We start from the raw sequence: 72,089 nt of genomic DNA on the forward strand, positions 1-72,089 counted from the left end.
GGGAACCGGTGTAACCACTGCGGCAAGACCGTTGCCATAAAGAAGAAGAGCCATGGAAAATTGGACAAAGTCATCGTTTCATCGTTCTCTTGGATGTAGTGCAGTACCCTACCCTACACGGCGCGCGCGACACAAGCTTTGTTGCGTTTTCGAAAGGACGTTTGGAAGCATTTGTGCCACAGATCAGATCTCGTACCAAGCAATTTCCATCTTTTCGGGAAATTGAAAGAACATTTAAAGGGGGGGGGGGGAGATTTTTCAAATGAGAACCGCGTGCGCACACCGGTTCTGCAATGGCCCCGTGACAGAGGAGCGGATTCCTGTCGTCGAGGAAATGAACAAATACAGCGTGTTCTTCCATTAACCAGCACAATGATAAATGATTCCGATGGAGCCGATGGGGTGTGAGGAGGACTGATGTTAAAGTAAGACAGACATCTTTAAATCCAATATTTTAGTGTCTACCGTTTATTAACTTTTAATGTGTCTAGATTCTTGTATCAATAACCCAAGGATGTGAACCTACTTCCCGAAGAGGGTCGTTAGTCATGTGTCTTGTCACTAAAATTATATGTGGTTGAACGAAAGTTTAATATGTCACTAATTACATATACAATCTCCTTAACGCCTTCAAGTAGACTGGAAAAATCTGAACCACTTTTATTACATATTTTACTGTGGTAGTCTTTTTGAAGCAGTAGCGACTCACGTTCAGGTTGCCATGTGATCGATGGGCGTGTGTGCTTTAAAAGGCTGGAATCGTCAAGCGCCAAGTGAAGCAACTGACACATGAATGGCGCACACTGGGCTTACTGTTCTCAAATAATTGGACTTTTCTCCTTGCATGTAACAGTTGTGTTCATTTCCCTGCGTGCCTGAGGACTTTTTGGCGTTCATCTGCAGTACGGTGACGGCTCCATTATTTCCAGAATGCTTATTGATCGGCACTATAGAAGCTCATAGCACACTGTATAACATGTTCTGCATTGTATGTGATTGCTGTTACACCGCGTGTGAATGAATTTTAGTCTCTGTGCCCATCTCTAGCTTAGGCATGTTTATAGCACCTCGCACTTATGTTTCTGGGGCTAAAGACGCCTTACGCAGTTAACTGCAGTTACTCCTCCGGTGAAATCAAAGAAATACGTTAAAATTAATGGAACCTCTAAACCATTCTTTAATCAACGACCTTCTTTTGTACTAGGTGACAGTGTATATCCCCTCGTCTACGCACATTTTACGTTATCCTTTACTGTGATTGTTACGAGAGTCAATTGAAACTACAAGTTTACTGTTACCAGTCACATTCTGAAAAATGAAGATGGTAAAAGAGTTTCTTTTTCATCAGCACCTAATGGTGTGGTGTTGTGGATAAGTTATTTGAACGTGGAAGGGAACCATTTTAAAATCTTTGTGATCTTTCATTAGTGTACCAAGTTTATTCTTCTGTATTACATTTTACCTTTCTTGTTCATCTGAGATTTTGCTAAATCTCTAGGGACACCGTTGACTACAGGCATTAAAGTAGGTGGGGTACAAAATCACTGCTGTCCTCCTTGTTTGTTTCTGTTTTTAACAATACCAGGACGCCAGTTCTAATGAAAGCTTTAGGAAATTTGTATTCTGAAGTTCAATGAAGTAGTGCTTGATGCTTCAACACCAGTCGTAAGACATTTCAGCTGTCTATATTGAACTTAATCGTCAAGAGCCGCGACTAGCAGAAAGTACAGTGAAAATATCTTGTATTTGAACACCAACACATTTATTTTCGTCTTTGCTAAACTAAATCATGTTCTTTGTTGATTATTTGCTGATTACACGAATATTTCAAGAAGCTTTTTCATTTATTCCAAAATATTTACTACCGCCAGATAAAAGCTTAGTATATAGGTTGTTTCAAACCTCGATGGTAAAACTTAAGGAACGGATTCCTAATATAACAAGAAGAAAAAAAGTGCAGTACTCAGGTGCTCTAAAATGTATGTCGTAAGAGCTAAGAGCACTTGTTTATCTTCGCTACTGTCAAGTACATATCTTCTAATGAACAAGTGTAATAATCAAGGAGTCTTACAACATTGAAAAATTGTATGATACATGTTGTAGGCACTGTCCAGCACAAGTAGAACAAATCAAAAAATTTAGCAGTGGATGAGGCCCTGCACAAGCCGTCGCTGTCTGTCACATCCGTATTGACGCACTACATGTCTGTTCCCCGAATCAGCCAAGTACATTTCCATGTCGCGATGAATACGAGGCGCCTTTCTCGCAAAGTAGAGGATGATGTTGGCAGTACTGTCAGTACATTAGTCAGTCAAGATAGTCATTCTCCGCGAGGCTGCCAAGATCATCATGCAACTGGGACAGGTATTTTTTCACAGGTTTATGTCGCCCATCCCTCGGGAAAAGTGTTGAAGCCGTAGCTGTTTGGATAATCTCATATGGTGAAAATTACTGTCTCTAACCTTGTAATTTTTGGGTATCATTGTCTCCATCCAGTATAATTTGTCTGACAGTTTCTTGCTAAAATATACATCCCAGTTCTAGCACGTATGTAATACCTGTAGTATACTACGTAATAAATTACCAAAACGATTAGACGGATTGACATTCTGTGGAATCGTCGTGACGTTAAGACTAGGTGGACCGAGATTTACCACCATTACGTGAGATGTGTTCCTGTTATATTACAAAAAGCGTTTTACCCTTCTTATTGAATGTAGCTAAAGCCATTTTCATTAGTTTCACATGACATAGCTGATATTTTAGAAAAAACTTTGGAACAACTGACAATATCAACTAGCCTTCAGTACACTGTGTGACGCTGAAAGTAGAACAGGGATCTAATACTGAAATTTATAATATCTTTTAAAATATCAGAAATCTGCTCTGTAATCCACATCTCAATCCAAGTGGTCTTCAGCATTGGAACAAAAAGAAAAATACAATAATAATGAGGCGAGTTATGTTCAACCGACGAGGGATATGCTGCATGACTTTCAGTATCGACTTGGTATAGTTACTGTATCGATAAGAAACCTGTTAAGACTTCGACATAAAAATTTTCTGGGTATGGTACCGCGTCATATTGTGAAAAACTACTGCTGGAGAAAAACCAACGTTTCGGCCACGGTTGCAGTGTCCTCCTTCTGCGTCTACTGGTGTAGACCCAGAAGAAGGCTGCTGCAACCGTGGCCGAAACGTTGGTTTTCCTCCAGCAGTAGGTACCATACCCAGAATGCTTTTATGTCGAGAAACTCTGGCAGCCGAAACCTACGCAATTATATTGTTAAAAATGTTCAAATGGCTCTGAGCACTATGGGACTTAACATCTATGGTCATCAGTCCCCTAGAACTTAGAACTACTTAAACCTAACTAACCTAAGGACAGCACACAACACCCAGTCATCACGAGGCAGAGAAAATCCCTGACCCCACCGGGAATCGAACCCGAGAACCCGGGCGTGGGAATATATTGTTAAGATTTATTTTACGAATCTTAAAGTCTCCCAAGCCAACTGGGGCTCATGGGAACTTTTAACTGAGATGTGACAGCAGTGCTACAAGAACATTTTGTTATGGAGGTGTTTCCTAGCGGAAAGAGACCGCCGTGGATTGAAACATTACTTCTGAAAATTAGCAAAGTCCAGAGGAATTTGGGCAATAATTCCGCATAGTATGAGTTCAGCTACCGCCAGATCTGTGCTCAGAGTTTTAACACTAACAGGACGCTGTCGTCACTTGCCATCAATATATTTTCGCTGGTGACAGTAATCATACCACACTTTCGAATAAGCAAACACGAAGATTGGGTTTTGCCATTTCAGCAGCGACTACGTGTTTTGTAAATGCGATGTGCTTACAGGAATTACGGAAGGAGTGTGTTATAGAGGGGAGTACTTTTTTTTATGTTAAGATTCTGGCACGAAAACCTATAAGCGAAAAACTGCAAAGAGAATTGAACTACTGCATATTCCATCAATTACGGGCCGTCTCACGCGATGACTTGTGCTTGTCAACACGACAGTACCAGTTACTATAGGACACTGTCTGGGAGAAACATTTCTGCACAGCAGCGTTCTGGAAATGTCGTCGTCGTTGTTGTTGTTGTCGTCGTGGTCTTCAGTCCGAAGACTGGTTTGATGCAGCTGTACTGCCCTATGCAAGCCTCTTCATCTCAGAATAACTACAGCAGCTTACATTCTTGTGAATCTGCTTACTATTTTTATCTCTTGATCTCCCTCTGCGTTTACCTCCCAGACTTCCCTCAAATACTAAACTGGTGATTCCTTAATGTCTAAGAATGTGTCCTTCTTCTACTCAGGTTGTGTCACAAATTTTTCTTCTCCCCAATTCTGTTTAGTGCCTTCTCATTAATTGCACGATCTGCCCATCTGATCTTCAGCGTTATTCTGTAGCACCACCTTTCAAAAACTTCTATTGTCTTGTCTTCCATTCATGGCTGCTCATCATACAAATACTTCCAGAAAATCGTTCCTAACCTTTATATTATATGTTAACAAATTTCTCTTCTTCAGAAACGCTTTTCTTGCCGTTGCCAGTCTACATTTTATATAGTCTCTACTACGGCCATCATCAATTATTTTGCTGCCCAGATGCAAAACATGTCTACTACTTTCAGAGTGTCGTTTCCCAATCTAATTTCCTCAGCACCACTTACTTAATTCGACTACATTCTACTACCCTTCCTTTCAAAACACTGTTCATTCCGCTCAACTGCACTTCCAAGTTCTTTGCCGTATCTGACTGAATTGCAATGTCATTGGCAGACCTGAATGTTTTTGTTTTATTTATTTTCCCTGAGCATGGATTCCTACTCCATTTTGCCCCTTTACTGCTTGGTCACAGGTTGAATAAGATCGGGGATAGGCTAAACCCTGCCTCGCTCCCTTCTCAACTACTGCTTGCCTTTCATGCTCCTCCACTCTCACAACTGCCGTCTGGCTTCTGAACGAACTGCAAAGATCATTTCGCTCCCTGTATTTTACCCCTGCCACCTTCAGAATTTCAAAGACAGTCTTCCAGTCAGCATTGTCAAAAACTATCTCTAACTCTACAAACGCTATAAACGTAGGTATGCCTTTCCTTAACCTATCTTCTGAGGTAAATCGTAGGGTCAGTTTTACCTCGCGTGTTTCTACATCACAACGTAATCCAAACCGATCTTCCCCATTCCATTTTTCCATTCTTCTGTAAAGAATTCGAGTTTAATATTTTGTAACCATGACTTACTAAACGTATAGTTAGGTAATATTCACACCTGTCAGCACCTGCTTTCTTTGAAACTGGAATTATTATACTCTTCTTGAAGTCTGACAGTATTTCGCCTGTCTCATACAACTTGCTCTTCAGTGGAAGAGTTTTTTCATAGTTGACTATCCCAAGACTATCCAATAGGAAAATATTTGGTAAAGTACTGCGATGTCCAAATCAACCTTCGGGTTGATGAGACCTCCTTCCGGTTGATGAGAGCTTTACTGTCATTCTTAACAAATCGACCTCCGGTTTGATATGAATTTCTCTGTAACTTATCGCAGCTGATCAGGAAACCGTGTTCACGTGTGAAACGCGGCAAGAGCTGCGTTGTTGACTCCACGGGTTCCGACAGTGAGCTGGCGAGAAAATGAAGGCCGGGGCTACGTGCGTGCTTCAACAGCCAGACTGCCCAAGGCCACGCGCTGCTTTCTTCCGGAGGTACACCCAGTGGGAAGCGCTCCGCTCCAGCTCCGTGCTGCCACCTGCAGGCACTCCACTCACTTGTCGAACTGCTCGCCTTGTGCGTGACCTCCTGACCTCTCGCCGCCCTCATCGTCTCACCGCTCCCCGTCTCACCACACACTTCCTGCGTGTGCCTACTCCGTCTCTAACGATCTCGATGCCAACGGGACGCAGAATTCTTATATTTCTTCCTCCAAGTCTGTGTTATGGTAGCGGAAAATGTCAGTGTTTTTACTTGAGACAGAGAAGTTGCTGTCCATGCATCAGCACGGCTTTAGAAAGCATCGCTCCTGCGAGACGCAACTCGCACTTTTTCCACATGATATCTTGCGGATCATGGATGAAGGGCATCAGACGGATGCCATATTCCTTGACTTACGGAAAGCGTTTGACTTAGTGCCCCACTGCAGACTTCTAACTAAGGTACGAGCATATGGGGTTGGTTCCCAAGTATGTGAGTGGCTCGAAGACTTCTTAAGTAATAGAACCCAGTACGTTGTCCTCGACGGTGAGTGTTCATCGGAGGTGAGAGTATCATCTGGAGTGCCCGAGGGAAGTGTGGTAGGTCCGCTGTTGTTTTCTATCTACATAATGATCTTTTGGATAGGGTGGATAGCAATGTGCGGCTGTTTGCTGATGATGCTGTGGTGTACGGAAAGGTATCGTCGTAGAATGACTGTAGGAGGATACAAGATGACTTGGACGTGATTTGTGATTGGTGTAAAGAATGGCAGCTAACTCTAAATATAGATAAAAGTAAATTAATGCAGATGAATAGGAAAAAGAATCCCGTAATGTTTGAATACTCCATTAGTAGTGTAGCGCTTGACACAGTCACGTCGATTAAATATTTGGGCATAACATTGCAAAGCGATATGAAGTGGGACAAGCATGTAATGGCAGTTGTGGGGAAGGCGGATAGTCGTCTTCGGTTCATTGGTAGCCTTTTGGGAAAATGTGGTTCATCTGTAAAGGAGACCGCTTATAAAACACTAATACGACCTATTCTTGAGTACTGCTCGAACGTTTGGGATCCCTATCAGGTCGGATTGAGGGAGGACATAGAAGCAATTCAGAGGCGGGCTGCTAGATTTGTTACTGGTAGGTTTGATCATCACGCGAGTGTTACGGAAATGCTTCAGGAACTCGGGTGGGAGTCTCTGGAGGAAAGGAGGCGTTCTTTTCGTGAATCGCTACTGAGGAAATTTAGAGAACTAGCATTTGAGGCTGATTGCAGTACAATTTTACTGCTGCCAACTTATATTTCGCGGGAAGGCCACAAATATAAAATAAGAGAGATTAGGGCTCGTACAGAGGCATATAGGTAGTCATTTTTCCCTCGTTCTGTTTGGGAATGGAACAGGGAGAGAAGATGCTAGTTGTGGTATGAGGTATCCCCGCCTTGCACCGTATGGTGGATTGCGGAGTATGTATGTAGATGTAAATGTAGATCGGAGCTGTTGCAACCTATGTGATTGGAATGCGTGTGTGAAAGGGTATCTCAGGCAGTGGTTTACCTCAGATATTCATACTTCCCCTAAGAGCCTAAGTTCTGTATTCAAACTGGACCGACCACATGAAACTAATCGTAAAACAGGTAGATGCCACACGGAGATCCATTGAACCCTCAATAAGTGTACTCCATCGACGGAGATGGATTACAAATCCCTCTTTTGACCAATAGTTGAATATTGCATATCAGTCTGGTACTCTTACCACAAAATATTGACAGATAAGATGCTAAGAAAAGCAGTGCGGTTAGTCACACGTTAATTTAGTAAGAGCAAAAGAGTTAGATGCTCGCGTAATTCCAATGGCAGACGTTATAGGAGAGATGTCGCGTCTTACTGTTAAAATTCCGAGAGCATACGTTCCTGCAATAGTCAACCACTATATTGATTTATCTGGCATGTAATTAGCAACAAGGCAATTACGATAAGAGAGATTCAACCTCACACTGAGGTTTACCAGTAGTCGTTCTTCCCGCGCACCATTCACGACTGGAAGGGAGGGTGGGGGCGAGTGACAGCGCTACACAAACTGAAAAGTTATGCCTCCGAATTTTTTATGTGAAAATTCTTAGCGTTTTTCAAATAAAACAAACTACAATTAACTTTTTACATCTTTATTCATCATGTGTACGCATTTATTTCTCAGTACAGTCGCCCTGGCGATGAACACGTTTCTCTCAATGAGAGACCAGTTTGTTGATACTGTCACTGTAGAATGTTTGACTTCGTTGACGGAGCCACAACCTCACCTCTGCTTGCACTGCTTTATCACTATCAACGTGAATTTATGGAGCCACTCCGTGCCCTGTCACACACGTCGAGGGTAGCACCATCGCTTTCTTCATTGCGAGCTCGCACAACTCAGCGTCGCAACATTACTGATGTGGACACAACCATCACCGTACACGTATTTCATTCTTCTATGGATTTCAATTGCAGGCACTTTTGCTGCGGTTAGGAACGCGGAACAGTATGCCGTTCCTCTCGCTTGCTTTGGGTTGCCATTTTTACCTCGGACCTCGTGGGGGTGTAGAATTGAAGTAAAAATTGACCTAATATAATTTTTTTTATTCAGAAGTCTATTACATGGAACTTGTTGCGGTAGAAGTAGCTTGTACACCAATTTTTTCGGAACATTTCATCTTTTTCAACAAGCCTTTTTTCCCTTTTACGTATTTATAAAACTCTATGCAAGTCAGCTTGTAGTTAAATTGACACTGTAAGATTGATTCCACTATCCCTGGCAGCAATCGATTTCTTTTATCAGTCCGCTGGGTCGACATCAGCGAAAATACTCTTTCTACATTGACGTTGCGTGCGGGAATACGAAACAAATACTCACATAATTTTAGCAGTTGGCATTTGCGTTCTGAATGTTCTGTTTCCTTGAGAGTAAATTCACCTTTCTTCCACGGAGTATTTAGACTTCCATTTTCCGAGTCACGCTTAGTTTCTAAAAAGCTCTTCAGGTACATAAATTCTTGAAAACAATGGTTGTCTGAAATCTTCACACCATTTTTAGTCAGGTATATGCGTATAATAGTGTTTCCAATCATCACCCAATATGGGGTATCAAATAGCGTCATCCAGTCAAATATTTGATATTTATTAAAAGAAGCAGTCCATTTCTGTAAGTAATCAAATGCTGTGGTATAGAAAGTCATTATCTCTTCCTCAAATATCGAAATGAAATTAATTATTTCTGGGTTAGGATTCTCATTCTTTAATTTGTTCAAATTCATCTTGGTTCCCATGCCAATAATATTGATAGTTCTGCTTTCATTCAGACAACTTTGAGTGCGGTAATATATTCCTTATTTCAATTAGTGAGCCTTTTTTTTCTCCACGCTTTTTATATATTTTTTCGAATAGAGCGGCTTCTGTAGGATTCCGTTAGTTTCCGTAGAATATTGAGACTTTTGGTTTGACGCGTCGGTGCCTATTCCGTAAAATGAAACTTCTTGCAAATCTTATATGCATTCGGGCACGAAGTGGTGCGAAAATATTTTTAACAATCGCTGTAGCTTTAGTTCTGGCTGTAGACTGCTTTGCGCCGACTTTGGAGTCAGGATACATTGCGGCACACAGATTTAAGGTACAGTCATGAAAACTGGAGGACTGATGATCCTTGACAACTTTATAAGCTCTTGTTAGTTCTGCAGAAGCAGCGAGCAATTCTTATGGGATATCCTCTTTAATCATGAATGTAACAGTAGGCTTTGATGTCGATACTACCCCGAATCTATTTGTATCCGTAAAAATGTGATGCCTCGCATCTGACTTATCTTCATGAGTTTCTGATGTGTAACAGCTACAAATCTGACATTACGCTTCCTGGACCGTACGTCTTTTCTTGACAAAAGATCACTCTCTTGTGTAATCATCCGAAAAGTGACACTTCTCTTTCTATGCTAAGGCATTTTAGTAAGTTGTGGTAAAATAAGTTTATTACACGGTAACCGTTCGACAATAACACTTTTATTCATCAAAGTAGACGTCACTATGCACTTCACGCCTTATATACGTTTCAAACAACTGGAACAAGCTTGCACACGTTCGTATTACGTTTAGAAAGAAATTGTTCGTATTTCGTTTAGAAGGAATCGTCTTATCAGGTCGCTATTCAAATGGGAATTGCCAAATTCTTCCGCGGCGCTGCCTAAATAGTTCCAGCCCCATTCTACTGGAGAAGTTTGGTATTTTCTCGAATGATGACGCTAGATCTAGAAGGTGCTTGGTCGCCGAATAATATGCATGACATGTAATACCTCAACCAATGCAGAGAACAATAAAAAATTCGGAGGCGTTACTTTTGAGCACGCCCTCGTACCCCCGCGATACAACGTAAGGTGTTTTGCGAGTGAGGGTGTAGATGTAGGGATAAGTTCTGTTCTTGTTAACGATTTGTCTTTCGTATTGTATTTTCTTACATAATATTCCTCAAACATGGAGTTAAGAGGAGTAGTATTAAAAAAATATATAGCTACATCTTATGTGGTATCAGATTAGAGGCGCTAAAGGGAAACAACTCACTCATATCTACATCTACATCCATACTCCGCAAGCCACCTGACGGTGTGTGGCGGAGGGTACCTTGAGTACCTCTATCGGTTCTCCCTTCTATTCCAGTCTCGTATTGTTCGTGGAAAGAAGGATTGTCGGTATGCCTCTGTGTGGGCTCTAATCTCTCTGATTTTATCCTCATGGTCTCTTCGCGAGATATACGTAGGAGGGAGCAATATACTGCTTGACTCTTCGTCTTCGGTGAAGGTATGTTCTCGAAACTTTGACAAAAGCCCGTACCGAGCTACTGAGCGTCTCTCCTGCAGTCTTCCACTGGAGTTTATCTATCATCTCCGTAACGCTTTCGCGATTACTAAATGATCCTGTAACGAAGCGCGCTGCTCTCCGTTGGATCTTCTCTATCTCTTTTACCAACCCTATCTGGTACGGATCCCACACCGCTGAGCAGTATTCAAGCAGTGGGGGAACAAGCGTGCTGTAACCTACTTCCTTTGTTTTCGGATTGCATTTCCTTAGGATTCTTCGAATGGATCTCAGTCTGGCATCTGCTTTACCGACGATCAACATTATATGATCATTCCATTTTAAATCACTCCTAATGCGTACTCCCAGATAATTTACGGTATTAACTGCTTCCAGTTGCTGGCCTGCTATTTTGTAGCTAAATGATAAAGGATCTATCTTTCTGTGTATTCGCAGCACATTACACTTGTCTACATTGAGATTCAATTGCCATTCCCTGCACCATGCGTCAATTCGCTGCAGATCCTCCTGCATTTCAGTACAATTTTCCATTGTTACAACCTCTCGATACACCACAGCATCATCTGCAAAAAGCCTCAGTGAACTTCCGATGTCATCCACCAGGTCATTTATGTATATTGTGAATAGCAACGGTCCTATGACACTCCCCTGCGGCGCACCTGAAATCACTCTTACTTCGGAAGACTTCTCTCCTTTGAGAATAACATGCTGCGTCCTGTTATCTAGGAACTCCTCAATCCAATCACACAATTGGTCTGATAGTCCATATGCTCTTACTTTGTTCATTAAACGACTGTGGGGAACTGTATCGAACGCCTTGCGGAAGTCAAGAAACACGGCATCTACCTGGGAACCCGTGTCTGTGGCCCTCTGAGTCTAGTGGACGAATAGCGCGAGCTGGGTTTCACATGACCGTCTTTTTCGAAACCCATGCTGATTCCTACAGAGTAGATTTCTAGTCTCCAGAAAAGTCATTATACTCGAACATAAGAGGAAACATAAAGAGGAAAGATACTACAGATGATCTCAAATAGATTTGTTTAAAGGGAGCGCGCATAAGCAAAATCTAGAAGAAGAGAAAAAAATGTAAACTTAACCAATATTCATTTCGACGAGAAAATTTAGAAGTACCAGACACTTTTAGAGCGATGGTGCCGGATCCACATGAGAGTTCTGAAAGTCCCTTTACACGGCCGTATCCGTGTTGAGTCTGTGTCATGGCGAAAATGGAATGAATCTAATTGGACCAAGGGTGAGAAGACTTTTTTTCGCTACCCGCTTCGGGGGCCCTCCTACGCTCAGTGGCTGCGCACCCTTCTCCCACCACCGCTGCGGCCCGCACGAGCGCCGCCATCGACAGCAGGGCGGCCATCCTGTTCCTTTCCCATGTCCGCACGTCCTTCGCCTTTTGCTCGTGCTTCTCTTCTATGACGTCATAGGAGTGATCGATTGTAGCACTCCGGCTTTCCCCCTCCTGTTGCTCTCAACGAGTCACGGTCGCTGCAGGGGGTCGATAAGAATTTCTATTCGCTTCTCACGCACTAAATTCTGCATCATGTTTATTTTGATGACTACATGAATTACGGTTTTCGCACGCATATAATTCGGTGATTTACTCTTTACTTGTGGCAGAAACTGTAAGTGAAATGATCTGTTTTTTGCCTCAGTCTTCTTTCCATCTGCATCTGTAAAACTTCAGTTTTATAATGCAAAAATTTCGTTCCCTGGTGACGCGCAAGATATCCTGGACGTGCGGTATGCTGTCGCTCTCTTCCGCGTTGTAAGTTGGCTGCCCTGGCAAGCCGCAAGCGCGTCATTATGCGTGCGCTGTTGCCAGATGGGTTCGCCAGTAATTTGCGGGGAAAGTGGCTGGCCGTGGTGGTGGGGATACGGAAAGAGACCCATCAGCGCCGCGGGGAGGGGAGCGCAGTACCCGGTGGTGGGGGGTAAGGACAGGTTGCTCTCAGGGGGTGGGGGCGGATGGTAGGAGCGGTGGGGCGCGAGAGGAGCGGAACAGCGGTTTATGAGGTTCGGCCGCAGCCCGGGCAAAGGAAGGAACAGGAACCGGAGCAGGAGCGCTAGCGCTCGCCGGCCGCCCGCAAGCCGACCCCCGGGGAACCGCAGGGGAGCGCTTAACACTGCACAGCTACGCCGCGGGACATTCGCACGTCTGCGCGCTTCTTATCGCACAATTACTCACCGCACTGCCTCCGTCTGGGCCAGCACAAGGAGCTGTTTCCTCTTTAACAATCTCCCGGTGCGCGTGGTAGCCATTTCTTAAAAAGTACTCTGCATTACCTCATAATTTTGCCGGATTTCTTTTGTCTTTGTTTTTTTTTCTCTATTCTGTTCACATCAGTGTTCCCAGAAATGAATGACAACATTTACTTTACGCCAGTCAGAGACCCAGAAACCGACGGGTGACGCAATTGTTTCTAGGGTTACCTATTATCAGAAAATTGATGCGAAATACAGGAAGGCCTACAAATTATCAGTGGATAATACTGCGAGTATCAGCTGCTTAACATTAGCAAAATATAATTTCATGTGCATAAGAAGGCGAAAAACAGTTCTTTGGTTTAAACATCTCCAATCAATCTCTTGTCATCACAGAAGTATATTTCTAGTATTGTTTAAGAGATAACAGTGATAGAAAATTCTTCGTTCTCGCGGATCCTCACAAATGCAGAATAACAGACGAACTTCGCCGCTTGTTTTCTTCGATTTCACGAGAGCTTTATAGAAATATTCAATAGGAGTCGCTACAGGACAGATATGGAAATTTTTACCAAGGCAAATCTCCAAACAGCCGTACGTTTGGAAAAATTATTTTATTAAACAAAGAATTTCGGCATTGCAAATAGACATTTCGGCAAACCGCTCTTCAATTCACGAGTGGCGGTAGAGGATGATACTGGTAGACTATGACCCGTGCTGTGAGTTGTGGACTATACAGCTGTCTTTCTTACTTACACATTTGTAGATAGAGATGGAGGGGGCACTATTTATAAGATTCAGTGTCTTAAGTCGTATTCTCTCTCTTTCCTTGTGCGCTGGTTCATACTGGACGTAACTATAGGAGATGCGTCCGATGCTCTTTACGCGAATATAAATCTCGAACTTTGCGGGGTAAACAAACAATGCACTCATCAAGCGTGTCTGAGCTAAGATTTCATAAATGATTCGAATGTCGAAACAAGGTTATAAAGAAAGGTAAAGCGTAAAAGAGATAATATATCGATGTGGGGTTGATAGTCGAGTTTAGTCTATAGGTTTGGCAGCAAATACGTTTTTGCAAAGAAATCCCTTTGAAACACAGCAAATATGGGACCTATTTTTCAGTCTGTGAATATATACGACTGTAGTATCAATGTATTCCTGTTTTACAGAGCTCTGCAATAATAAGACGAAAAGTACATTGTTTCTTTAAAAATATAATTACTTGAAAGTCTCGTTACTTAATAAAGTTTATGAAATGTCATTCATGCTCACAAGGAGAGAGAGAGAATTCCTGACAGCCATGCAACACGTCCTCGTGTACCAATCAAGCGTTGGGAAAACTGTTCTTATAAACACGTTTCGCACTTGCAAGCTGGAATGCAGTTTGTACCATCCTCCTGGAAATTAGTGTGCTCATATTCTTTCGACATGTGTGCGAAAGAAATGAGCTGCACTGTGTCTATATAGCACTGTTTAAGAGTCTTATCACTGAAGAAAGAAGAAAAAAAGGGTTCCAACAAAGTTTGTGTGACTTCGTTCACAGCACGCTTTGATTTGTTCCTAATTTTAGTTGGACCTATCTCCAAACGGGGTACTGTGCTCAGTCCCGCAACATTGACATGAAATTCTGCGTCATACATGTTTTCCCGACCATCATTTGCGTTTCATGACGTATTTTAATTCTGTTTCCCGTGTAATCACAACCTAATGAACAGTTAATTTCGAAATACGAAGCTACGAACTTCAAATAGACCTCCTAAGCATATGGCGGCGACCTGGGGAGAGGTCTCATCTTCCAATGTTTTGGAAAGCCACAGCGGTATTACTCCTGGTCTTGTGGTGTGAGGAGCCTTCGGGTATGAGTTCAGGTTCTGGCTGTTAGTAACTTACGGAACCCTGACGGTACGACTGTACGGTGCGTCATGGACCTCCTGCGTCCTCACGTGTTACCTCTCATGCGACAGTGTCGTAGTGCCATTTTTAAACGGGGGGGGGGGGGGGGGGTTCCGCTGGGGGCCGAACGGCACAATAGTCCTGGGTTCGGTGTGGGGCGGCGGTGGGGTGAGTGGACTGCTGTAGCCTGTTGTGAACCACTGAGGGTTACGGCGGGGACGAAGCCTCTCCGTCGTTTCTAGGTCCCCAGTTCCGTACAATACAATCCCAAGAGCAGTAACGCCCACTTTCCTCTTTGCCCACAAGCTCGCATTCAGTACTGCTCGGGTTTGTTTTTACGTCAGTGTCAGTTAACAGCTATACAGTGGGGATAGGTTTACTAATGGAGAGCTGGCCGATATGCACCTTGCATATTGGTTTACTGAATGCTTTGGAAGAGCGACATAACTACACTATGCTGAACTGTTCCCTCAGCGACGACAACTATGTCACAGTATTTTTACATCTAAGAGTTGTTGCATTACATTATGTTTCACAACTGGTGACTGCATATTAAATCTTTTTCACTGTAGGGATTTTCCAAAAAGCAAGGTAATTACGGTAACAAATCAAATGAATCATAAGTACATTATTATTGTGCAACGACCCACTAGATGCCACAGTTCCTTTAAACTCAGAAAATATCCCTGGAAAACGTCTGACGCTATGCATACGTTGACCTGGGCGCATACCAGTTACTATATGGTGAAAAATATTTCGTACTTTGTCTTCGTGTCTCCGGATGCTCTCTCTAAAATTCGACATTTCCATTGATGGGGTAGACTATTCGTTAACAGGGGTCAAAAGAAATTATGAAATCGACGTTCAAGTCTTGGTAACACAAATTTTCTAACCCCCAGATATCTACTGAAGGTCAGGCAGTTATCTTCTTCGAGATATAGTCATCTTTAGTGGAGAATATTAAGTTCTTGGTATTACTGTCGAATTCGCTCAATATTCCATTCAGTGTTGTATCAGCCTTCGGTAACAAAATGGTTCAAATGGCTCTGAGCACTATGGGACTTAACTTCTAAGGTCATCAGTCCCCTATAACTTAGAACTACTTAAACCTAACTAACTTAAGGACATCACACACATCTATGCCCGAGGCAGGATTCGTACCTGCGACGTAGCGGTCGCGCAGTTCCAGACTGTAGCGCCTAGAACCGCTCGGCCACCCCGGCCAGTCCTTCGGTAACAACGGGAACAGGCCGCTGTGTGTATCCACATAAGACATTCGCAACTTAGATACCGAGAACCACTGTTTCATCGTTTTAAACTGATGAATGTAAGCGCAAAAACACTGTAGACTGTGATTTAGTCAGCGACGTATGTTTATTACGTCACTTCTTTTGGTACAGCACTGTGCTCATGAATTCAACGGGAAAGTCGGGTCCAGTAACACTGCTACGAAGACTCCACGGTTACAGATTATGGGAAGAATCTTGAAGATCTGATCCGTGGAGAAGAATATGCGTTAAGGAATTTTGAGAATTAACTTACGCTTGAGGCCTTCCTGAAGAGAATAGTTGGTGCGTCTCCTACGTATTTCGATGCGAATAACAAAAGCGAAAGTAAGGCGCATACTTTTTCGTATAAGAGCTACAAAATATATTTTCGTTCTTCAACATTCATTAAATTCGACAAGAAAGAAACTTGGGCACTCGTTTGAGTCTGGAACGGTCGAGAACAATCATATTTGTGTACGCTTGCAGATGTTAAGTAATACATACTCGCGTCCTCCCTCGAAGATATACACTTCCCAACATTTCAGTTATTGCACTGCGTCGTGATTTCAAATCTGAATACCTCGACAACCATTAGAAGTCCATGTTGGTTTGCTTATAGTTGATATAAGTCAGTATCCTTTCTATTTGCTTGTGCTGGAGAGTGACGCTGGAAAAACCTTATCACTTGAAAAGTATATCGCAAAGAAGCAAACCAGCGATATCTTAGAAACCAGCTGCCGATAAAGATTTGAGCTTCAGCTTTATCACCCAAGGCTTCAAATACAGAACGCTGTACGGGCGTAAACACGCTTCGAAGTCCCATGAAAACATTACACGTTGATTCAGGAAGGTCAGATGTTTGTAGTTACTCATAGTTTGGTTCATCTCATGTATATTCGCTACCATTCGACTTGTGATGCTGGATACGGTTCTAGTTTCTATTATGAAGATTGTCTCCCAGGTAAATTTTCAATCTATTCCATGCAAGTGGAAATACAGAAAGGTGACATTTACGAAAAGACAATTTTTGTAACGCACGTTTTTCTTTTTTGTATTAATTCTTAAGTAACACTCTATTTCTGCACAGTACCTGGAATCTGTTTTCTGATTACGTAAATTTAAAACCAGTGCTCAATGTAGCTGAAGATCGTAACCGAAAACAAAACCGTATTAACCAGAATCGTCTGTCGCAACATTTGGACGAAATGATCGGGTAATACTGAGTTGAGCTATTCTGACGAACCCAGTCCATGGAGTAAACAGGACCAAAATTCATAAGTCGCGGAGTACTGCAACTACCGTAATTCAGTTAGCGCGAAAATGGGAGTGTACGAGAAGATTTTACGCCTCTTTGTCCGATACGAAATGCTTTATTTGTACAGTAAAGAGAGGAACTATGACCTCATACAGGTCAGCTTCCGAAAGTCAGCAATACGAAGAACTGAGGAGATATGGGCTGTTTTTTTCCTCACGCTGTAATTCACCTGCGGCTCTGAAATATGCACGGAAGTTGCAGCTCCTGCGAACAGTTCGCGAGAGTATCCGGCTGGTGCGGCAGTTAAAGACGGGAGCCATCGTATATCTTGGCTGGCTTGGCAAATGGCAGCTGAGCGATGGTTCGCCCTGCGTGCAGCTGTCGGCTCGCTAGATTGCTTTCAAATGAAAAATGAGCCGTCTCCAGGTGCCGGTGATGTCTTGGTCGATACGTCCGAATTTTAAAGTAGCGACAGAGATAATGGCTTTTTCCTGTTTGGTCGCAGTACTATTGTTACACTTTGAGAGGAAAGTGTTAGGGGATCGGGGTTGTGAACAATGATGAACCCAAGTATACGTGGTATACAGGCTGTTTCTTATTTTTGTGGCAAACTGGACGAGTAAGTTGTGTACAGCGTAAACACAAACTCCAGCGACGATAATTCGGAGGTCGTTCAGAAATATTTTCCGATTATTTTGGCATAAGGGGCCCGTGGTCTTCGATTGCTCGGTACAGAGTAATTGCATTTCGTCTTATTTCTTCCCCCTCTCCCCATTTATTTTGTATCTGCATTGCATTTGAAAATACCCGAGCGACAGTGCAAATGTCGACAGCGTGTGCCGTGCTGCGTCTTGTTTGGAAACAACCGTCTTTCATTCACTCACGGTACTCGCTGTTGACAACAAGAGTCTAATGAACACTGCGAGCCATCGGCAGATTCTGTGACGTGTAGCGTCATACGTCTATGTTCTGTAAGTGGCACCTGGAAAGATTTAGTTTGTCTATTTCAGTTATAGACCTTGGCCTTGTGTTCTATTTATAATTAGTCTTTAGTTCTCGTGGGTGGCGGATTAGATCATGTTGTTTATTAGACCTCCATAATTTGGTTGAGAGTTGGCGAAAACGACGACTGTGTCATATTCCTTATATATATATATATATATATATATATATATATATATATATATATATATATATATATATATATATATATATAATGCAGTAAACGCCGTCGGTGAGTCTGTGAATGATTAAGAGTTGATGTGGAATAGCCGCCAGAGTCCTTTAGTGTTGCTGTGTTCAGTACTAGTATCAGGCCTAATAGTGTATAAAAAGGGCATGAACAGTGGTAGATGGTGAGGGATCACTCTGAAGAACACGAAAATGGTTCAAATTGCTCTGATCACTATGGGACTTAACTTCTGAGGTCATCAGTCCCCTAGAACTTAGAGCTACTTAAACCTAACTAACCTAAGGACATCACACACATCCATGCCCGAGGCAGGATTCGAACCTGCGACCGTAGCGGTCGCGCGGTTCCAGACTGTAGCGCCTAGAACCGCTCGGCCACCCCGGCTGGCGAAGAACACAGAAATGCCGCGTACTCATATGAATCGCTATTATCAGCACCTGACACAGTTTGAATGGCGCCTCGTTGTGATTCTCCATTTGCTCAGCTGGTCGAATCGTTCAGTGTACTGGCTTGTGGGGCATTCAGATGCGACAGTTGCCCGATGTTGGACTGCATGCGAAAGTGAGAACAGGAATTACTCGTCGCCAAGGTTCCGGTCAATCGCGTCTCACAACCGCAATGGGCGAATCGCTGTATCGTGCGCCGACCATACTGTAACCCTTTCACATCTGCTCTTGTCACCCGAAAACATTCTGTCACCTTACACCATCGGTCGGAGGCTAGCAACGGCCAGTCTACGGAATAGTGTTCCGCGTGTAGGCTGCCGTTAACACCAGAACACGAATGGCTGCGGTGGAATGGTGCCGTGAGAGACGTGGACTGCTGATGAAAGTAGTTGAATTGTCATCGTCAATGAATTGCGGTTCCGCATTACCCGAAATGACCATTGCTGGCGAGTATGGCGGCGACATGGGGAAGGTCACTTTCCTTCAATGTTTTGGAGAGGCACAGCGACGCGTTATTGTTGATGTCTTACTGGAGAGGATCCATCGGGTTCCGGCTGGTAGTGTCAGCACAACGGCATGTCACGGACATCCTGTGTCCTCACGTGTTACCTCTCGTGCGACAGTATTGTGGTGCCATTTTTCAACTGGACACTGCTCAGCCACACGTAGTACATATTCCTGTGAGCTGTCTCCTCGGTTTTGAGGTACTCCTGCACCCAGCGAGATACCTTGATCGACAGAACGTACGGGTGACCACCTCAGATGTCAACTCTCTCACAGTGCCAGTATCAAACTATATCGAGGATCATATACCTTAAACTTTCATTTTGTGTCCTCCTCACCTTCTGGATACTTCAGTTCTTTTCTCAGGCAGCAAATTTTTCTAATGTTTTACTGTTTTTGGTAAAGTTATCGACTGACCATTTCTTGAGGATCATATCTCTGCCACATGTACGATTATATATAGTTTATCGCTTTATTAAGTAATCCCAAGAACAGTAATGCCCACTTACTCTTTGCCCACAAGCTCGCATACACTACTGCTTGGGTTTGTTTTTACATCAGCATTAGTTCCATGTTGTTATACACACAGTAAGGATACGTTTACTAATGACAAGGTGGCCGATATGAACTTTGTATACGGATTCACCGAATCCTTTGGAAGAATAGCACAACTACACAATGGTGATCTGTTCCCTCAACGACAGCAACCACATTACAGCATTTTTATAACTAAGGGTTGTTGCATTACATTGTGTTTTATGTTTCACTATTGGTGATTGTATATTACATCCTTTTTCACTGTTATGAAGGCATAAATCAAGGTAATTATGGCAACAAACCAAATGAGTCACAAGTACAATATTACTTTGTAATGAGCCCCCAGAGCCCACAGTTCCCTTAAACTCAGAAATCTCTGGAAAACCTCTGACATTATGCATATGTTGTCCTGGGCGCACACCAGTTACTATTTACAGTGAAAAATATTTTGAAACTTGTCTTCTCACCTCCAGTTACTTCTCTCCAAGATTCGAGATTTCCATTGATGGGGTGGCCTATACGTTAATGCAGCTCAAAAGAAATTAGGAAGGGTTGGTAGCACAAATTTTCCAACTCCCATATATCAATTGAAAGGTCAGCCTTGCTCACTGGTTTTCTTTGAGATCTTTTCATTATTGTGTTAGTGGAGAATATGCCAGTTCTCAATTTACATGTGTTCCCAATATTTGCACAATAAGCATTTCACGCCATTGCCCAGAGGCTGCTCTTGTTGAGCAAAATGAGGAGCACATTAGCTCTAGCCATGGTACTTTACAGTGATTGCATTCTGATACGCTCCGATAAGAATGCTTAGTGTGAGAGCTGCTGTGGATGATAATGGAAGAGAAAGTACTGTAGTGTAATGTTTGTTGTTTACAGGCATCAGACAAACAACAATATGCAGCTGTTGTAGTTAAGGCACTAGACTTACATCAGGAAGGTTGGAGTTCTAGTTCCTCTTTGGCTATCCATATTTAGCTTCTCCATTGTCACTCTAAAATACTTAAGGTAAATACTATGATGTTCTCTCATTATTGTTCAGTCTGAACCCCATCTCTAGTGGGCTCATTTTCAGTGGGATGTTAAACCCCAGTTTTTATTTCCATTCTTTCTTCAAAAGGTGGAATTTTCTACATGTAAAAGTTATGATAATCACAACTTGCAGATCATTTTCTTTGTCAGTATTATGGTGTGCTTGTATTGATAGACTGACCAGTAGTACAAGTAGACAAAATAATATTCTCCTCATTCTAGTGGTGCACACGAGTTAAGTTGAAATTTAACAGCTTCTCATTCTGTGGTTATGTATTGAAGAACGTAGAAGCTGATAGTCTAAAATTGTCACACATTTTTACAAGCAATTTTGTGTGTAAAAATATGGTTAAAAATTTGATTAATTGCTGGAGTTATCATTGCCTGGAAATTTTCTTGGGCTGTCATCTGCATATACAGGTTCTGTAAGGAGTTGTTAGCACTAGTCAGAGCCATGTAGTCACCAATTCTCTGTGTTCTCTTAAAAGGATGGGCACAAATCTTCTGCACTGTAATTACAGCTACTATTGCCAAAATACAAATAATTTGGTAAAGCTGTATACAAATGTTGCAAAGTGTATATACAATGTGTAAATACAGATTGTTTTGGATGCCTTCTGTGATGTGGTGTCTTCTGTTTTGACCAATACAATTTTTATATTAAGAGATCCATCGAAGAAAGAAAGATTGGCAAAAGCACCGTCTTCGCCTTCATTTTTTCTCTAAGAGAAAGTCTCCTTTTACGAAAATTCTTGCTCGTGCTACTGTTTTCCGTTTTTAGTTGTAGACTGATTTGTTGAAGGTTACAAACTATTTCATAAGCTTTGTTACAGTTAGTGTCATATAATTAATTAATATTTCCACAGTACTCACATTAAGCCTTTCACCCATTTTCCTCACAATGAATGCCTGTAATGATTGACTGCCTGGATAAAGTGTAATATTTGTTATGAGCAGGCACCCACCGTGATGCCATTCTATGGGAACTCGGCCACCCCAGTAGGTGTGCCTGGACAGCAGCAGCAACAGCAGCAGCAACAGCAGCCAGCCACTGGTATGATTGAGGCAGCATTTGCACCACCCCTGAGGGAACGTTACACTAACTCTGTCTGGCACCCAGCAGCTGCTGGCGATCCAAATGGTGTTGGTAAGTTGTTATTTATGAGGCAAAATTTGATTAAACTCTAATTGTATTTGTGAGGAAAGATTTTAAAACATCTTACACTTGCTCTAATGCAAAGTAATTAAACAAGTGCGGAGTAATACAGTTGCAAGATTTGAAGAACTTCCGGTTAACTTTAAGGTTTGGATAGTGATTCTCCTTTCAGCAATAGCAGAGCAAAGTGATTATAATACCCTGTATGTATGTCCAAAATGATATATTATTATGAAAATAATTATCCAAATGTTACAGCTAATAGTTGTGTTGAGAACAGAAAGTTAGCTGTACTATATTAAAAGTTCTATATAAATATATTATGAATCGATTAATTGCCTCAACCTTTGTTTAAAAACTGAACTTTCATGAAAAATGAAGAATTGGTACCATTCACCTGTCTATATTATGAATGCAGCAGATTAATACTAAGATTTCATACAAATACTTTGCTTAATAACTTTGGAAAAACTAGTAATGGGAAACTGGTAATGCTGAATGTCAGATGACCAAAATCCAAACAAATTACATTGCTCTGGATATATATTCTCATATAAAGGATTATTTTAAATGGAATAGAAGACACACCACTGTTGTGTTTGATTATGTTGTTCTCTTCATATGATGTTAAAATACTGGAAAGTAGATCAGCATAGTATAAATCAAAAGAGGCCAATACCACGTCTAAATCTGTGTAATGCTTATGCTTTGTTACAATGTTAATAACAAAAGGAGGGTTAGCATTGGTTGTTGAAGCAGAGATACTTATTTCTGTTGCAAATCAATTTCAATTGCTGCGTGACCATCATTGGTGTTGTAGATAAAACAAGAGGAAAATCATCAGACTGCACTATAACATACTACATCTGCCCAACTATATAAGTAAAAACATACAGAAGAGTTCATTTTCATCAACTTACCTAGTATTGAAGTCCTATGTACTCATAAATCCAGGCACTAAAACTGCAGTATCTGCACATATAAATGAAGAATACTTGTCAGACCAAAGGTACAGATGGAATTGGGCTAGCTGCTTAAATGGACCTACACAGCTATGCTCATTGCCTACACTGGACACAGCAGCATTCTCTTTAATGATCATTATTACAAAATCTTGTATTAATGGAAATAGAAGACGTAACAAATATAGTATCTAATCCGTGCACACATCAAAAGATTTAAATGTAAAAATCTTTAGGATTACATCATAAAATCATAAAACTGAAGTAGTCACACCTTCTGACATGTGTTCAGGAACACTGTCCTAAAAGTATGTGGTGTAGCACTTTGTTACAATTTTTGCAGATTATAGTAAAAATAAGCTTAGTAATAAGGGAGAAGAAAATTGTAAGAAGGATGTACAAGGTATGTTCAACAACTGTTGTTTGTTTCCAGCTGCATGGACACCGCAAGGGCAGTTCATTCAACAGTTACCTCCACAACTGGATGATCTGAGATATCACCACCATACACAATACACTGCCTACCATCAACCGACAGGTAAGGATGATCGTTACAGAAGTTACTTACTATTTATGAATATTTGTACGATTTTATATAAAATTTGTTATGTTGCACACATGCAAACTTGAAGAGTTTTATTAACATTTCAGTAAGTTACCAGCCCCAGCCACAGCAGTCACAGACGGCAGTGTTCGATCAGCAACCCCCGACCGCAGCTGTGTTCCAACCGCAACCACAACAACAGCAGGCGCCACAGCAGCAGCCCCAGCAGGCACCGCAGCAACAGTACGGCAGCAGGCCCCCCTCGTCACCGGCACAGGCTCAGGCGCCTCGTGGCTCCTACTCGCAGCCTCACACCCCACAGCCTTCACCGCAACAGGCAAACCATTCAGGTGAGGCATACGTGCTATTTCTGACACAGCAGCTGTGGAAAATATCAATGGAATACAGGTTTTCATTAGTTTTGATAGATCAGTGTCACTTCTTCTGCCACTGATACTCTGTTCATCTCTTTAATTGTAATTTATTAAGGGAGAGTTTCTCTGAGAAGTACTAAATCATTATCTACAACATTTTGTAGTAATCAGAAATAGACATTCTGAAGTAGATAGTACACTGAAGGCAATTACAGCTCATTAAAATACAGAAAAGCCACAACAATTGAAAACTGTTTAAGTAATTGATAAAATTGTTACTACAGTTCCAATGTCCATATAAACTCTGCAGTTATGTGGTCCAGATTGTCTACGATCTAGGTGCTTGCAAAGCTCCAGTAGTGTAGTATTCTAAATATTTATGGCTCCACCATGTACTTGTATGCTTCCATGGAATGTAGAACTATCAAATACTGTCAGTTATATCTGTCATGGAAAAATAGGTAACCAAGGCAAAATAAGTAATTTACAGGCCATAGTGCACAGTTTTGCTGCTGCTTTCCAATAGAAAAAATTTGAGTCCCTTTTCTGTATCACACTCTTCCAATTATTGATAAGTACAACTTAAAGACCTGATATAAACATTTTGTGATCCAAACTAAACCTTACCTTATGATAACTTACCACGTGTCTTTTTCCATTCCTTTCACTTCTTTGAATATTTGTAATCATCTTGTGGTGTTGCAGCTCTTCTTGTTATGTCCGTGCTTGCTACAAAATGGGAAGAGGAATTCCGCCTTATGCAAGACATCTTTTTTTCTGCTTTGTTTCATCCAGAAATGTTTCAGCACATTTTGTGCTATTTTCAGTGGGTTATTTTTTTATTTTCTAACTGTAAAATTGTTGTTACATATTAACATTTAGCATAAGGCAGAATTCCTCTTTCCATTGAATATTTTTTTTCATCTTTCTCGCACTTCAGTTTATTTTAGAGCTCCTGTTTACCCAATTCCATTTTACCATTAGTCAATGACATATGAGTGTTTTTTTTATGAAACATAACCTCTTCCAGTTGTTCCATTGCCCCCTCCCCCCTCTCACTCTGTAGCAATTTGTTCTTTCTCTCTCTCGGTCACCATTCTCAGGTTGTATTCCTATTGTCCTTATTTTTGTTTTCTGCAGTATAATATGCCCAGTTACTTTACATTTACAGAATTTACAAGAGATTTAACATAAATATGTAAAATTTCAAAGAGTTGCCTTGGTAACATTAATATGTATTTTCAATGTGACATATTTTTCATTGATACCACCTTTTAATCTCTGTCACTTAAATATGATGTAAAATGTTAGATCTGGTGTAGAGATCCAGCCTGAAACCAGTGTTTTCACTTGACAGGTGCTACAGGCATTCCAGCCAATGGTCCTGTAAATGGTCATGGGGGGGCAGTCAGCGGAGGGTCCAATGCCAATGTGCACAGAAATGGAACTGTCAATGGTGGAAACCAGTACATAGATGCCTCACCAGGTAGTCAGTTCTCAGAACAACGAGAATACGTTAATGGAAACTACAACCCATCACAGGTAATTCGTGCTGTAACAATGTGTAACACAGTATTAAAGGCTGAATAAAAATAATGGAATGATGAAGGATAACCAAACATTTTGTAGTGTCAGGGCACTGAAGCAACTGCTAGAGTATGGTAGTTTCTCTTCAGAGTTCACAGACACATTGCAGACTGAAGGAGCTTGGGTTGGACCACAGTACTGAGAAAATGTAAATGTGTGTGTGTGTGTGTGTGTGTGTGTGTGTGTGTGTGTGTGTGTGTGTGTGTGTGTAGGCACACATGGAATGGAAGTCTGTAAGTTGAATTACTATGTTCTAGTGCTTAATTAAAAGTGAAAGTGATACACAGTACCTCACTTTCAGAACTAATAGTTTCTTTCTAGAGGAGGTGAGGATATGTCGGGAAAGATTAAAAAGAAAGGGTGTGACACTCAGACCCTGTGATGATACAGCCCCACCAGTAGTGAGGATGATGATCAGGTCAGAGATCGTAAACTGGTGCACAGAATGCCAACTGTAGTCCACACATAATAAGTACAGAGTCACACACACACACACACACACACACACACACACACACACACAATAAAAAGGATAATGAACAAGGTGAGGGGGAGGGGGGCATGTTAACAGAGATTAAGACCAGGAGGATGATGATGGGTTTCTTCAGGGACATGGTAGGAGTCAAGGGATACATTATTAAACAATTATTGTTAAACTGTTATAAGTTTTTGTGCTTACTTAAGCAACATTTTGAATACTAAAATTAATATGAATAATGGTACTTTGTGAAACAAGATACTTTCTCTGTTATTTAATAAGTCCTGGAAATCTCCTGTATTATTCAACTTACTCTTAGATGATGAATGTTTCCCCAAAGGGCAGCATATAGATGGACAGTCATCTAATTGTTGGCAACTCTGATCAATGCATCCAGAGTGAAAATCAACTGGACATATTTTCTACATATCCTATTACACATTACAGAATGTGCATATAAGTACTTCTGTGATAGGGATGCAACCAGCCAGCTTCTGATTCCTGCTTAGTTTTCTGTACCAATTATCTGACTGCTGCTCTGCACAAAACTACTCTTCACTTCCCAGTTACACAGCCCTGAACTGGCAGAAAATGGCATACTTCAGACAAATAATGTGGTACCTCTGTTGATGATTTTTAGTCGACAAAATATTGTTTTGTGTGACTGGCTGAAAAGACCTAGATCATTAAAAAGCTTTCTGATTGCAATGATTAGTCTGAGACAGTATCAATGACATAACAATTAATTTTGTCCCAAAAAATCTGTTCTCAGGAATCCTTTGTAGAAATATGATTGCTGCTCTCACAGAACAGTGCCTTCTAAATAAAGTTCTTAATGGTGAGCTAAATCTAAAATGCAACTGCAGTCAAACTTCCACATTTTGTAAGAAATAATCTGCCCTGGCTGTAGAATACTTTTTATTAAAAGTCACAACTGGTTTCATGCCACTAGGAGATGCATCCTTGGGTGATAAAGATACAGCAATGACCTGTTAAAAAGAATCTTTATCACCTCAGGATGCATCTGCTAGTGGCATGAAACTGGTCATGACTTTTATTACAAAGTATTCTACAGCCAGTGCAGAGTGTTTCTTGCAAAAATAAATCTAAAATCTGATCTATGTGGAAGCCTTCATGAATAGATTGAAAAGGCTCACAAGTATTTAATTGTTTTTCACTAAATAAAGAGCTTCCTGCTTGATTTCAATGCCCATTTTTCTTAAGGTTGCATTGCAGAGTGATATTTTGAAGTGATTTTTGTACCTTTTCAGTTATTGTTCATGTCTTTCAGAAAGAGAGGTGCAGTGCCAACAGTCTTAAATGGTTTTATGATGCAGTGTAGTGCATTTCGAAAGCTTTATTTGAAAATAATAATTTTACAAAACATAGTGCTTAAGACATTATGAACAAAGTATGTTTCTTAGAAATTATAAACATGGTATTTTTGCAAAATAAACAACAAATTCATTGTTCTAGGATGTGACAATGGCACCCCCTCCGTCGACAACCCCCACTAGCAGGAGCAGTTCTGTGCACATGGATCCCAGTGGCACAGACAGTTTGGTCAACAGTGGCACAAATAAAGCAAATGCTTACAGTAATCAGGCACAGAATGCTACCGGTCACCCAAACGCCTTGCCTGGATACCTACTCCACCCCCAAATGCAACACCAACATCAACAGCAGAGTTCACAGAACTCTAGCTCCAGTAGGTATCCAGGCCAGGAAAACATCATGGGGGACTTATGGGAGGGCAGCCGCCAGCAGCAAGGGTGGCAGTCGCAGGAAGGAAATGAGCCAGAACCTGGAGGGGAACCTCCGTTTCGAGAAAGGTCGAATTTGAATAGCAGACTGAAGACCATGATACTTAACAAACAGCAGCAGCAGCAACAACAACAACAAGTTAACCAACAGCAGTACAACCAGCAAGCACAAACACAGCTTAATGGAGCCTTTTCCACAGATCGCCCACATGAAAGTTCTGACGGTAATTTTTTAGTGCGAGGCCACCATCCTCAGAACCATCCGTCCACAGTGACGTCTGAGGGTGGTGGCTTCCCGTGGGATTGGGTAGGGGGAAATGGTCCTGAAGTGGATGCTGGTGCTCTCTCGGCAATGGAGAACTTTATCAAATATGCCACTGGTGGAGATGAAAGGGAACAAAGGAAAAGTGGAAATAGTCTTAGCCCTGCCAACTGGCACTCGCCATCTGCTCAGGCAGCAGGTGAAAAAATGGAGCAACATAGGTCTGAATCTTTTGAAGAGAGTTCTTCCAAAGGTCAGGGTGCATCAGTATTTAAAACACTGCAAGGAGAAACGGTGCCATTTAAACGCACAGTGAATGCCGAAGTGGCATTTGATCGACAACAGAACAATCCTGTTTCGGCATTTAAGTGCCAACAAAATAATGAAGCAGCATTCCAACTGCAACAGCACACTAATGACACTGTTTTTAAAATGCAACAGACCAATAACTCGGCATTTGAGTGTCAGCAGCGTAATAGTGAAACGTCGTTCATGTGCCAGCAGAACAGTGAAACGACACTACATCAGCGTCACCAGCAAAATACTCAGACAGGGTTAGGAGATCAACAGAAGGACACAGAGATGAGTTTTAAATGCCAGCAACAAGAAACAGATACAGGCTTCAAAACTCAGCAAAATATCGAGACAGCATTCCAGGTGCAACCAAACATCGATGTGGGATATAAGTGTCAGAAACAGAATAGCAAATCACCATTTAAAAGTCAACAACAGAGTGGTGATTCGGCATTCAAATGTCAGCAAAAGCCAGAAGCAGTATTTACTCTTCCGCAGCAAAGTAATGAGCCCACATTTCAATGTCAGCAGCAAGATGTCAACCCTGCATTCAAACAACAGTCAAATAGTGATACTATTTTCAATTGTTCTCAGACCACAGAGGCCTCTTTTAAATCCCAAAGTAATTTGGATCCACAACTAAAATCTCTTCAAAGCACTGAATCCACCTCTAACAGTCATCATCCTCAAGATGAAAACTTTGCTTGCCATCAGAATAACCAGTCATTATTCAAGTATCAACAGAACCATGATACCACAGCAAAAAATCAGCAAAAGAATGATCCAAATTTCAAATGCCAGCAGAAAACTGAGTCAACTTTTCAGGGACAACAGCTTGGTGAATCAACATTTAACTTTCCTTTCAACACGGACCCAAGCTTTAAACCTGAAAATGGCCAAAAACAGCAAACAGCAGAATCACCATTTAAATGTCCCCAGAGAAATGAAAAAGCCTGTAATTATCAACAAGATAGTTGCACAACTTTCAAGACCCAACAGCAGTCCAATAATAGCAACACAAATTTCAAATGTGTACCTGGTATTGATGTTGCCTTCAACTGTCAACAGGATGTGGAATCAGCATTTAAGTGTCAGCCAGAAAGCAAGACATCATATGAGGAACAGCAGAAGGTTATGGAGACAGCATTCAAGCCTCTTCAGCCTGCAGATGGATCGTATGATCAATGTCGGCAGGCTCCAGCAGGATTTAAATGCCAGGCGACCAATGTCCATGCTTATCATCATCAGCAACAAGGAGGAGAAAGAAATCAATCAGGTCAAACAGTGCCTTTTCACCAACAATCAAATGAAGGAATCTTTCCATGTCAACAAGACACAGGTATATCATTGCATAGTCAGAAAACTGTCACTGGAATGGGGGAAGCACCTCCAAGTGATAGGCATTTTCAGACTGGAACTAGATATGAAAGTGGTGAATTTATGGACAATAAATCATTTCATCAACAAATGGGTATAGGAGTGTTTCAGCAAAAGCCAGAACAGCAAGACAATAACACATATGGACAATCAGTGAAGACAGAGGCGAGGCCACAGACACCACCAATGTCTCCGTCTCATTCCAAAGGTACTTATCCTTTCAAAGGAGATGGAGGCCCTACCCCTTTGGAGAATATGTCAGGTTCGTGGTGTTGTCGACGTGGTGGAACTGATACGCCAGCACCAGAACACCTTCGTGATGGCTGCTGCCAAGGTCTTCAGACAGCAGACGAGCTAGACACTGGCCAAAACTGGGGTGATGGACCTCCCACACCAACATCTGGAGCAGCAAGAGAATTGCAAGAACATGTTGAAAGGCTGAAAAACAATGCTCGTACTGAAGTTCCTGACTGCTCATGTTTTACAGCTGACAAAAGTAAGTATCTCATTTCACCACTGAAGGAAATCAATCTTTGTTACATTTTTCTTAAGAGAAATAAAGCTGTTTATTTCACATGAAATAACACTGGTTTTAATGTTAGTTCTAATTAGATGGATATAAATTTCACATATAAGTGACAATCTTTTGCGTAGTGTGTACTCGATTTCCTGAAACTTCAATTTAATGTAATAAAAAACAAAAGAGAAAAATACTTGTACCAGTTCTAAAACTCAGATCAATTACTATACTATTTTATTGCACATTATATCTTAATGATTAACAAATAAACTCATTCACAACTTTTTTTGTCATGAGACCATGGTTTCCCATTCCACTAGTTGATCTGAAGGGAGCATATGTAATGTGGTATCTTATTAATAAATAGAACTGAAAATATCAACAGGCTACTCACTGGTTTTCTTACTGGATATAGCAAACAGAAATGCCAAAAATAAGATGTAGTAAGGAGAGTTCTCAGTACTGGGGAAGCCCTGTTCACTACCTTGGTAAAATATATACAAAGGAAAAAGATGAGAGATAACAGATGTACGTCATTCACTATCTAGAGCAAATAGAAGTACACTCACTGTGAAGAAGATACAGGAAACTTTGCAGTCATAATACATGCACCACATATCTGTATAAAGTGGTTCAGTTTAGAAAAGATATTGTCGTAGTGGAAATGTGAACATCAAGTAATTATGATCAGTGGTATGCATTTAAAGCAGGGTAAATTTTGGAATTATGGCACCATACACCAACAGAATTCCAGATGAAATGTATGTCGAATGCTTATGTAGGAAGGTCTTAAGCAGAGCAATTTATTTCTCACCTACCGTGTAAAGAATTGGATTTTTGAGTACTGGGAAGACTCTACAAGAGCTGGAATTTAAAAGCTTTGCATAATTCAGTTTCTGTTGTTTTCTAGTTGCAAAACCAAACAGGTAACTTGACAGTTGTCTGAAAATTTATGATTAAATAATATGAAGAGTTAAATCTATATTCAGAGTTAATATGATACATCATTTACCTTCTGTTTATTTCGAAGTGTTAGTCCCATGTATTTTAGAATTAACACCCAGTAACATAAACTGACCAACTTTTCTTTTCTGTTAAGGCCCACCGGAACCAGGCTCTTACTACACTCACTTGGGAGCAGGTCCAAATCTTCCTGACCTACGCAAAGATGTAGAGTCAAGGACAGGTCTCCAAGGGAAAGCCATCCGTTTTGAGAAAGTTGTTTACACTGGCAAAGAAGGCAAAACTCAGCAGGGGTGTCCACTGGCCAAATGGGTGAGTTGAGAAAATTACTGTGTGTGTGTGTGTGTGTGTGTGTGTGTGTGTCTTGTGCACAAGAATGCTCATGACAGCTATGTTTCAATTACAAGCTACATGAGCACTGCTGTAAAGAATTGCTATATGTGAATTCAGATAAAATTGCCTTTAGACATCCACTACGTACATTATTAGTTATGCCTGATCTCTACATTATTATTTAGGCCTGATCTCTCTTGACTTCAGAAACTTTCATCTCCTAACAACTTCTGGATTTGCAAAGGTCCATTAAAACTGAGCAGTATAAAATGCTCCTTGAAATTATCCCTACTTTTCTGCGTGCAATTAAAATTATCACAATTCTTAAAATATCATAGTTGCTTATACCAGTAGAGTACACTCCATGTGCGATTAAACAGTAGTAGTATTTGTATATTCTCTAATGAAATGTCTTCCTTTTTCGTCCTTTTTGCTGTTGTAAGTCTTCCTTGAACATGAAGGGCCCTATGTACGCAAAAAGTGCAAAAATATATTGTTTTAACACACACACACACACACACACACACACACACACACACACACACACACAGGGGGACAGGGGTTATATATCACTGACTTTGAGACAAAAGAGCAGTCTGTTTTGACATTTTGGCTTAAATAGAACTCTGTGCTTTTTAGTTTAAGGCCATTCTTTCTGTTTGTTAATCAAGTATCCTCTTTCCTTTGGGTCAATTTTTAGAAGTAATATTTGTCAGTTAAAATCTGTGCATATGGTGGGTACCAATGGTAACCTGTCCTGACATAAAATTTGAGTTTTCATGCTTCTCAAGTGGAACATTCATCCATTGTTGGTTATGAACCTTATGTTTTATACATTTCACTAAGGTAGACTGTACAAAGAGTTTCACACAAGATAAAATAGTGTGCTTGAGATTTTAAAATACTGTTTTTACCTAAAATAAGACAGACAACAGTAGTATCAGAAATTATGTTCATTGTCATTATGTAAAGCTGTTTAAGGTTGTACTCACAACATGTTAGAAAGACTAAATTTCACACTCATCTTCAAACAATTCTGAAAGAAGAAACTAGTAGTATATAAATTAAAGTCCACATTTCTCCAATTTGACATGTATCCTCAGCACATTATTTAAGCAACGTACTTTGTCAGACCGATTCATTTAGAAAGGATGACTTATCAGAAATGTTCTCTCTGATGTGAAATTTAGTGCAAATCTTTGTAATTTGTGTTACAGATAATACGTCGTTCTTCAGTAGACGAAAAAATATTGTGTATTGTAAAACACCGCCAGGGTCACAAGTGTTCTACAGCATGGATAGTAGTGGTAATGGTTGCATGGGAAGGTGTGCCAGCTGTTGAGGCTGATCGTGCCTATGGTCTCTTAACGCACAAGTTGAATCGCTTTGGCCTGCCGACGACTCGCCGCTGTGCCACAAATGAACCTCGTACTTGTGCCTGTCAGGGATTGGATCCTGACACATGTGGTGCTTCTTTTTCTTTTGGATGTTCATGGTCTATGTACTACAATGGATGCAAGTATGCCCGTAGTAAGACAGTGCGCAAATTCAGGCTATCAGTCCGTTCAGAGGTGAGTGTCAAAACTGAAACAAAGTACTAATTTTTTTCAGATAACTAAATGTGTTTTAATGTAAGCAAACATCATTTACTTCAGCCTGCAGGAAAACAGATATATCAGACCATGTTTTACAATAATGGCTGTAGTAATCTTGATCAAAGACAATATAGAATCAAAGCAAATGAACTGAAACCAAATATATATTTTTACTTTCAGTTAGTGTGTGTTTTGAATGAAAAGGAAAATCTGAATCACAAATGTGTTAATTTCACAAAAAGACAGACCAGTGCAATGGGTACCGGTACTAGCAAATGTAAAATAATAGCGTGTTAAGTCACACATGGGGGCAAGTTATTGAACTATAAGCAATTGGGCTGATGATGGTAAAACAACCTTCACAGTTTTTAACAGAGGCATAACATAACAATTTATTGGGCGAGTATCCGCAGCCAAACTTTTGCATGTTGAATGAAAACCGCTGCAGCTGTTGTAAATCCTTTATTAAAGGCTCAAGCAGTTTCATAATTTAAATTACATCACTAGGTGCAAATATTGGAGTGATCAAGGAACTCTTACAGTCTGATCCCAACCCCTTCTTCAAAAATTTGGAAATTTTGCAAAAAGCAAAAGTCATGAATTAAAATGCAGCAATGAAACTGGAATCTCAACTGAAGCTACAGAGGGGGATGTAATGCTGTGACTGCCATACAAGAACACAGTCAGTGTTCCCTCCCACTGTGGCTTCAGCTGGGGGTCCAGTTTCATTACCAAGTTTTAATCCAATACTATCACTTTTTGTGAAATTTCCAAATATTTGAAGAAAGTTTTGTGTTCAGAATGTAAAAGTGGGTTGATCACTATAATATTTGCACCTGATGATGTAATTTAAAGTACAAAACTGGTTGTACCTTTAATAAAGGATTTACAACAGCTGCAGCAGTTCTTATGCAACATTTAGAGAGGTAATATTAATGCCTTCTCAGCTGCTATACAGGATGGTCAAAAACAGTTTGAAAAGCTTGTAAGGATGTTACAAGGCAGAGTGTGCTAAGAAATAGTATGTTGTGGTGTTCTCAAGTTATTTAGCAGTAAAATTAGTCAATCAGGTTGTTGAAATTGCAAATTCAAGCACTTGTAGGCACTAAAATGCTGTAATACACTGCACCTGTAGGTCCATGAGTTATCACTTGTGGAAATACTCATTACCAGTTAAAGTGTGCCTTTTACAGAAGTGATAAATTTAAGCTAGACTAGCAATAGCTGTGTTCATTCAGATCTTTGGAAACCAAATAAATAACACATCTGGCAACACTTGCTCTGGCAGGCTTCTTGAATTTGCCTACATGGTGATCTGATTGGCTAACTTCAATGCTAAATAACTCAGACATGGTGCAACTTATCAAATTGTTTCTTAACAATTATTTTTCAGCACAGATTCCCTTACAAGCTTTACAGACTGTTTCTGACCACCCTATTAGTCACATTAATTTGGATTATTAACTTTTTACTGAGTTGTCATGATGTTTAATTTTGGAGGTAGAATTCAGTTAAAGAACTCTCAAAATTTGTGATGTACTGGCAAGTAGTTTAAAAAAGTATTGCATTGGGTTGCCATGTATTAGATTTATATGTCACCTTCGAGCTTAAATGTGATTAAACATTTTCTGATACATAGACATGCATTGCACATTAATTTTCCTTAAAGTTGTAAAGGTACTGAGTGTTTGAGTTACTTCATTACACTTGAAAGTGTATATCTGTAAATCATTTCATCGCAGATTTTGAAAATGCTTGCTGAACAAGCTCAGTTACATATTTCAATTACTGTTTTTGTGTCTATATTCCACTCAGCATCTCCACTATATGGTGTGTGGTTATCACTATTCACCCTATCGTTTTTATTCCACTCAGGATTTTTCTCTATCACAGAAAGAAAAGTATGACATCTTCACAATGAGAGCTCCAAAAAAGTCTCTAACTCACACAGCCGATGCTCTTTGCTGTCAAATACTTAAAAAATCTCTAATTCATTTCTTATGAGTGTTTCACTGCTTATTTAAACTGACAAAGTGATTTTACATCAGTCACATTATGAACTATACACTGGCAATGTTTTTCATCTATCCAGCACAAATCTGAGTGCTAAACTTAGATGGTATTAAAATATGAAAGATGTTCTCCATTTTGGGGGATGGTTCACTTGTTTCTTTTTATTTTGTCAACACACAGACAGCAGATTGTACAGTCAGGAAATTTTTTTGCAGGAGCAAGAGGTGGAGGAGCGAATGCATGTTCTAGCAACTCTCCTGTCACCACTGTATCAGACACTTGCCCCAGCTGCATTTCGGAACCAGACTCAGTTTGAGCGAGAAGCTTCTGAATGCCGATTAGGATTCAAGCCTGGAAGGCCATTTTCTGGAGTCACAGCCTGTCTTGACTTCTGTGCCCATTCTCATCGAGATCTGCACAACATGAATAATGGGTGCACTGTGGTAAGTATAGTATTAGAAAATTTAATAAAGTATCTAAATATTGTACAGTTCCATATAATACTATTTTCAATACACAATATTAATACAAAACATGTTTTAGCATGATAGAATGTACTTCTCAGATGTTTTACAACTATGAGAAGATTAGTGGTCGAACCTCTCAGCAACACTGTGAATGGAGATATTTATGAAGTGTGATGCATAAGGTGATGTGGTTTCTAAGCATACTCATACTCTGCCTTCAGCATATGCCACTGTATACTGAAATTATCAGTCCAATTGAAATTTTCCCACACTTGGCAGAGTTCCTGGGCCTAAGGTAACCACAGTGCCCATGGTGTCTTATGAGCTGAGATACACCTATGAGGTGACTTCTACTGCACACCACAGTGAGGTGTTGATGTCATATGGCTGCTCACCGACCACTGTCTGGCACTGAACTGCTGCACTGTTGCTCATCTGTCTGCAGTAACCAATGGTGAACCCACTGGCTGACACATTGTTGCCCATGGTACTTGAGTTCAGTGTACTCTGAATCGAGGTACTCACGGTACGCCTATGATACAGGGACATGTGAAAAGTACAGTTCCTAAAGTCTGGTTACATGGTTGGTACAAAAATATTTGCTAATTTTTATAGCCCTATTAATCCTTTGACAAATGTCTCTTTCACAGTCTTTTCACTGTTGTCAATGTGACAAATACATCAGCTCCTTAGCACTGATACAAAAGAGAGAAAATGAAAAGCGGAAAGTAAAATGAAGTCTAAATTGTGTTATACATGGAGAAAATAGGAGGTAAAATATAAACATAGAATGAGGAACCAGCTAAAATCAAGACAGGATGGATAGAGAATAAAAAGGCATTGATTCCCAAACACCTGGCAAAAATATGCTTGAAATAATATATATCTAAGATAGACATCCTGATCATAGTTCTGTAAGAGGATAAATGTAGTAGTTGGATTCCAAAATAATTACATCAAAACTGCGATTTGTCGATAAGAATTTCAGGAAACAAGTGTGTGAAAGCAAGTCAGTTTGAAGGTGCAGAAATGGATTTTGACAGTGCCATTCATATATGTAGAGACAATTGCAGTTCTCAAATTGTTGCTTCTGTTCATAAGTTCAAAATTGTATAGCTCAAATCTACTCAAGATAACCATTACTATACATACACAGCTCATATTATTTTTGTTTAGAATTACGAGTACATTAACATTTGTATGAAAGCACCACAAAAGAATATGTTTTGCATGCTGTAATCAGAGATTCTTGGGACCAATGGCCTTTGTAGTCTGGTCCCTTCAATCCCCACAAAACAATCAGAGATTATTAACATTATAACAGGAAATCAACATTAAGAGTCACACATTCCTGGGGAATCTCTCTCTATGCAGTATGGTTGCAAATCCAAAAAGCCTCTATAGTGAATGACAGAAGATTGCAATGAACAAATTGCTACCTCAGATATATTTAGTGGATGACAAGTTGTGCAACATGTAGCTCAACAAAGGAGTGCTGACTGCCATTATTTTAAGACGACTTGTATGGTCTTCAATTGCCATATCTGTTACTGTACTTTGGCATTGAGGCAACAGTTGCACTATGTGTAAAATGTCATTTCTTTGCATTTTTAATCGCTTATTGCTGTTACACTGTCCTACACATTTTTAGAGCTAATGATGATGTCTCGGGTCTTGACTGGGCAATCTCAAGTTAGGTAGTAAGAAGAAAGTAATGAGACACCAAGAATATACGCATTGTTTGTAACAAGATCATTTCATTGCCAGGTGAAGGCATTTTCTTGCCTTGTTTTATTTTGAGCACTTGTGCATTGTCTCAGTGCTGCAGCAAATGCTATGTGGGCCATATTCATCCTCGTGCATCTTGCCCTTTCCATGGTTTTCAGCACTTCTATTCCCACAAATCAGAACATCCTTTTTTGAGGGAATGTGGTTTTTAAATAAAGACTATAGGTGAAAGCAGGCACTGCTGATACAGTAGTTCCACATGAAAAAGTCCTGTCTCGAAGCACTATTATGTGTAAATGTATTTGTACGCACAACAGGAAACTTTGTTATTTTTCAGGTTGTGAGTCTAACAAAGCATCGAAACCTGTCAAAGCCAGATGATGAGCAGCTACATGTACTTCCACTGTACATCATGGATGAAACGGACGAGTTTGGAAGCAAGGAAGCACAGGAGGCCAAGGTCAAGAGCGGGGCCATCGAGGCTCTCACAAAGTAACTACTTGCTGTCATCACTAATTCACAGCTCGGTTGCTTATCACTTCCTTAATGCACTGAGCTAAAAGTTTCAGTTTCACCCTTTTGTATTAGAGCAATTATACTATAAATGACAAGAGACTTTATTGTGATTAAAAGGGAGTCACTAACAAAGTTGTGTATAAAACACAAGTTATCATTAAGAGATTTCAGAACAGTTCTGCTACAGTAGAATCAACACGAAAGATCTTCCTCTATTCCACTACAAATTTAAATCTTGATTGCATAATTACTATGAACACTCTGAGTTATGTGGTAATCATACATGGAAAGGCAGATGTAGTGATAATGGAAAGTGCCACTTAAAATCAGGAGGTAAGAGGGACAGCAACCATTCCACATTTGAAAAGTTTCAACAAATTTATGAATTACTGCTGCCTCACAAGTAGGAAAATAATACTGGCAGAAAACTAAATTACAGTTTTTTCTTATGGTTATTCTTGCATAGCCCAAAGAAATGTTTTATTTAAAGAATTTGTATGTGAAGCACAACTCACTACGATGATCACAGAAAGAAACAGGCATTCATTGCCCTATCAGTCATCATGATTTGGGGCATTGAATCTATCAGTTTTCAGTCATTTAACTAACTTCTCCTTGGAAAAGAAGCAGCAGGAACTGTTTCAGCATTCATTAAATTAACATGGAGGAAATTTTCATATTTTGATATCTTCAGAAGAATGTCCTGGATAAATTTCAGTTTTTTTGTCAGCTGAAATTTATCACAAAACCATTATCAAACTCCTTGCTAAGCTGCTGTTGAGGTTCAGTGTATCTTTCTCCAAACATGATGCAAAAAAACCTGCATTGCAAAATACTTTATTATTATATTTCCATAAATTTTTCTGTCAACCATCTTGCTCTACCTGCTTTGTTTCTTTTCTATATATTATGAGTATGTTGTTTCTCAATTTATGGTCTTCCTGGACCACTGTATCTAACCTTGATCATTCAACCTCTGTCTTGGAAAAATATGAGAATACTATGTAACATTTCAGGCAGTACTTCTGAACTATTGGTGTTATGTATAATCTTTTGTTAAAAAAGCTGTACATGAAGTTTAACCATGAACTTTTTCAGCACAGCAGCAGGCTTTTCAATAGATAACATACTTATTAAATAATGCTACGAGGACATATCACTGTTAATTATCCACAAAAAACACTGAAGTGTGGACAAACCTGTAAGAAACCTTAATTATCTGCCAGTTGTTCTAAGAGGAATTAACTTTGTCTTCCAATGCTGTGGACTTCTAAAGATTGCTCCTAATGGGTGACATTCAGATTTAGGAGTACATAATTTCCCCTTCGTTTCTATGATTGAACAATCTAATCACTATACTTGTTGCCTATTATAGCTATAGCATACTGTACTATGTAGTACTTTCCTCTGTTATTTTTGGATAGACACTTATTTTGTCTATTTTATGTGGAATGATAATCATTTTACTATTATTTGCTTGAAATTCTGTACAATTTTGTGCACCTATTGGGCTTGGGAACACTTGACACATCTGCTGAGGAGACCATACATTTTTTTAATGCTTTCAAGAATGATTGTCTATGCCAAGGACTCCTGCTTTGAAACTTTGATCTGCTGTAAACTACATTCACCAACACCACATGTTTATGGGTGAAGGAATGGATAATTGAGATTTTAAGCATCTTAGAGGAGATACTTGGATATTTTTTGGATTAATAATTATGGATAATTTAGTACATCATCTCAAATTTGAGTGCCAAATTTTCTGCCTGCTATAGATACCCATGCGAAGTCAGAGTTCGCTCAGTTCCACTTCAGCCTTGTCGACGACACGGCAAGAAGCGCAAAGAAGACGAGCCAGATGCTGTCATAAAGCCTCCCAAAGAAACAAATACATCATCAGCAAATACCACCAACAGTGTTACGGCAGCAGCAGCAACTGCAGCAGCTGCTGCAAGAGCTGGTCTGGGAGCCGATGTAATGACAAGTATGCTAGAAGGGATGGAGGCGCAGCTGCAGAGTTCACAAGTAAGTTTTAATTCACACTGCAATTCTCAATCAGTTAATAATATGTTCTGTGGATCATTGCAAATAACTTATAAAAGCTTTTTTTCCCCAGTTGATAATGTGAGTTTCTAAGTTATGAAACCATAATATTCCACTTAAAGGAGTTTTTCCATGGTAGCCTAGTGAGGCTGTCTTTTTTGTACTGCAGACTAGAGTGGTGTCAACTTCCATCTTGCTGCCAGTATAAGTGAGGTTGTGTTTATAAGCTTAATTTATTTGTGCCAGTCTCCCTCTTCACCAAAGCATGCAGTTGACGAACAGTGGAAGTTTTGTATCAGTCAGCTCTCATTTAACAGGAAGACACTAAAAATGACCAGTTTTGTTGTTAAACATCATATTGTGGCAAGTGGGAACAAACAGCTTAGTGTTGCCATCTGCTATTCAGAAGTGTAACACGAAAACACCAATGGGACAATGTCAGGATGGAATCCAATACAGATCCAAGTACAGCAGCTGTCTTCTACAAGGCAAACAATAATGAAACTAGATCAGAGTAAGGGAACAAGTAGTGTACATTAACCTCTTTCAGAAATACATCAATTGTTAGACTGTGTGCAGAATAATGTGTCCAGTAGATGCACAATCAGTGAGTCATGCATGGGGAAAGCGGTAGTGATGGGGGTTGCAGGCAGGCCCTTCAGGGAAAATGCTGTACACTGGAGGGGAAGTGCCATTCTAAACTGACGCCTATGCTCACATTTTTTGCACATATCACGTTGATCCCCTCCATGCCCTCACTTACAAGGTGACCATTCAAAAAGATCTACTGTTACCTCTGCTTTGATTAGTATCTAGAAAGAATTCAGCTGAAAATACAACAAAAACAGTGATTTATTTTTGCCTAGCTTTTTGACTGTTTGTAACTTCCAGAGAAGCATCATGAGTAACAAATTTTGAGTGAACCCTCTATTTCTATTGTTGCCATGTTAAAATCTGCTGCTTTTGCCAAAACACAAGGGAGTTTACACAATGTCACCTCACTAACATGATGTGCAGATACAACTGTGAGACAATTCTGAAACTGTGGTTTATTAAGTGAGTAACTGAGGAAAGGTAAGGTCAATAGCATATGAAAAAGCACATCCCTAGTAAATGTGTAATGTCTTCACCTTGCTGTTCCAAAACCCACAGCATTTCTCATTTCATCAGCTATTGATCATCCTCAAAAATTGCATCGTTTCATCAAAAAAGTCTGTAGTTAGTGGAATAACTTGGTGGATGAGGAAGTTGTGCATAATAATCATATGACAAAATATTCTTGTTTTGCGTGTTATTACTTATCAAACTCTTATTTAAATATCTCAAACCATTTATGAAATTTGAGGAATATTATTTCATTCTGGTTTTATTGCTGACTTGCAAGATCACAAGTGAGTGTGCTACATCAGATCAATTTATCGAGACTGTTGACATATAGAGATCTTTAGCCAAGGCTAAAGAAAAATTCAATATCTTAGCTAAAATTCATACACAGGAACATATTATGTAATATGCACCAAATGCAAAATCATAGTGACCCCTATTTTTCATTTCAAATATTTTTGAATTTCAGTCAAAGTACCTCAGTCAAATGTATGTCTTCTTAAGGGCTCTGTAGATCTATATCAATTTCTTTGACAGTTACCATATTACTCAGTTTGTATCAAACTGCTCAGTTACGTTATATACAAGCCGTAACTTGAATGCAAATACCACAATAACCGCATCATTAAGCTAACATAGAAAGCTATAAGTAACACAAAAATGATTTATTTCCATGTAGTTTCTGCAAAATCATTTAAGAAATACTGTAGGGTGTGCACCTTGATTCCATTATCACGGACTGGCTGAAAGAGAGGAAACAATGTCGGCCCCACTTCCTAACAACCAGATGAACTCGCCCAGCACTTTGGATGATAACTGGTCACTGTGCGTTGCCACCGTATGCTGCATGGACTTTTATTATATTTTTTAAAAATGACAAAGTTTCTCTCTTGATATAGCATATGTATGTTGTTTTGTAGAGACCACTAAATGAAGTGGTGGTGCAATAAGGTAGATTAATTAGTAGATTGTACACCCCTGGTAGCTGAGTGGTCAGCGTGATGGAATGTCATACTTAATGGCCTGGGTTCGATTCCTGGCTGGGTCGGAGATTTTCTCTGCTTAGGGACTGGGTGTTGTGTTGCCCTTATCATCATTATCATCATCCTGTCATCCCCATCAACACGCAAGTCGCTGAAGTGGTGTCAACTTGAAAGACTTGCACCACGTGAAGAATCTACCCGATGGGAGGCCCTAGCCACATGGCATTTCCATTAGTAGATTAATTACAGTGCACACAGAGATGTTTAAACAGTCATTCTTCATGTGCTCCATATTTGCATGGAATGGAAAGAAGCTCTAATAACTGCAATGAGAAGTACCTTATACCATGCCCTTCACAGTGGGTTGCAGAGCATAGATGCAGATGTTGATGCAAGCTGGAATTTTATTTGGAAATTTTAATGTGCAAGCTATACCAGAGGAAGATTGTTAACTTACAAAACTTGGCAAGAAGAATGGTGTCTTTTATGTACGATAAGGAAAGAGTTAATAAACAAAGGCTATTTTACAACCAAAACCAAATTATTAAATGTTTTGTTATGTTTTTTCCCCACTTCAGACAGTTCATCCTTCAAGTAATGAGATGTATGTTTCTTGCTTTACTCTTCAGTATAGCATATGTGCATCTGCAGGTCTCATCCACTGTACTGGACACTCCAATGCCCGTATACCAGGGTTGGGGCTACGAAGCACGGACTACCGCAGCCGATATGTACCACCCTCGACATCGCCCGTGGGGCTGGGGAACACCCGAATTCGAGCCAGACAGCACGAGCAGCCTCGCAGGAAACCCCTTTGTTGGGAGCCCGCAGCCCAGTACCAGCCCATTTGTACAGCAGTCACCACAGCAGCAGTGGCAGGGTGAGTTTGATATACTCCACTGTTGAGACATCCTGTGGTTTCAAAGCTTATAAAATAAATTTTCAGTCTTCTCCCTTTTAGGTTCCATCTACTATATTTACTCGTGTAACTGATAATATTTAAATGCTATAACATTTTCCTCTTTCCAATCACTAATAATGTTGTTTCTTTTAGAACATTGATCATTAACAAAAGTATTTCAATCAGTCACTAATTTTGAACCAATATGTGCTTCCGTACAAATTTTTCTCAAAGCAGATATTTCCCTTCCATCTAACCAAATGTACTGTACTCTACATTTGAATTCTGTGTTCCTGGGGTTGCCTTATTTTAAATGTGACATATAATCTAAACTTTGTCACTTGAACCATGTTCTGCCATCCACTAGGCTGTTTCTACCTCCTTCTATTTTCCATACCTTTTCAAATAACAGTACGTTATTCCTGAGCTTCCCGTAGTGTTGGATTATTTTCCAATATTTTGTAAACATTTATTAATGACAACCACTTTTCTACGTTGTGTGGAATTCTATGTTCAGAGGAAAATTTGCTAAATCTCTACACACCATACGTCTACCTACATCTTTCCTTTCATGAAAGGAATAAATACCTCAGTCAAATGTATGTCTTCTTAAGGGCTCTGTAGATCTATATCAATTTCTTTGACAGTTACCATATTACTCAGTTTGTATCACACTGATCAGTTACATTATATACAAATAAATAACTGTGATGATGAAAGTAACTTTCACGCTACAAGCATTTACAGAAACTGTACAGCATTGAAGAATGACTGTAGTGTTCTATACCGTCAGAAGTAAGTTATAATTGTAGAGACAAAATCCAAGATTTTTTTATTATAGTTCCTTACAGGTCAAATCCTTTATCTGTTTTAGGTAGCAGTCCATACCCTCAGCGCTCCGCTTCAGTGACTGCGACGGCTGCAACAGCTCCTCGTGCGTCACCTAGCAAGTCGCCTTCACCAGGTTCTCCGTGGACACAACAGCCAACGTGGGACAGTTCTAGTACTGCAACCACTGCAACCACCCCCACATCTCCAACCCAGGCATCACCATTTCGTGTACCGAAAGCGAGACCTCCTTCACGAACAACAGCATCAGTGGCTACTACAGAATCCATGTCTACCTACAGCAAAAGCTTTTTAAAACCATTTACACCACCTAGTGAAAAGGGAACAAGTTCAGAAGGAGTTAGTGGACTAACAGATGCCTGGCAACGTCAACAGGCAGCTGCAGCAGCAGCGGCAGCAGCAGCAGCCCAGGCACCAGTCAAACAGGAAAGTCCTGCATGGGGGGACTTCCGGTATGGAGGCACTGGTTATGGACATCAACCATTCTATGGCTATCCTCCAACCTATCCTACACCAGAAGGATATGGGTATCCATATGCTGATCCACTGAAGCAAGAAGCTGCTGCTGCTTGTTACCACGCATCTGCTGCATACCACCACCAGTTCCGATGGGATCTGTATGGGCATGCTCATCCCTTCTTCCCACCGCCAGTGCCAGAACCACCTCGTGCAGAGCCAATAGGTGAAGTTACAGGTTACTGTGATAATGAAGAATGTTTCAAGGACTCACAAATGGGAGGTGTGGCCATAGCTTTAGGTCATGGCTCTGTGTTATTCGAGTGTGCCAAGCACGAGCTGCACGCGACAACGGCCCTGCGGAGACCAGACAGACTAAGACCCACACGCATATCTTTAGTTTTCTACCAACATCGAAACTTAAACCGTGCCAAACACGGATGGGACGAATGGGAAGAAAAGATGCGCCTTAGGAAACTCGGTGTTACAACATCGGCTTCAACTCCCTCATCGCCGTCCTCTGCACAGACATCCACACGCCCATCGACACTGCCTCCTACTGACCGTCCTCCCACCTACACGGCACAGTTCCTTATGCGAACACCGACTTATACGACCACGACCTGGACAACCTTGTTTCCAATGCACCCTTGCATGGTAACAGGTCCTTACCAGGAAGGTGGTGCGGTTGGATAGCCCCACGCAAACAGCTGCAGATAAGAAGGCAGCTGCTGCAGCTTAACAACTGTGTGAGAACTGTGATTCACTGCTGCTTTTGACTTCCAGGTGCTTCTGTATACTAAGGCTGTATCACTTTAGTACTTGTTTTGTTTCTCATTCCTTAGGCAAGAAGACAATGTGTGTTTTCCTCTGGTGAGTCAATAGACACTACGTAGTGTGTGCATTTAGTGTGTGTATTACACACTTGCTGAGTGCTCATATATAAGCTGTATCACATAGGTGGAAGTAAGTGTGGTGAGGACACAGTGCAAAACATCTTCAGTGTTACTTTGAGACTGCTGCTGCCACTTTGCATCTTGCAAACCTTTATTTTGAATATGTTGCAACTGATGCATCAAATGATGCAATGATTGCTATAAGTCCTCCGAAGAGTGTTCAAATACTGGGTTCATCTGCTTTATAGTACACTGATTAATTGTACTAGCTATATAGGGAGAACTGTATCATACTTCTTGATGCTAACTTATTTTGTATTAAATTGTCATACAGATGTGCTAAAATGATACAGTTTTTTCTATCAATCCATAGTAACACAGTACAGTTCTGGTAAAACAACTTGGTTACTTTTTCTTTTGTTTGTCAATAATTCATCAAGATTTTCACCACTGTGGAAGCATTTAAACTAAAAGCTTGAAGTGGTAACATAACTATCTCGTTTCCTAGTCCTCACATATTAAGTTTCATTCTTGTTTTGCCAGTTGTATATTAATGCTTCCTAGTCCGAAATCTCAGAAGCCAATAGTTGTTTATTTTTATTACTTATTTCCTCTACCTCCACTAGTCAACATAAATTGACTGACACGTCCTGAAATTTATCTGCAGCTGTAATAATTTCATTTATTGTGTGGGTACAACTTCTTGAACTGATCTAACAAAAAAATTTTAAAAATGAGAATATAATTTATATTTAGTCTAAGTCATAATCTTGATCTGTGATTGTAAGAAGATGCCTAATACTAAGTTTTGATGGATTTCATCTCAAATCTTAGACAAACAGACATCACAGTTAATTTTCACAATTCTAGCACACCTGAAAGTACTCTCACAAAGTATACGTTGTTTTCGTTCCATTTGACTCTGAACGTTGCAGCTGAATCTATGCAGTTGTTGTCTAGATTCTAAGTGTCTGCATGCAGTCGTTCTTACCATTACGTAGCTAGTCCAGTTTCCCAGGTATTTTACTGAACTATTTTATTCTAATGTAGATAATATACTAATTTAAGCTGCCTTGTGGCAATGCACTGATCTCACATCATGTATTACTAACTTGCTGTGGTAGAATAGTGCTGCAGTCTGTAATTTTAAGAGTGGGAGATTCACTGAATTAAGTTCCATGAACTGATTTTTAAAAAGCTCAAAACTAGTGTATTATTTATTTAGACAGAATGTGTTTCAGCCCACCACTGATGTGATCAGAATGCAAATGTAAAAGCTGCCATTTTGAAGCTAAATACATTTGTCCTTTCATGTTGTCACAAAAAGAAACTGACTGAATCATTGTCCTTTGCAGGACTGCTTACAAGTTATAAAACAATGGAGGAGTTGACTGTTTGAGAATTTCTTTAAATTTTAATGGCTTTTAACTTATTTAATGGAAAGGGTGCGAAAGCAGGTGAAATATTTTTGCTTTCGGAGTGAGCCTTCTTTCGTTCCCTCCTCAATTCCCAATTTCCACCTCATTCTAGCGTATAGGAAATCCATGGAAAACTCTGTCTCTCCTGCATTTCTAAAATAAATCACTCAAAATCCCAAAAGATTGCTCTATTTTTGGAAGTGAGTCATGATTACTGTGTTGAAGTAAATTAAGAGATGAAAAAGACTAGTATTTTGACAATATGATATTTCATTTATAATTTAATTTATACTAAGTGATCTATTTGTACATATATGTTTGTGATTTTATACATATTTTTGTTCATTTAATGTAATTAATACAAGCCTATTGGTTTGTAACTATTTATTGTTCACGTGATCAACTTCATAAGAATACAGAAAATGTGGTCATATTGCCAGATGAAATGTTTGTTAAATGGTATCATTTTGTTTTGTTATTGTAGCAATTTAATGCTCAAGCTCATTTGGTCTCTAAAAGAGAGAACTCATTGTATGGGTCAGCATAATTTTTCTTTAAACTCATAATGGCAGTTATGCATCTCATTGTTAGAAAGCAGTATTTATTAATATGTTTTAGTGTGTTGCCAAGTATGAAATTGTTTTGCTCGTGTTGTGTTCAATATGTGTTCAGATTTTCTGTGAGATGTGTAAAGTTAGAAAACTGTGGGCCAGAATACTCTGAGATACCGATTTATTACTTACAAATTGTCATCTTAGACTACCATTCACATGCTAATGATATGTCTTCAAGACATATATTCATTCAGAAAATTTCACACATAAATTAAAATTAGCAAGTGAAAGGCAAAATATCAAATGGTGCAGCATTTCTTTGAAAGAAAAAAAATCCTAGTCACAATATAATGTGGACATCATTTGTTTATTATGGTAGTTTAAAAAGACTATTTGTATCAGTTTTAGTTTGAAAGTACATAAATGTCTCATTGTGGTTTTATTTTGAGTGTAATTTAAATTTTTATTTATTATGAAGATAGCTCAGTGATGATTTCCACAATCATAATAAATTTTCTTTCAGAAGCTCATGAATAAAGTACAATTTTAATATATATTTTAAAATAAATCCCCTATTCACATATGCTAAGCCCCTTTTGTAATAAAAGTTAAAAAGTTAAAAATGTAGTGTTTTAGGTGTAGTGACACAGTACTTTAGTACATGTCGCTGCTTTGAAGTGCCAAGGTTATTGTGACAGTAGATGCCAACTTTTACTTCATGTACAAATCCGGCCCCTTAATGATGCCTTCAAATTTTAGTTTTCTAGCAAGCTCCATGTTTCCCAATCAAGAACCCATAAACAACATTTTTGTAATAAAATTAAAACATTAAAATTAACAAAAACAGAAGTGTGCCCTGTATAGATTAGACTACTGTGTACATCCTTCCAAAAGAACAATGTTTTATATGCATATATATAAAAAGTAATAAAATATTCAAATTAATTTTTAAATATCATCTGATGTTGTCCATGAAGTTGGATTTAATAAAAAAAGACTAGTTTTACAAGATGACATAATTTTGTGAAAAGAGTTTATAAAAAATATGGTAGTCTGTTAGTGTTTGTGTGTTCATAAATTTTTGTGTGAGAAAGCAGATACTATAAAACACATTAGAAAAACTTTTGCAATGAAACAGAAAAATTCAAAAATATATTATCAGTACAATATCATTTTTCACATGAGAATGGATAAATAATGAGTATATATATTTATATACTTTGTATATATATTTTTGACACTTTGTGTAAAAGGATGTAACTGAAATCCCATTTTGAATTAAAAATGAACAAATGTTGAAGTTTTAGGGAAAACATTGTGTAAGACTATAGAAGTATGAGTCTGTGGTAATTTTCTGTCACATGATTCAGGAAGTACACTTTCTTTTCTTGATGCAGGAAAATTTTTCATAATTGTACACAAAAGTTTAGGCAGTTCCCAAACATGCACAAATGTGTTCTACAACATCCCTTCAAGCTTTGTTTTAAAGTGTCTAGAATAAAACAGCCCTGTAGAATTGTAATCTTATAAAATAAGTAATGATAAGTAATGTAGTTGTGAGTGAACGTAATTAATAAGTGTAATTGTTTTCTTTTTTATTGTGAATATAGCCACACTTTGTGAATATTTCTGAAAAATTGTTATTTCATTTATCCTTGATGAAACAGCGCACCAAAGTGTTGTTCAGACTTTCCTGTCAACTGACTGTAGTATACTTAAAATATTGCCATGTCCTTATTTCTTATTTCCTACATCCCATTATGAATTGACTTCATTGTTTTACAAATGATGTCTCCTCTGTAGTCCATAAATCTTTACATTGAGAAAACATACAACTCAATACTATGATCTAGTCAAAAAAATAACTGTCATAGAAGCAAGGTTCAAGATGTCACTCCTTTTTACAGGGTGTATGTGCCCTGCGACAATTGGGAAATCTGGAAAAAAACTGGTAATTTTTCATTGTTTTTGTTTTCAGTTCATTTTTTGTAATTCTCACTGGTACAAACTGATACACTAACAAAGAATTTTACTGTATCCTACTACTGCAGAATAATACTGGAGGAATAAAATATGAATAAGAGAAAAAGAAACAAAACTGAAGTTGCAAAGGAAATGCACCATTTACAGCAACAAAACACAGTGTACCCACAAGTGTCTGCCAACAAAATGTGTGAAAGGCTTTAGTACAAAGACTATGCAATACTTTGTAACAACAAACTTCTTCCAATTGAGTGTGACATCACAATCGTTTGCATTAGGTTTGTTTGAGCAGTTATCACCAGGCTCATGCGCAAGCACAGTTGAGTTACGTATGAGCAGTACTCCTCCTGCTTCTGGCTACTTAAAGTGTGGCTGTTGCTGAATTTCAAGTGCACATTTTCGTCATATGGAACATACAGTTTTTTCCATAATAAAGAACAAAACATGAGAGACTACAGTACTGATACTCCAAGAAAATTTTCATCCCGAAAAGCACACTGAAAAGCTTAATATCACATTGGGAACAACTTCTTAGTGCCAGAATGAGATTTTCACTCTGCAGCGGAGTGTGCACTGATATGAAACTTCCTGGCAGATTAAAACTGTGTGCCCGACCGAGACTCGAACTTGGGACCTTTGCCTTTCGCGGGCAAGTGCTCTACCATCTGAGCTACCGAAGCACGACTCACGCCTGGTACTCACAGCTTTACTTCTGCCAGTACCTCGTCTCCTACCTTCCAAACTTTACAGAAGCTCACCTGCAAACCACAGGAGAGCTTCTGTAAAGTTTGGAAGGTAGGAGACGAGGTACTGGCAGAAGTAAAGCTGTGAGTACCGGGCGTGGGTCGTGCTTCGGTAGCTCAGATGGTAGAGCACTTGCCCGCGAAAGGCAAAGGTCCCGAGTTCGAGTCTCGGTCGGGCATACAGTTTTAATCTGCCAGGAAGTTTTAACTTCTTAGTGAATCTGGACATACAAATGTGCACTTTAAGCAGAATTATGCTTTTTTTTACTGTTTACAAAATTACGATGGTGTTGGAGTATCCTCCAATATCCTGTTTCATTTATGACATAATGTAAGAGCTCTTACTGCTATATATGTACAAACATAGGGGCTTCTTCCATAATTGTAGCTGTGCAAGTGCAGTAATGCCTATTTTCTGACACTCTTTAATAACAGCTGAAACAAATTCTAACAAGATGCGGGAAAATATTGGGAATGATGGTTTGAAAATGTTACCTACAAAGTAAATTTCATTTTATGCAAGATGATGTCAATGTGTGAGAATGTGCTTTGAATTTCTGAGATCACGGAGTGTTTGATTCTCATTTACAGTTTAACACTTTGAGCACCAGCCACTGAGAAGAATTTTGAGCCCAGAAGGCTAGACATTTATGTTATTATTTAAGATTTTATTGGCACTTTAGTGTGATGTATCTTAAAGTACAACATGTGCAAAAAAGACCAATATTACACGTGAAAGTTTAGCTTTACTTGTAACTACACCATGTCTATTAATTTAAACTACACTATGTGATCAAAAGTATCTGGACACCTCGCTGAAAATGGCACTTACAAGTTCATGCTGCCCTCAGTTGGTAAAGCTGGAATTCAATATGATGTTGGCCCACCATTAGCCTTGATGACACATTCCATTCTTGCAGGCATACAGTCAATCAAGTGTTGGAAGGTTTCTTGGGGAGTGGCAGCCCATTCTTCATTGAGTGCTGAACTGAGGAGAGGTATCGATGTTGGTTGGTGAGGCCTGGCATGAAGTCGGCATTCCAAAGCATCACAAAGGTGTTCTATGGGGTTTAGGTCAGGACTGTGCAGGTCAGTCCATTACAGAGATGTTATTGTTGTGTAACCACTCCGCCACAGGCTGTGCATTATGAACAGGTGCTCAATCATGTGGAAAAATGCAATCGTCATCCCCGAATTGCTCTTCAGCAGTGGGAAGCAAGAAGGTGCTTTAAACATCAGTGTAGGCCTGTGCTGTGATAGCGCCATGCAAAAAAACAAGGGGTGCAATCTCCCTCCATGAAAAACACTACCACACCATAACACCACTGACTCCAAATTTTACTGTTGGCACTACACACGCTGGCAGATGTCATTCACCGGGCATTCGCCATACCCACACCCTTCCATTGGATCGCCACATTGTGTACTGTGATTCGTCACTCCACGCAACACTTTTCCACTATTCAATTGTCCAATGTTTATGCACCTTACACCAAGCGAGATGTCATTTGGCATTTACTGGTGTGATGTATGGTTATGAGCAGCTGCTTGACCATGGAATCCACGTTTTCTCACTTCCCGCCTAGCTGTGTACTTGCAGTGGATCCTGATGCAGTTTGGAATTCCTGTGTGGTGGTCTGGATAGATGTCTGTCAGCGGTCTCTGCTAGTCAACAGACGAGGTTGGCCTGTATGTTTTTGTGCTGTACGTGCCCCTTCATATTTCCACCACACTATTACATCGGAAACAGTGGACCTAGGGATGTTTGAGTGTGGAAATCTTGTGTACAGATGTATGACACAAGTGACACCCTGTCACCTGACCATGTTCGAAGTCCGGGAGTTCCGTGGACTACCCCCTTCTGCTCTCTCACGATGCGTAATGACTACTGAGGTCACTGATATGGAGTACCTGGCAGTAAGTGGCAGGACAATCCACCTATTATGAATATGTTTTTGGGGGTGTCCCAATACTTTTGAGAACATAGTGTATTAACCTTTCCTATTTGTGTGTTCTCCCTACTTAACAGTGATATTGCTATTGGCTGACTACACTACATGTCCTATGCTCCGAATATCTGCTATCATTGACCGACAAGATCAGGTGACATGAGCTATGACTGGCTTACGAAAGCACATCGCAATCTTGATTTCAGCACTTCGGAAATTAATGTGTTGCGTGTGGTGGAATTCAAATATATACTTTCAAATATGAAACTATGCAGTGTATAATACTACAAAAATATGTAGTGTACATGTTGCTGCACATCAAAGACCTTACCAAAATGTGTTTCCCATGCCCGGAGTTTGTTTGTCGGGAAGCTCTAGACAGGTGTATAAAACCTTGATCATTCAAATAATTTATAAGTTTTACTGTTCTGAGGGAAAGTGTACTGTCACTTAACACAGAAAAAGTGTATTTTCCCCTGGGCAAAAGTGTATTTTTATCCAGGAAATTCAGAAATCTTTTTTCCTTGTGTGCATATACACCCTGTTTTAGCATCTGCTGTTCTTAAGCGAGCGTGTCCTCCCCTAGAATGTTAAATGTAAGAACAGGTATATAGTTCCTCAACAATACTAACATGTAAAATTTTGGTTCCATATTGGAATGCTTACATTAAGTGGTGGCTGATGCCTTTCCTGTTGCCACCCCTTCACCCCATACCCTCTGGCATGGAATATATGTAACCCAATCATCTGTATATAATGTTATTGATGTGATAGTGAGCGAAAGTTTTCCATCCAGACTGGCTGGCTGACTGAGCCTAATCGTTAATGTGGCTGTCAATCATGGGGTGGCACACCTCTGGCCTGGAAGTGCAACATTAACCCTCAAGCAGTCACATCGGTTGACTGAGTCAACTAGAGTTCATTTTATCGCTCTGAATTCAAAATACGCATTGTTGCAGTGCTGGCGGTTCCACCTATCTTCAAGTTGGACCTCTGTCGGTCACTTGTATTGTTGCTGCGTTTGTAGCGCTTGCACATTGACAACAATTACAGCTTATTTTAGTCCGTGTTCTGTTTGGTGTATAGAGTCAACCATGCGACCTGTGATGTAAATATTTTTTTAATAGTAATTGTGAATACTGTCTTTATTTTGGATTAAAATCTTTCACTAGCAAATATGTTTTACTTTTATTTATACTTTTAGGGCCTTTTTCGAAAAAGGGTTATCAGAGGAGGGGATTGAAAGGCCTCTAAATGAAGATTTGGACAACAGCAAGTCTTCTGAATTTGACTGGTCTGATGGGGAAGAAGAACAAATGGTAGTTAGTGATCACAACAGTGATTCAGAAATAGAAGTAGTTCCTTCAGAGGAAAGAGGGCATACACATATTGAAGAGGAAATGCAACTTCATGAAGATGAAGAAGATGGTGACAATAATTTTTATTTTATGTGTGTGTATTTTACTCGTAAAGATGGCAAAACTAAGTGGCCTAAGAAAATGTAAGAGCCAAAATGGCAAAAATGCCCTCAAAAAAAGTAATAAAAATTCTACCTGGTCCGAAGAGGTCTGCTAAGGGTATACAACAAGAAGTGAAAGCATTCAGTAAGAGTACAGACATGATTGATTCATTTGTGGAATACACCAATTTGCATATTAGAAATGTAGTATCACAGAACATCTATTCTAGAGAGAGAGTTATGAAGGAAACTTATAGGTAAGAGATATATGCTCGCATTGGAATCCTTATATTGATTGGCTTGAAGGGTGGAAATAAAACAAATGTTGAAGAACTTTGGAGTAAAGATGGCACTGGTATGAAGATCCTTAGAGTTTGCATGTCATACAGATGGTTCTTATTTCTCCTCAGAAGAGTGAGATTTGACGACAAACTGACAAGAACACAAAGACGTGAGAGAGACAAATTAGCAGCAATCAGGTCATATTTAGGTAAATTTGTCACCAAATGTAAGGAAAGCTATAGTATGGGAGAGTTTGTAACCATAGATGAGACGCTGACACCTTTTAGAGGGAGATGTTCATTTGTTCAGTACATACCGAACAAACGAGCAAAGCACGGCTTGAAATTCTTTGCTATTTGCAATGCCAAAACAATCTGTATAGCATCTGTTGAGCTGTACTGTGGCACACAACCAGATGGCCCTTACAAGGTGTCAAATAAATGGTACGATATTGTGCATCATCTGGCAGAAAGTCTGCTGAGATCAAATCAGAATATTACTTTTGATAATTGGTATACCAGTCATCCACTGGCAGTCTCACTTTTGCAGAGAAATGCATTGGAACACTGAAGAAAAATAAAACAGAAATCCCTCCAGAATTCCTACCTCTGAAATCCAGGAACATTGGGTCTTCACAGTTTGGATACCAGAAAGGTATCACACTGGTGTCATAGGTGCCAAAAAGAAACAAATGTGTTGTTCTGCTTAGCACCATGCACAGTGAAGGCACAGGTGATGAGAATACCAATAAACCACACATTATCAAGGACTACAACATGAAAAAAGGAGGGGCTGACACAGTCGACCAAATGTGCAGTAAATATTCTGTTGCATGAGTAACAAGGAGGTGGACAATGGCTGTATGGTTCGCTTTACTAAACAACGCAGGTATCAATGCCCAAATTCTGTTTCACTGCAACGCATAAACCCCAAAAAAAACCAAGGAGGCTATTTTTGAAACAGTTGTCCCAACAACTTATGAAAGTTACAAGTTTAGGTACAAGATCCCACATTTCGATGCTTCCAAATGATCTCAAAATTTTTTGGCGCCGTATAAATTGCAAGAACCTAAAGAGCCAGAAGAACCTCCTAACAAAAAGAAGAGTCACTGCATTATGCGTGGCGGAAAAAACAATGTTGTCACCACAATTCATTGCAGTCAGGTAAGATATTTGTATGCAAGAAGCATTCCGCAGTTGTGTGTGAAAAATGTGCTTGTAGCATTGTGGATGAGGTAGAGGAACAGGATGAGTAAACTCTGTTTTTACATAGAAACAATATAGTCATGTTCAATAAAGAGAGTATTATCCAATAAATGATGTATGAGTAACATGTACTGAGAAACAAATGCAGATCAAATGTGATTTAACTTCATCCTGTGTGTTACGAATGCGTTGTTAACTGAAAAACTAGGATTCTTTAATTGGATTTTGTAACTTTATCTATAGAAATAATAAAGGTAAAATATTAAAATTTGTATTTCTATTAATTAAAAAAAGAAAATAAACTTATTATTTTTAGTAGCAAGCATATTATGGTAGAAGTTTTCATATCTATGAAAAAAATGGCTGGTTGATAGAGTGAACCACACGACCACTGGCATTACAAAAACTGATGCAGCCACTCGAGGGTTAATACACATGGCTGTCTGGGTGGCTTACAAGAGGTAATCACTTGATTAGTTAGTATTTGATGGAGTTGATAAATTCTGAACTCACAGAATCTGTGAGTACACTTTTACACTTTTCTTCAGGATACAAAAAGCAGTGTAATGACAGTTATGGTATTCTTACTCTGCAACTTGCTGATTTCTGTAAGTTGTTTGTTATAATCAGTTGGATCTATAACTTTCTTCTTCATCTGGCATTAATTACTGCCATCATGAATACATTTTCAAAACTAATAATCTGATGTGACTCTTGGATATCATAAGGTGTGTTATAACAACGAAAACATTATTGAAAAAATTATTTTATGGGATAGATAAAAAATCTACTCACTAAGTGGCGGCAGGACACACACATAAAAGACTGTTGTAATTGGCAAGCTTTCGGAGCCTGTGGCTCCTTCTTCAGGCAGAAGGGTTGAAAAGGAAGGAAGAGGGGTGAAGCAAAAGGACAGGAGATGTCTAGGAAAAGGGGTAGATTTTGGAAGTCACCCAGAACCATGGGTCTGGGCAGACTTACCATAAGGGATGAGAAGGAAAGACTCATTGAATCAGAGGCGAAGGAAGAGTGGTGAAGAAAAAGGACTGGAGAGGCCCTTTTCCTTGGCCTCTCCATTGTCAGATGTCGAGTGCTTACTGTGAAGACCAACAGAGATGCTGCGTAGTTGTGTGAGACACAAATTACCAGCACCTGACTCAGTTTCAAATGTGCCTCAGAGTCTCCATTTACTCTGCTGGTCACATCATGTAATATACAGGTTTATGGGGCATTCAGAGGGGCAATGACCTGATGTTGGACTGCACGGGGATTTGAAGGTAGGCATACTCATTACCAAAGTTCTAGTTGATCACGTCTGACAACCACAAGGGGGGGATCACTATGTTATACACCAACTACATATAAGGCCTTCGCGCCTGTATCTGCCATCCAAGAACAAATAGGGGATTCCCTGCATCATTCTGTGTTGTCTTGCACCATTGGTCAGAGACTAGCAGCTGCCAGTCTATGGAATGCTGCCCCATGTGTAGGCTGCTGTTAACATCACAACACAAATGGCTGCGATGGAGTGGTGCTGTGGCAGATAGGCATGGACTGCTGATGGACGGCATCACGTTGTCTTCATCAGTGAATCCTGGTTCTGCACTACCTGTGTGCATTAGTGCTGTTAGTGTTTAGTGTCGTTGTCAGGCCTGTTAGTGTATATAATGAGCATGAACAGTATTAGATGTTGACTGATCATTGCCAGAGACACACGGATGCTACATGTACATATGAATTATAAGCAACTGACAGTTTTAACAGAGCCTCATTGTAGGTCTCCATATGGCTTACTAGTCAGATTCAGATTTGTGGGGCATGCAGATGTGACAGTAGCTAGATGCAAGATTGCATGGGAATATGAGGATAGGCTTACTCATCAACAAGATTTTAGGTGACTGTGTTTGACTGCAGAAGGGAGGATCATCATAATGTGCACCAAGCAGATCATAACCTCTTCACGTGCACAAGTAATGGATTCCGTGCAACATTTTGTGTTAATTCATACTACTGGTTGGAGAGTAGCAGCAGCTGGACTAGGAATTTACTGCCCCATGCATAGACTGTTATTATGACCATAACGCAAAACACAGCTGTCTTCAGGCAGTGCCGTGATTGGGATGCATGGATTGTGCTATCCTGGATGACTATCATCAGAGACTACAGTGACAATCTGTGAAGAGGTCCTATTCTTCCAATGTTTTGGAGAGGCAGTACTTTCTGCATGATACTGAGGTACTCCTATGGCCACAAAATCTCCAAATCTATCCCTGATGGAATATGTGTAGGACCAGGTCAGCCATCAACTACGTTCCAGTGTCAGTATCCAGGATATCAAGGATGAGTTAAAACAATTTTGGCCCAGCTTGCCTCAAGAGAGGCTACAATGGCATTATGACACACTTCCCAACTGAATCAGTGCAAGGTCATACCAATAAGTGGGCCCATATTATCTAGTTCTTTGTAAATGTGACTCAATTTTGTAATCACTGAAATAACATCACATACTGTCTCAATCTATGAAGTTTAATTTCATATCCTCCTACCCTTATCAGTCCTTCATTTTTTTGTCAGACAATATATTTCCTATTAGAAACTTTTGTTCAAATTGTACTTGCAGACTTTACCCTGCATTTCATTCATGGATATTTCCAGATAATTATGTGATCCCAATTCTTAAGCACACAAGGTAAAAATAAGTAATCTTTGGTTATGATGTTTGGAGTCAATATGACACTACACTTCTGTGGGCTATAAATAAAATGTTATCCCATTTAACCTGCTGTTTGGCCATAACAATTTGGTATGTGACATACCTTCACAGGCTGAATCTTGGGACATTCCTTTTCTTTATTATTTTTTCCTTATGAAGGAGCAACATTCACTTGTAAATAATCTGTCAGCATGAATGAATTATCCTATGACTTTTTCTCTGAGTGGCACACACACACACACACACACACACACACACACACACAATCATCATCATCATCATCAAATATTTTCTGACTGATAGTGTCCTAATGAAGACTAATGCTTAAGACAGCCATAAGATACATGGAAGATATTGTTGCAGGTGGCAGGTGCGAAACCTAGCAATACTGACAAATATGCAGGATCAGCAATTATTTTTTTCATTATAAATAGCCTGATATGTACTGGTTTCTGGCGGTACATAATGCACAGATTCATAATTAATATTAATTTTAGTGACATACACTGATTCAGGTGGCCTAATTATTTTAGTTGGAAAAATTTAAGTAGCTTCTAATGTAAGTAGAAGAGTTGCTGTTAAATTTATGGAGGTATCAAGAACAGTGTCCCACAGGAGTCTTGGGTCCCTTACTGTTCTTAATATATATTAACGACTTGCCACTCTACATTCATGAAGATGCAAAGCTAGTTCTTTTTGCTGTGATACAAGTATAGTAATCACACCCAACAAGCAAGAGTCAGCTGAGGAAATTGCAAATAATGCCTTTCAGAAAATTATTAAGTGGTTCACTGCAAATGTACTCTCACTAAATTTTGAGAAAGCACAGTTTATACAATTCTGTAGAGTAAATGGCATAACACCAATGATAAATATAGACTATGAACAGAAGTCTGTTGCTTAGGCAGAATACTCAAAATTTCTGGGTGTGTGCATTGATGAGAAATTGAATAGGTTCAGCTACTCATTCTATTAGGGTTACTGCAAATTTTGGTGATAAACATATCAGTAAATTAGCCTGCTATGCCCGTTTTCATTCACTACTTGCATATGGAATCACTTTTTGGGGCAATTTGTCATTAAGAGAGAAAGTATTCATTGCACGAAAGTGTGTAATCAGAATAATAGCTGGAGCCCACCCAAGATCACCTTGCAGACATTTATTTAAGAAACTCGGGATATTCATAGTACCTTCGCAATATATATATTCACTTATGAAATTTGTCATTATAACCCATCAAAATTCAAAAATAAAAGCGAAGTGCATAGCTACGACACTAGAAGAAAGGATGATCTTCACTATTTTGGATTAAGTCTCACTTTGGCACAGAAAGGGGTGAATTATGCTGTCACAAATATATTTAGTCATTTGCCAAATAGTATTAAAAGTCTGATAGATAGCCAACCAACATTTAAAAGCGAATTAAAAGAATTTCTGAATGACAACTTCTCCTACTCAATAGATGAATTCTTAGATATGAAGTAGTAACAATAAATAAATAAATAAATAAATAAATAAATAAATAAATAAATAAATTGTGTAAAGGAAACCTATTTTAAAATGACACGTTCCACATCATTATGAAATGTCATAGTCATGATCTATGGAACAATGATTAATGTATGTATGTGTTACAATGAACTATTAATGTCAAGAGGCTGTCACAGAAATAACTTTGCAAATTAATTTCTCATATTGCTTCAGATAACGTAAATTAACTTCTCATTAGTAAAGTTGCTGATGGCAGAGCATTTCCAACTGAGATAGAAAATGCTGGTTAACTTCAATAATATAAGGATGGTGTGCACACTGAATCACTGTAAGTACTTACACTTGTTGCATAATGCCTGCAAGAGGGGTGATTCTACATAAAGCAGTTAGCTTTCTCTCTGAAAAAAATAAAAATTTATTGCTTAGTTGTAATAATACATTAGGGCATCAAGATCTGCTACTGAGCAGTTATCTGATTGAAAATGACAAAATGCCCATGCCGTAGTTCTAACTGTGGCGAATTGTAAAAACGAAAGTAAAATAAACTTCCCAATAGCTATTTTGCCACTACCCTTGAAAAATGAGTTCCCTTTTTGCCTTGGCTCTAACTAATCTACACTCCTGGAAATGGAAAAAAGAACACATTGACACCGGTGTGTCAGACCCACCATACTTGCTCCGGACACTGCGAGAGGGCTGTACAAGCAATGATCACACGCACGGCACAGCGGACACACCAGGAACCGCGGTGTTGGCCGTCGAATGGCGCTAGCTGCGCAGCATTTGTGCACCGCCGCCGTCAGTGACAGCCAGTTTGCCGTGGCACACGGAGCTCCATCGCAGTCTTTAACACTGGTAGCATGCCGCCACAGCGTGGACGTGAACCGTATGTGCAGTTGACGGACTTTGAGCAAGGGCGTATAGTGGGCATGCGGGAGGCCGGGTGGACGTACCGCCGAATTGCTCAGCACGTGGGGTGTGAGGTCTCCACAGTACATCGATGTTGTCGCCAGTGGACGGCGGAAGGTGCACGTACCCGTCGACCTGGGACCGGACCGCAGCGACGCACGGATGCACGCCAAGACCGTAGGATCCTACGCAGTGCCGTAGGGGACCGCACCGCCACTTCCCAGCAAATTAGGGACACTGTTGCTCCTGGGGTATCGGCGAGGACCATTCGCAACCGTCTCCATGAAGCTGGGCAACGGTCCCGCACACCGTTAGGCTGTCTTCCGCTCACGCCCCAACATCGTGCAGCCCGCCTCCAGTGGTGTCGCGACAGGCGTGAATGGAGGGACAAATGGAGACGTGTCGTCTTCAGCGATGAGAGTCGCTTCTGCCTTGGTGCCAATGATGGTCGTATGCGTGTTTGGCGCCGTGCAGGTGAGCGCCACAATCAGGACTGCATACGACCGAGGCACACAGGGCCAACACCCGGCATCATGGTGTGGGGAGCGATCTCCTACACTGGCCGTACACCACTGGTGATCGTCGAGGGGACACTGAATAGTGCACGGTACATCCAAACCGTCATCGAACCCATCGTTCTACCATTCCTAGACCGGCAAGGGAACTTGCTGTTCCAACAGGACAATGCACGTCCGCATGTATCCCGTGCCACCCAACATGCTCTAGAAGGTGTAAGTCAACTACCCTGGCCAGCAAGATCTCCGGATCTGTCCCCCATTGAGCATGTTTGGGACTGGATGAAGCGTCGTCTCACGCGGTCTGCACGTCCAGCACGAACGCTGGTCCAACTGAGGCGCCAGGTGGAAATGGCATGGCAAGCCGTTCCACAGGACTACATCCAGCATCTCTACGATCGTCTCCCTGGGAGAATAGCAGCCTGCATTGCTGCGAAAGGTGGATATACACTGTACTAGTGCCGACATTGTGCATGCTCTGTTGCCTGTGTCTATGTGCCTGTGGTTCTGTCAGTGTGATCATGTGATGTATCTGACCCCAGGAATGTGTCAATAAAGTTTCCCTTTCCTAAGACAATGAATTCACGGTGTTCTTATTTCAATTTCCAGGAGTGTATTTTACAACTATGATACAAATATTGATCAGCTCAGCAAGAAACTGATAATACCCTGGCTAGAAAAATGTTTTCTGGTCTCTAAGATCAGAAATAATTAAAGAAATGACACTTATGACCTCTGGCCAATTCAAATCAAATATATCTACTTCTCAAGTACAGCTGACTGATATGTGCTGCATTGAAACATGGAATGGAAAATAGTATTTAGTATTGTGTCTCCTAGCTGCCATGGGTCTGTATTTCTTGGTGTTTGTATGGCTGTGTGTGTGACTTTGGATACATCTGCTATGAAAGAACAAGACCTCAAAAGCTAGTGTAAATACAGTTTTCTGTTGCATGTTTTTATGTGCCACACATCAGTCAGCTACAGATAAATGGTTGCTTTTCCTTCATTTTATGTGTTATTCCACCCAGAAATTTCTATTGTTGTTATACGTCTGCTTTTCAGTGATTCTAAATGGGAACTGGCACAAACTGTAGACATGCTTTTACATACTATTACAGCAATGCAATTTGTCTTCTGCTTACAAAGGCACCCCACGGCACGACACACATTTTTAATTGTTTTCATTATTCTCTGGAAGCAGGTGCAGTTTTTGCTTGCAGTTTCACCTTTCCTGGTATTACATGCTCCCTGTGTGTTCACTTTTCAATGTCTCTAACACAAAATAATACAGAGTGCCCCAGTAGGAATGGTTAATATTCAGGGATATGACAAGAGACCACTGAAAGCAAAAAAGTCTAGTAAATATGGGCTCTAAGATCCATATCTTAAGAGCTATGAGCACTCTTCACCACAGTGAAACACACCTCTTCTACTGAGCAAGTGTCCAAAGATCTTAAGGTACACATTTTAGAACCCATTTTTCTTGTTTCGGTCCATACTATTTCCTCTCAAAATATGGACAGCAAAAAGCCTGCAGTAGAAGCGACTGTTTCAAAGTATTGAATATGAAATGCTCATAACTCTTAAGATACACGTTTTGTAGCCCATGTTTAATAAACTTTTCACTTTGAATGTGCATTCCTGTCATATTGCTGAATACCTTTTGTTCCTCCTGGGACACCTTGTATACTACTTATTATGTGTGAAATAATTAAGCATGCATTTCCATGTGTTACTCTATTCAACATATCTCTTGAGCTGAAATACTTGTTTTTAATAAATTAACTGTCAAAATCCACAAATCTACACACACACACACACACACACACACACCTGATGCTGTCCCACAAGTCACATCACCATCAAAAACCTAGGTAGGAGCAAGACCTGTCTCATAAATTCATCACTTCCTATTTTAGGCTTATCTGACATTTGCTATATTGTGAGAGGTGCTATCTGAGAATCACCCACATCAGATACCAAATTCCCTGCAGTCACTTCATAGCATTTTATGCAGGTTTGACCATATACAAACCATCCAACCAGAAAAGTGGCCATCACCAAACTGGGGTTAAGGTCAAGCAGAGTCATCCAATGTCATCAATATCCCACCACCAACATTTATGAAATGTGCCGGTCGGAATTATGTGTGCAACATATCTTAATTCTTATAGCACACTTGATGTCAATTTCCCACTACTCTGCCATTCCTCTGTGTTCCCCCCCCTCCCCCTCCCCCCATACCCCTGCTATTTCCCCACACAAGCCTTATTTTTCTACATCACTCTGTCTTACTATTTGCAACATTTTATAATCTTTCCTCGTACTCCAGAACTTCCATCTCATTCAAGTATATTTTTTCTCGCTGTTTCTCATAGCAAATATCTATACCAACCCATGTGTGGGTGCCTACTACCTTTCTTGCATGCACCTACAAGTTCCACACAGACATGATCTTTTTTAAACCACTATCATATTGTTTGTCACTTTGTTCAGTCCACACCCCTTCCCTTAACACACTATCCATTCCAGCCAAGATAGTTATTTACAACAGTGAGGCTGCAGTATCAGAGAGGATGTCAGTGGCATTCTGTATGCATGTGTAGTAGCATAATTTGACCTAGAGAATGCTTCCAATAATCTAAAGAAAAAGAGGATGTTCAAAACTCAGAGAAGAAACAGAAAAAAATACAAAGCTAAAGGAATAATCAATAAAGTCTACAGAAAGAAAACGAAATAAAATTAGCAAAAGTGAGAAATCAAGAACAATAAATTTATGCTAAGAATTTTTATGACATGGTTTCATATTATCCCTAGTTTTGTTCAACTGGTTCATAGAGAGAGACTGAAGGGAGGGATGAAATTTAAAGTAAAAGCAGACAGTAGTCTGCCTAAAAGAAAGGACTCCAAAAGTGATATTGGCAGAAATGTGGGGACTAGTTAGTGCAGAGTTTGGTTTTTGTTTAAACAAGGCATGTGTAAAAAAGAGAAAAAAAAAACCATGATTTGTCGAACATCAATGCTACAAATAGTACAGAAGCTAACAGAAAGAAATACACCATGAGATGAACAGGAATGACACTTTTATTCGAAGAGATTTATTACCCTGAAGTCACCATGATTTATGATAGTCCCGTGGATATTTCAATATGAGGAACATGGTTCTTAATGCATTGTGTGATCACTACTGGCACCAGTGACTGCTCTGCATTGTACTCTCATGCTCACTATAAGATTGGTGATAAGAGTTTTTGTGGTAGGACATTCCATCCCTCTACCTAAGCAGTTGACAATTGCTAAATGGTCATTGATGCATGCAGACATGCTGCAATATATCTCCCCAACAAACCCCACACATGCTCAGCGGTACTGAAGTCACGGGAATATCCTCTCATTCCAAGAGGTCCTTCATGCATTCTGTTCAATGTGGTTGCGCACTGTCATCCATAAAATGAAGTTGGGGTTGAACACATCCGTGAAAAGACATGGGGAAAAAGTTCAGTGTGATAAAAACACTGACTGGTGAGTGCGCTGTGTTCAATGATTTCAAAGTCAGTATGCCCATGGAACATTATGCCTCCCCACATCACAACACCTGGATCAGCAAAAAATCATGTTCGGCAGTGTTCCTGGGTGCATTATGTATTCCTGCCTCTCGCCATAAGAGGGTATGTCAGAATCACTACTCAGGTCAAATTCACTCTCATCCAAGAAGACCCATGACATACTCCTTTTTGGTCTAGTCCCTAACCTGTTGCCACCATGACAAATGGTGCCACCGATGTGTGGGTATGAATGCAGCACAAAGCACTAATCACTGGGCAGAGAGACCATCATCATGCAGTCCCTGTGCCCCTGTGGAGTGTGAGATTGCATGCCTTGCAGTCCTGTTAAATGTGGTTACAATTGCACCTGCTGTTTGACCAATGCACAATGTAGCAGTTACCTGCTGCTGAAGTTTGCAATGGTCAACCACTCCCTCTCCTTCAAGCAAGAGTGCGTGTGGTTTGGAACACTTCTCATGAATGTGAAACAATGCTGTGAGCAATATCAAATTCCTGAACTACACTTGTCACACTTCATCCATACATTTTCCTGATAGTTCTTCGCCATATTAAGTTACACAGATGTAATGAAGAACACCACCACAGTGCATCCTATTCCTTTAACTTGCAGGGCCAGCCCCATTTGGCACTACAGTAGTGCTGACCTCATGCCATGTGATGTCCAACTTTCTGTGCACGACTGGGAGACCTCTAACAACATGCTGCTGTACTTTCATTCATTTCCAATGAGTAGTTAACATGTTATGTTACTTGATCTAGCTTATCCTTAAGTTTTAAATAGCAGTTTGTGCATATATATGAAAGACATTCAACAATTAAAGAGTCAAATTGATTCAGCAGTGAAACAGTTTGTAGGAGAAATTTTGTAATTTCAGGACTTTAGACTGGTATTGCTGGAATGAACTGAGATCAGTGATGGATAAAAATTATTTTGTTTGTAATCTCAATATTGCTTTTAACAATGGTATGACTGCTTGAAGTTTCCATCTTAGTTGGACAGTGTTCAGTGATCCATTTTTTTGCTTTCTGAAGGTAAAAAACTGAATAAAGTTGTACAAACTACAGTAATCAAAAACAGTCAAACCTCAGTGACTGACGAGCAACATCCTGGCCAGTCAGTAGCCCCTTTGCTTGAAACCCATGTTGACAACATTATTAAAGGAGGCTGAGGTGCTACAGTTGAACATATAACAAAAACAGCTGCAGTAAGTGTTGGCACAGTTCATAGCATTATCAGTAAGAAACGCAAGTACAGTGAAGAAAAGTGCAAGGTGAGTCCCCAAAGAGTTAACACAAGAACACTAGGAAACAAGACTCAAAGTCTGTACAGACTTGAAAGAACACCATGAAAGGGAAGATGACCCTTTTCTAAAAAGAGCTTAATGTATGATTAAACTTGCGTTCACAATTTTGAACCAGAGCACAAAAGATAGAGCCTAGAATTGAAGCACACCAGCCCATCTGTCTGAAAAATATTCAGAATGCAAGCATCAGTGGGGAAGACATGTTGACAGTCATTTGACATGTGTAAGGTGTTGTCTTTTGGGAGTATTTGGAAGATTGGCACACAATAAACAGTGCCTATTGTTCAGACATGCTAATAATGAGAGAAAAGTGTCATGGATCTCAAAGAAAAGGCATGATACTCCTACATGATTATGCTTGCCCTCACAGTGCCCAGCTGACCCAAGAACCCAAGAGACCATTGAAAAAGTGGGTTGGGAGACACTGCATTATTCTCCCTACAGTCTGCATTTGGCTCCCTCAGATTTTAATTTCTTTGGTCCACTCAGGGATGCATTATGTGGAAAAAAAGGTCAGTAACAATGAGTGGGTTGAAGAATTTATGAGAAAGTGGCTCAAACAACCGAGAAAAAGTCATCTTTGCATCAGGCAAAAAACAAAAACCGAGCAGTAAGAGGCTCATTTTTGCAAAAATACATAGTTTTTTTCATCGATTATCTCTTTGACTTTTGAATGTCTCGTGGCAGCTTGGTGAGCAGATTTTTATCTATCTGATTACAATATACTGTCACAAATTTATTATTTTCGTTGTTACATGCAACCAGTATCAGGTGCACACCCATCATCAGCATCATCTTATGTGCTCGCAGTGGGTTCTTAGCAATGCAAAAGACATTTGGCAATAACTGAATAACTGTCACATAATTGTATGATAGTATGAATCAACATACTAATTCTAATGGAAGGTAAATACCGACATCAGCCGCATTATCACACTGAAAGCGACAAGCGAAAATTTGTGCCAGCCTGGGACTTGAACACAGATTTCCTACCTTACACGAGCCGCCATCTTAACTGCTTTGTCTACCTAAGCACTTTTCCCATCTAGCCCAAATTCCCCACTTGTCGTACACTACTTCCGTAACACCCCTCATCAACCATTCTCATTGCTCACAGCATTTTGCTTGATTCCTGCAAGAGATCATCCTTTGGGTGCATCCACACTGAAGATATGAAATACCATCAAGGCATATATTATTATTATTTCTTTTCTTTCTCAGACATTATGTCTGGTTAAAAATGGAAAGTGACGTGGATCTTGATCAAGCGTGACTTCCTTTTAACTGTACGGTATATGTTACATTGCATTTAGGAACTTTCGGGTAATTGAACAAGTATCAATTATTACAGGTTTCTGTAGTTGTATATATAAGTTTGGATGTAGCTGTATTGCGATGATGTACTGGTGGATATTGTGTGGTATGACTCCTGTAGTTGATAGTATAATCGGTATGTCAACTTTATCCTGATGCCACATGTCCTTGACTTCTTCAGCCAGTTGGATGTATTTTTCAATTTTTTCTCCTGTTTTCTTCTGTATATTTGTTGTATTGGGTATGGATATTTCGATTATTTGTGTTAATTTCTTCTTTTTATTGGTGAGTATGATGTCAGGTTTGTTATGTGGTGTTGTTTTATCTGTTATAATGGTTCTGTTCCAGTATAATTGGTATTCATCATTCTCCAGTACATTTTGTGGTTCATACTTGTATGTGGGAACGTGTTGTTTTATTAGTTTATGTTTTATGGCAAGTTGTTGATGTATTATTTTTGCTACATTGTCATGTCTTCTGGAGTATTCTGTATCTGCTAGTATTGTACATCTGCTTGTGATGTGATCTACTGTTTCTATTTGTTGTTTGCAAAGTCTGCATTTATCTGTTGTGGTATTGGGATCTTTAATAATATGCTTGCTGTAATATCTGGTGTTTATTGTTTGATCCTGTATTGCAATCATGAATCCTTCCATCTCACTGTATATATTGCCTTTCCTCAGCCATGTGTTGGATGCGTCTTGATCGATGTGTGGCTGTGTTAGATGATACGGATGCTTCCATGTAGTGTTTTCTTTTTCCAATTTACTTTCTTCGTATCTGTTGATGTTATGTGATCTAAAGGGCTGTAGAAGTGGTTATTAAATTGCAGTGGTGTAGCCGATATATTTATATGAGTGATTGCTTTGTGTATTTTGCTAGTTTCTGCTCGTTCTAGAAAGAATTTTCTTAAATTGTCTACCTGTCCATAATGTAGGTTTTTTATGTCGATAAATCCCCTTCCTCCTTCCTTTCTGCTTAATGTGAATCTTTCTGTTGCTGAATATATGTGATGTATTCTATATTTGTGGCATTGTGATTGTGTAAGTGTATTGAGTGCTTCTAGGTCTGTGTTACTCCATTTCACTACTCCAACTGAATAGGTCAATATTGGTACAGCATAAGTATTTATAGCTTTTGTCTTGTTTCTTGCTGTCAATTCTGTTTTCAGTATTTTTGTTAGTCTTTGTCTATATTTTTCTTTTAGTTCTTCTTTAATATTTGTATTATCTATTCCAATTTTTTGTCTGTATCCTAGATATTTATAGGCATCTGTTTTTTCCATCGCTTCTATGTAGTCGCTGTGGTTATCCAATATGTAATCTTCTTGTTTAGTGTGTTTTCCCTTGACTATGCTATTTTTCTTACATTTGTCTGTTCCAAAAGCCCTATTTATATCATTGCTGAATACTTCTGTTATCTTTAGTAATTGGTTGAGTAGTTTTAGATCATCCATGTATAGCAAGTGTGTGATTTTGTGTGGGTATGTTCCAGTAATATTGTATCCATAATTTGTATTATTTAGCACGTTGAATAGTGGGTTCAGAGCAAGGCAGAACCAGAAAGGACTTAATGAGTCTCCTTGGTATATTCCATGCTTAATCTGTATTGGCTGTGATGTGATATTATTTGAATTTGTTTGGATATTAAGTGTGGTTTTCCAATTTTTCATTACTATGTTTAGGAACTGTATCAATTTAGGATCTACTTTGTATATTTCCAATATTTGTAGTAACCATGAGTGGGGTACACTATCAAAAGCTTTTTGGTAATCAATGTATGTGTAGTGTAGCGACCTTTGTTTAGTTTTAGCTTGATATGTACCTCTGCATCTATTATCAGTTGCTCTTTACATCCTCGTGCTCCTTTGCAACAGCCTTTTTGTTCTTCATTTATAATTTTGTTCTGTGTTGTATGTGTCATTAATTTCTGTGTAATGACTGAAGTTAATATTTTGTATATTGTTGGTAGGCATGTTATGGGGCGATATTTAGCTGGGTTTGCTGTGTCTGCTTGATCTTTAGGTTTCAGATAATTTATTCCATGTGTAAATGTATCAGGGAATGTGTATGGGTCTGCAATGTAACTGTTAAATAATTTATATCTAAAAACAAAGATGATGTGATTTACCAAATGAAAGCGCTCGCATGTCGATAGACACACAAACAAACACAAACATACACACAAAATTCAAGCTTTCGCAACCAATGGTTGCTTCATCAGGAAAGAGAGAAGGAGAGCGAATGACGAAAGGATGTGGGTTTTAAGGGAGAGGGTAAGGAGTCAGTCCAATCCCAGTGTGGGGCGGCGGGTGGAATAATTGTTAATTTTCCTATTATTTATTTAATGCTGTTGTTTGCCGTTCTCAACACTGGCTCTCTAACTACAATATTGGCAACCAGAAAGTGATTAGCAAAATGTGAAGCCTGTAATTAGAATTCCTAGCGCTCACTTCATCTGAGAAATACATTTATAGCTACAGCTTATAGCTCTGAGGAATTAGGAGATTGTCTGGGATTCATAATCAAAAACCATTCTCTCTAAAATGTTCACTATATACTGAAAGTCACAGACCAAAAAGAATCCACACCATCCAACTACCAGAGCAGTTCAGAATCTAATGCGCTGATGCAACTATAACTGTTCAAATTAAATGTTTAAGTCAATGCTCGCCATAATTTGATGATAATGTTCATCAAACGCCACGCTAAATAATGGTAGAATGTCTGTCCTGCGATGGCACGTGAAAATACGACATACGCAAACTAAAGATAGATCATTAACGTCATCCCAAAATTAACACTCCACTCGAAAACGATTTCATGGTTATGCGTATCCCGAGTAACTTATTACTGCATCCGAGGCTGTTTATATCAATGATACTGACGCAACGCGACTCCCGGCACAGGTGGTGCGCTAATCAGCGTCTGGAGAGAACTGGGGCCTTCCTTTTCTCGTGCAGCGTTCTTACATATAAAGCCGCGGTGCTGACGGCTAAGGGAATGCCTGATCAAATCTGCTCTCCCGACTAGCCGCTGGGCTAGTAATGCACCACTTTAAGTTATCGAATAAATCATTGCTTCCTTTGCTGATGACCGATGAAGCTCTCAATTTAAATGTGCAATCAGCACACAGGTAAGTAATCATAATAAAAGTCTGACGTGACTAAGTCAAATATTTTGGGCGAGAGAATTAATTTAATTACACTACACGCAGTAGACGAGCTCTGAACTTGCCCTTTGGAGATACGGTATCGCTATAGTTTATAGTTATTCAGTTGAAAGTTCTCACATCTTTATGATTATAGCGGATCTCCCTTCTACTTAAATTTAAACATCCTAGCTTTATTTATTCGTCTACTTAATCTATCTTGCTTCCTTAATTTCTAAAAACCAGAAAATCATGAATTTTAACTAAAATTTTAATTTGTGAGATCCAGAATACTGTTTCTACTAAATTATTATGCAAAAAGGAATCTAAATATAAATTTTTAAGTTTCTAGCTCTTTTCTGTTGCGCCAATGATTTTTACAGAAAAACGTCCAAATTTCGAAAATGGTTAAAGTTATTGAACTGATATTCAAAACATATTGATTTAGTATTACTCCTGACATGCTAGAAACGTTTCAGGTTATTTACTTGATTTTTAAAGTATTGCGCAACATTTATGACGTCAGAGCTAGTTATAGCGGACTGGCTGGAACACAATGGAAAGACTGATGTGAATTTTATAAGGTGTGAGTAGGCTGCTTCCCTACACTGGGAGCGGAAAGACTTACCTTAGGGGGAAAAAAGGACAGGTATACACTCGCACACACACACATATCCATCCGCACGTACATGGATTTTGTGTGTATGTTTGTGTTTGTTTGTGTGTCTATCGACATGCCAGCGCTTTCGTTTGGTAAGTCACATCATCTTTGTTTTTAGATACATTTTTTCCGCGTGGAATGTTTCCCTCTGTTATATGTTAAATAATTTAGTTAGATGTGAATGTGTTGAGGTGAACTTCTTTAGCCAGAAATTTGCTTTTCCAGGAGCTTTCCAATTGTGGGTAGAATTAATTGCTTAGGTGACTTCATGTTGCAAAATTATTACTTCAGGCATTTGTGGTATCATCTTGTATGTGTCTGTTTCTGCTTGTATCCACCATGCATGCCTGTTATGTTGTACCGGGTTTCACCATATGTTGCTCCAGAAGTGTTCCATGTCTGTTATGTTTGGTGGATTGTCTATTTTAATGTGTGTGTTATCTATTGTTTGGTAAAATTTCTTTTGGTTAATGTTGAATGTTTGGTTTTGTTTCCTTCTATTTTCACTTTTTTTGTATCTTCTAAGTCATTTGGCCAATGCTTGTAATTTCTGCTTCTTTTCATCTAACTGCTCTATCGCTTCTTGTTGTGAGATTTTACCTAACCTTTTTCATTTTTTGTCTGATATTTCATTTCTTATAAATTGTGTTAGCTGTCCGGTGTCTTTTCTCAGTTTTTCTATTCTGATCTGTAGCCTGTGTTGCCATGCTGGTTTGTGGGTTTCTTCTGTGTGTTGCTTGGTTCTGATCTCTGCCTAGTGTATATATTTAGTGTAGTGAGTGCTCCTATATAAATCAGTAGTTGTAACTCTTCCATAGTTGTATTTTTCAATTTTTTCCTCCTGTTTTCTTTTGCATATTTGTTGTATTGGGTATGGATATTTCGATTAGTTGTGTTAATTTCTTCTTTTTATTGGTGAGTATGATGTCAGGTTTGTTATGTGGTGTTGTTTTATCTGTTATAATGGTTCTGTTCCAGTATAATTTGTATTCATCATTCTCCAGTACATTTTGTGATGCATACTTGTATGTGGGAACGTGTTGTTTTAAAAGTTTATGTTGAAAGGCAAGCTGTTGATGTATTATTTTTGCTACATTGTCATGTCTTCTGGGGTATTCTGTATCTGCTAGTATTGTACATCTGCTTGTGATGTGATCAACTGTTTCTATTTGTTGTTTACAAAGTCTGCATTTATCTATTGTGGTATTGGGATCTTTAATAATATGCTTGCTGTAATATCTGGTGTTTATTGTTTGATCCTGTATTGCAGTCATGAATCCTTCCATCTCACTGTATATATTGCCTTTTCTTAGCCATGTGTTGGATGCCTCTTGATCGATGTGTGGCTGTGTTAGATGATACGGGTGCTTGCCATGTAGTGTTTTCTTTTTCCAACTTACTTTCTTCGTATCTCTTGATGTTATGTGATCTAAAGGGTGGTAGAAGTGGTTATGAAATTGCAGTGGTGTATCCGATGTATTTATATGAGTGATTGCTTTGTATATTTTGCTAGTTTCTGCTTGTTCTATAAAAAATTTTCTTAAATTGTCTACCTGCCCATAATGTAGGTTTTTTATGTCGATAAATCCCCTTCCTCCTTCCTTTCTCCTTAATGTGAATCTTTCTGTTGCTGAATGTATGTGATGTATTCTATATTTGTGGCATTGTGATTGTGTAAGTGTATTGAGTGCTTCTAGGTCTGTGTTACTCCATTTCACTACTCCAACTGAATAGGTCAATATTGGTACAGCATAAGTATTTATAGCTTTTGTCTTGTTTCTTGCTGTCAATTCTGTTTTCAGTATTTTTGTTAGTCTTTG

The 72,089-nt window shown here is 39.6% G+C and overlaps 1 protein-coding gene across 1 annotated transcript; it reads left to right on the plus strand.

Moving 5' to 3' along the window:
* The first annotated feature begins 21,935 nt into the window (after window positions 1-21,935).
* Window positions 21,936-48,979, plus strand: LOC126101435 (methylcytosine dioxygenase TET2). Its single transcript, XM_049912093.1, has 12 exons — window positions 21,936-22,029; window positions 23,434-23,538; window positions 23,652-23,894; window positions 25,276-25,460; window positions 27,460-30,175; window positions 31,299-31,474; window positions 32,713-33,066; window positions 35,319-35,546; window positions 37,636-37,790; window positions 39,593-39,842; window positions 42,599-42,827; window positions 43,723-48,979. The coding sequence occupies exons 1-12, from the start codon at window positions 21,939-21,941 to the stop codon at window positions 44,847-44,849; spliced, it is 5,859 nt and encodes a 1,952-aa protein (XP_049768050.1). The 5' UTR covers window positions 21,936-21,938; the 3' UTR covers window positions 44,850-48,979.
* Window positions 48,980-72,089: the final 23,110 nt, after the last annotated feature.

Source organism: Schistocerca cancellata, chromosome 9 (genome assembly GCF_023864275.1).
Source record: "Schistocerca cancellata isolate TAMUIC-IGC-003103 chromosome 9, iqSchCanc2.1, whole genome shotgun sequence".
Lineage (NCBI taxonomy): Eukaryota > Metazoa > Arthropoda > Insecta > Orthoptera > Acrididae > Schistocerca > Schistocerca cancellata.

Coding starts and splice junctions, on each gene's coding strand:
- LOC126101435 (XM_049912093.1), top strand. CDS start 21,939: ATGATTGAGGCAGCATTTGCACCACCCCTGAGGGAACGTTACACTAAC. Junction 33,067..35,318: donor GGCTATCAGTCCGTTCAGAG/GTGAGTGTCAAA, acceptor ATTTTTTTGCAG/GAGCAAGAGGTGGAGGAGCG. Junction 35,547..37,635: donor TGAATAATGGGTGCACTGTG/GTAAGTATAGTA, acceptor GTTATTTTTCAG/GTTGTGAGTCTAACAAAGCA.